This window comes from Hemiscyllium ocellatum, chromosome 33 (assembly GCF_020745735.1).
Source record: "Hemiscyllium ocellatum isolate sHemOce1 chromosome 33, sHemOce1.pat.X.cur, whole genome shotgun sequence".
Lineage (NCBI taxonomy): Eukaryota > Metazoa > Chordata > Chondrichthyes > Orectolobiformes > Hemiscylliidae > Hemiscyllium > Hemiscyllium ocellatum.
In genome coordinates this window covers 362,239-434,327 of record NC_083433.1, presented here as the reverse complement: position 1 = coordinate 434,327, position 72,089 = coordinate 362,239, and the positions used below count along the sequence as shown (strand labels likewise).

General features: G+C 42.6%; 1 protein-coding gene across 1 annotated transcript; it reads right to left on the bottom strand.

Moving 5' to 3' along the window:
* Positions 1-15,738: 15,738 nt before the first annotated feature.
* Positions 15,739-59,428, bottom strand: LOC132831454 (GTPase HRas-like). The gene is made up of 5 exons (XM_060849611.1): positions 59,248-59,428; positions 35,184-35,313; positions 32,942-33,120; positions 24,788-24,947; positions 15,739-20,140 (listed from the first exon to the last, which is right to left on the bottom strand). The coding sequence occupies exons 2-5, from the start codon at positions 35,292-35,294 to the stop codon at positions 20,024-20,026; spliced, it is 567 nt and encodes a 188-aa protein (XP_060705594.1). The 5' UTR covers positions 35,295-35,313; positions 59,248-59,428; the 3' UTR covers positions 15,739-20,023.
* Positions 59,429-72,089: the final 12,661 nt, after the last annotated feature.

Here is a 72,089-nt window from a genome sequence, read left to right as displayed (position 1 = left end):
GAAAGAACAAGAATTGAAATCACCATAGGAAATGATGTCACCATGGGAATGACATCACCAATCCTTGGAAACTCAAAAATATAAATAGAAAGCAGGCTACACCACCAGTGCTCCATTCGGAAGCTCACTGACAATGTTACCTGGTATGGTGACAAAACGTCTGAAAACGAACTTCCAGCTCAGCAAGCAAACCTACATCCATGTTGTTTATGTGTTTGTGGGTTTCTTCTAATTTGTTGCATTTTGTTATGACAAAGGTGTCATCTACATAGTGAACCCAAAGCATGGGCTGCATTGTGGGAAGTGCTGTTCATTCTAATGTCTGTATAACTATTTCTGCTCAGATTGCTGATATTGGTGATCCCATAGATGTCCCATTGATTTGTTTGTAGATCTTGTCATTGTAGGTGAAGTGGGTTGTGAAACACAAGTCTACCAGTTTGAGAATGCTGTCCTTGCTGATGGAGTTGGTGCTGTCAGGTGTTTGTGTCCTTGGTTCGTCTAGCAGTAAGGCCAGTGTTTCTTTTGATAGGGTGATGTTTATTGATGTGAATAGGGCCGTCATGTCAAAGGAAACCATGACCTTGTTGTCCACTACCTTGTTGTCTTTGATGATGTTAAGGAATTTCTGGGTGGAGCGGATGGAGTGGCTAGAGTCTTCTACTAGGTGTTTCAATTTGTGTTGCAGTTCCTTTGCTAGCCTGGATACTGGTGGACCATCAAGTGAGACTGTGGGTCTGAGGGGGGTGCCTTGTTTATGTACCTTTGGCAATCTGTAGAAATGGGTTGTATTGGATCCTTCTTTCTTTGGAGGTCTGTCTTGTTAAGTTCACATGTGTGTGAATTTTCCACAGGGATGCTGTAATACGTGTTTCTAACTGTAATACGATTTTCTAGCTGTGGATTTGGGTCTATTGCCACCTGTTATTAGGTGTCGGTATCTGCAAGTAGCGTGTTTGCTTTCTCAATGTACAGAGGAATCTCAATTATCTGAATTTCGAATTATCTGAAGGGGATCTCACGGTCCCGATAGAAACATTACGTCAAAGAGCTGTTTCAAACCCGATTGCATCTTTTGTTTACAGGCACAATGATTAAAAATGAACTCAGCTCACTGAAATGCTGCCGAGAACAATCCTGGACAGTGCAGGCACCATCTCCAAATGATTGACCTCCCGCCCTCTCTCTCTCTCACTCCCCCTACACTTTCCCTGGAGTTCTACACAGGGGTGAAACATAAACCCCCCTTCCCCTTCGCCAGATAATCTCTCCAACATTGTCCTGTACAGGGCAGAGGTGGAACCTGTCAAAAGGTTGCAGTAAAAAGTTGTGTGCGTGTGTGTGTGCGCGCACGTGCGTGCGTGCTTGTGCTATTTGGAGACTTACAGGGGTCTTACTGTTGGTGTCCAGTCCAACTGACCAGTGGTGGGGAGGGGTGGGGGGGGGGAAGAGTGGACAGGGTTGGGGGGGGGGGGGGGTGGGCAGGGTTGAGGGCACAGGATCCTGTACAGGGCGGGGGTAGGTTTTTGGGGTGGGAGCCGTGTTGGGGTGCAGGCGGGGTTGGGATAGGGGCAGGAGGGGTTGCGGATGGGCAGTGTGTTGAGACTGGGGGTAGGCAGAGGGTGGGGGGGGGGTGCGGGAGGTGTGTGGGGGTGGGTTTGAGGGCAGGCAGGGGTGGCAGCAAGGTTGGGGGTAGGCAGTGGGTGGGGGCAAGGGCTGCTGCCTGGTCACTTGAAAGGGAAGCAGACTTCACAGAAAACTCCGAGCCCCAGAGGAAATCAATTTAACCGAATAATCAATTATCTGAACAAAATAGTGCCCACCCGTCTCATTCGGAAAATCAAGGTTTCTCTGTATTGTATTCTGTTCAGGATGATGGTCTGGAGGCCTGGCATTCAAATCAGAACTCCATTAACAAACACATCAATTTGGACCCCATTTACTCACCTCTCAGAAAAAGAACCAGAAGTGGTATCACTCACCACAACAAACCAAGACACATAAATAGCAAGTGGGACAGAACACCAATGCTTCATCAGAGACTCACTAGGATCTAGAAACATCAGAGAACAAGTCTACAGCGCAGCGAGCAAACTTACAGCCTGATCGGCATGTTCAAAGCAGTGAAAATATTAGTTGCTGCAAGATTGTTTAGGATAATAAATTTGCTGTTTAGGAGAAAAGATCAGTAATGTAAATAGTGAAAGTTATAGTACTGTTAATGTCTAGTGTATATTTTATAATTGACAATGGATGTTATTCTCCCAGATTAATTTGATGATTCACTGACAGTTGCCTGGTAGTTTTATGCTGAAAATATCTGGCAGATCAGGCAGCATTCATACAGAGAGAACAAAGTTAACAGATGCTACTTGACCTGCTGAGCATTTCTATCATTTGCTGCTCTTATGCCTTTTGTTTTTATAAGGAATAGAAGTTAGTGTACTGAAGATTCTTCTTAATGAAACAAGAGACATATCTTGGTATATTCAACAACAATATTGCTTGTCTGACCACTGTTGCCATTTTAATATGCTGTGAGCAAGTGTCTAACAGGAACTTTAGTGTTAACAGTAATAACTTTCTCAGCATGTCCTACTGGATTATTACCAGTACTGAATATGTTGTTTAATTACGTTCAAACCATATAGTTGAATAAACCTCTTCAGCAATATGCAGTATAATCAATGAGAATCACATTACTAGGATTTTGTACTTACAAGCTTGTGGCCATGAACAGTTTCATTGCCCTGGATGTGTCAAGGAATTGACAATAAGATTATTGGCCTATGATATTTCGAATATTTATGACAAAGATTTGTGAAAATTGTTATCTGGTCAATTTGCAGTAAGTTTAAGAAAGTAGCATGTTGCATTTGCTTTGAAATTGTCCTGTATTGGAATTGGCAATTCTTTTTCTCTCTCTAGATATGAAGATCAATTGGATTTGTTCACACGGTTGTGTTCTCAGACTAAGAAAATAAGCCTCGTCTGCCTTCTGATGGTTTTTATTATGATGCTTGTGGCATTATTTAGCCTTTTCTCCTTAATACCCTGGTACTGTCAGAAGCACTCCTTTGCAGAATGCACTGACAGCAGTTTCTGGTCAGTACTGAAAGACTTACTTTGCCCTCAGATCAGGTTACAACATGGGGCTCCTCCACCTGTCTGAAGTAGAAATCATTGTACTCTTTCAAAATAAACAGTCACTTTAAACTTTAACATGATTTTAAATTACTGCCTTAAGTTACCATGTGATGGTTTCTTGCAACAACTTATTGATATTATTTTGCCAGATTAAATGTTCTGCTTTATCTGTATGCAAGTTGCAAAGTCATTACAGCACAGAAAAAGGCCTTTCAATCCATTGAGTCCATGCTGACTATCTAGAACAATGCAATCAGTGCCATTTTCAGATTCTATTCCCATAGCTATACAGGTTTATTTTTCCCAAGTGCCTTTCCAAATTCCTTTTGAAATCATTCAGCATATCTACTTCCATTATCACAATGCCCCTGTACATTCTATCTCTGCCTTTTAGTAACATGACAGTATAGGTTTAAAACCACAAGTTATTTCATTTATTTATGATTATCTTTTATGAACCCAGCCCACATATATTAATATATATTCTGATATGAGATCAGAAAGGCACGAAGGATGGAACCCATTTGACCCTCTTCATCATCTCTTCCATTTTCTGATTTGGACTAAATTATTTAAGCAGGACAATCTTACTATACACTTTTATGATCCTGTTTCAAAGGGAGAAAATCTTATTCAGCAGGCCATGAGCTTCTTGGGTAACAGCTTTAAATTCTAATGACAATATTTAATAAAATTAAAACATTTAAATGGACTTTTCCTTGATTGGACTCAGGTTGAACTCTTACATAGTCGAGAGATGTTTGGTAACATCTCTGAACAGGTTGATTAGACAATATCTACAAATGCAGGTAAATTATAAATTCTGTGTGAATAAAGCTAATTTCTATTTGCATGAGGTCTCAGTTGTGATAAGTAACATTGAACAAATGTGCAATTTAGCCTTCTGCCTGGAAAATGGCTTGTTCTTTGAGTGATCCAGGATAAAATTTTCCCATTCCTGGTGCATTGTGAGCAAATGGAGAAAGTGAGGGCTGCAAATGCTGGAGATCAGAGTCAAAAAAGTGTGGTGCTGAGAAAACACAACCAGTAAGACTGAGGAGCAGGAGAGTTGACATTGCTGGAATGATGAAGAGCTTATGCTTGAAACATCAACACTCCTGCTGGCTGTGCTTTTCCAGCACCACACCTCTTGGCATTGTGAGCAATGGTAAGAAAGTTGGAAAATGAAAAGAGGAAATGAAAAAAACAGAATCATGACATCAAGAAAATGTTTGGTTAGTTTCCTCTTAAGCCTAATTGCTGACTTCAGATTCTCACCTTTGAGCAATAACCATCTAATTTTCATTCATTAGTATTTCATTAATATTCCAACTCATCTCATCTATTTATTTACTTCCAATTCTCTTCTTTCCTGAAAAGCTAGACAGTGCAAATTCTCAAATTGTAAGTCAAAATGGGTATTGGTGGCTGCTGCTTGTCTAGGTTACCATCCAAAAGATGGGGAATTCTAGACTGGTTAGCTTCACTTCTGTCGTAGGGAAAATGTTTGAGTCTATTACTGAAGAAGAAATAGCAAGGCAATGTAATAGAAATAGTCCCATTGGGCAGACGCAGCGCAGGTTCATGAAGGGCAGGTCTTGCTTAACTAATCTACTGGAATTTTATGAAGACATTACAAGCACAATGGACAATGGGGACCCAGTAGATGTGGTGTATCTATATTTCCAAAAGGCACTCAACAAGGTGCCGCACAAAAGGCTGTTGCATAAGGTAAAGATGCAAGGTGTTAAGGGCAATATATTAGCATGGATCGAGGATTGGTTAACTAACTGGAAGCAAAGAGTAGGGATAAATGAATGCTTTTCTGGTTGGCAGTGACTAGTGGTGTGCCTCAGGAATCAGTTTTGGGACTGCAATTATGACTTAGTAGTCTGGGATTATATTCATTGGAATTTAGAAGAATGAGAGGGGATCTTTGGAAACATATAAAATTATGAAGGGACTAGATTAGATAGAAGTAGAGAGGATGTTTCCTCTGGTGGATGAAACTAGAAGGGAGGGCATAGCCTCAAAATTAGGGGGATCAGATTTAGGACTGAATTGAGAAGGAACTTCTTCACCCAGAAGGTTGTGAAACTATGGAATTCCCTACCCAGTGAAGTAATTGAGGCTTCCTCAGTAAATGTTTTTAAAGCTAAGATAAATATTAGTAAAGGTTATTGTGAGAGTGTGGGTAAGTGGAGCTGAGGCCACAAAAAGATCAGCCATGATCTTATTGAATGGCGGAGCTGGCTTGAGGGACCGGATGGCCTACTCCTGCTCCTTATTCTTATAACTCTTCCATCACGACAATCTCCCTGCATGTTCCATGGCTTCCATTCTCCCTGACATTTCATTTATGTAAGTTGGCAATTGGCAAAGCACCAGTTGCACCACACCATCATTGACTGCTCTTGGTCAAACTCCACACCACTTCAGCTCTTCAATAGTTTAGAGCTGATGGGTACCTGAGACTTCTGCCAGGTCATTTGTACACAGAGACATAAAGACAGCTGTGTAGGATGCATCCAATGGGTCTTAACTTTGTTTATTTCTTCCTGCACATATTACAGGAGTATTCAAGTGTGTGGGTGAACCTCAAACAATCTCAGCCTTGCACTGGCTGAATAGAATTCTGTATAATCCTCTGTCCCAGATTTGCCAGGGTCTGTTCTACCTCTGAGCAAACTCAAACCCATGTCAGTCTCATACATATGTCCAATCTTGGCCCCATGTCTGTCCAATATGTGCAGAAGACCATCAACTTTTATATAAATGAAAACAAACTGCCGATGCTGAAGATCTGAAATATAAACAGAAATTGCTGAATAAACTCAGCAGGTCTCGTAGCATCTCTAGAAAGTAAAGCAGTGTTCACCTTTTGAATCCAACAACAGTTCATGAACACATCAAGTTCTAATGAAAAGTCACCGGACTCAAATGAAAAGATGCTATCAGACCCGCTGAGTATCATCAACCTTTATATGCATATATTGTTTACATCTCATTCTTGTATAACAAACAGATATCTTCCATTCTAGGTCTTTCTCTTATCCTGTCTACAAGGATCTATTTATACCCTCTAGTCTGCTGTCAAGGTCAAAATTTATATGTTAAAGATTTCTCTCTTCATTTCTGCTGATGTGAACTCTCAGAGTAACCTCTTTTTATAAAATCTTATTTAATTCCCACTACAGCTTATGTTCTTAGTGCTTCTCACTTTGCCTTTACTGGAGGTTATCTACCTTTGTCTCCTTCGCATTGCTTTCTTAGGACATACTCGCTGACTTCAACATTGACTTACAGACTGCCAGCCTCTTTGGATAGCATGCTTTTTAGCACATAGGGAGAGGCAGACTGTTTGTGACTGCAGGATGCACTGAACAGTCAAGGGGATGGATATGTCACTGTGTAGCGCTATGCTATGTCAACATCTCTAGTATGTGCCTCAGTTTATACAGCAAACACATCAACTTAAAAAGTCAAAGGGAAACAGTCCTTGGTGAGATGAAGGGGCTTATGGTCAGGAAAGAATCTTGTCCACTTCCAGTAAAGGGGCTTGACCATTGTCAGTCAGGCACTTGGGTCTACAAAAGCCTGAGGACTGGGTCATGGTCAATTCCAGATGTAGTTTTGATCGCTGAGCTGGAAGATTTGTTTTCAGACGTTTCGTCATCACACTAGGTAACGTCATCAGTGATCCTCCAGATGAAACACTGGTGGTATGGCCTGTTTTTTATATTTGTGTTTATGTTTCTTTGGGTTTGGTGACATCATTTCCTGTGGTGATGTCATTTCCTGTTCTTTTTCTCAAGGGGTGCTAAATGGGATCCAAGTCAATGTGTTTATCGATAGAGTTCCCGATGGAATGCCATGCTTCTAGGAAATCTCGCGTGTGTCTCTGTTTGGCTTGTCTTAGGATGGATGTGTTGTCCCAGTCGAAGTGGTGTCCTTCCTCAGCTGTATGTAAAGATATTAGTGAGAGCAGGTTATGTCATTTTGTTGCTAGATGATGTTCATGTATCCTGGTGGCTAGTTTTTCTGCCTGTTTGTCCAATGTAGTATTTGTTACAGTTTTTGCAAGGTATTTTGTAAATGACATTAGTTTTCCTTTTGTCTGTCTTTCAAGTTCATTAGCTGCTGTATTAGTGTGTTGGTGCATTTGTGGGCTACCATGATGCCAAGGGGTCTGAGTAGTCTGGCAGTCATTTCTGAGATGTCTTTGATGTAGGGGAGAGTGGCTAGGATTTCTGGACATGTTTTGTCTGCTTGTTTGGGTTTGTTGTTGAGAAATCGGCGAACTATCTTCATTGGGTACCCCATTGTTTTTGAATACGTTGTATAGGTGATTTTCCTCTGCTCTTCATAGTTCCACTAATCTGTAATGTGTGGTGGCTTGTTGAAATAATGTCCTAATGCAGCTTCGTTTGTGGGTGTTGGGATGATTGCTTATGTAGTTCAGTATTTGATCCGTCTGTGTTGTTTTCCTGTAGACGCTGGTTTGAAGCTCTCCATTAGCTGTTTGCAACATGTAGGAATGGCAGTTTGTTGTTGTTTTTGTCATCTTTAGTGAATTTTATGCCAGTAAGGGTATATTGATAATTTAGAGGAAACCTTCAAGACCATTTCATTTAGTGATGACAAAGGTGTCATCCACGTAGCAGACCCAAAGTTCGGATGGGATGGTTGGCAGAGCTCTTTGTTCGAGTCTCTGCATTACTGCCTCTGCTAAGAACCCTGATATCGGAGATCCCCTGGGTGTTTCATTGGTTTGTCTGTAGGTTTTGTTGTTGAGGGTGAAGTGGGTGGTAAGACATAGATACACTAGCTTGACGATATTGTCCGTGCTGATGAAATTGGTGCTGTATGTGTCTTTGGTTCTTCTAATAGTGCAGTTTTTCCTTGGCCAGGTTGATGTTGATGGATGTAACCAGGGCTGTTACATTAAAGGAGACCATAATTTTGTCCTCTTCTATCTTGGTGTCTTTGATGGTCTTCAGGGATTCTTGGGTGGAGTGGATGGAGTGGCATGAGTCTTCTACTAAGTATTTTAGCCTTTGGTACAGCTCCTTGGCTAATCTGTAAGTTAACTCCAACACCGTGGTCAACTCCAACAACTACAACTAATCCAGGGATTTCAAGTAGTTTAGTGGGGTGCTGTTGAGCGTTCAGTCCAAGGCTAGACTGAGCTTTGTCAGGGCTGTCAAATCATTTTGGGCCGTGGTTACTGTTGGGATTTTAGTCAGTAATAGTCATAGGGCTTATCAGGTGGCAGTCCATGATGACCTGGAGAAAGCAGGTAACTAAATGATTGGCGTCATTGTACTGGGTTGTTGAGGGAATGGTCATTGTGTTAGGGGACAGTTCTGGATAATAGGGTGGGACATCACAGAGAATAGGAGAAGACTGAGAGCCCCAGGAAGTGAGGGTTCTCACAGGTCATTCTGGCCTATACATGGGAAAGGAGTAAGGCCATCCCGAGCATTATAGTTTTTAGTCATGGGCTTTGGAGATTAAGTCAATATATTAATTGTAATATAAAGGGGGTCCACAGAAACAAGATACCCCGAAAGGACATGGGAATGGCAACATAAATGGGAGCAAGAGGATTGGGAAAGTTCTTGTGCCACAACCAGAGCTTGGAACTCAAAATCATAGAGATGTACATCACGGAAACAGACCCTTCGGTCCAACTCGTCCATGCTGACCAGCTATCCCAACCTAATCTAGTCCCATTTGCCAGCGCTTGGCCCATATCCCTCTACACCCTTCCTATTCATATACCCATGCAGGTGCCTTTTGAATGTTGCAATTTTACCAGCATCCACCAATTCCTCTGGCGGCTCATTGCATACACGCACCACCCTCTGCGTGAAAATGTTCCCCCTTAGATCTCTTTTATATCTTTCTCCTCTCACCCTAAACCTATGCCCTCTAGTTCTAGACTTCAGGGAAAAGATTTTGTCTATTTATCTTATCCATGTCCCTCATGATTTTATAAACCTCTATGTGGTCAAGTCTCAGCCTTTGACGTTACAGGGAAAACAGCCCCAACCTATTCACTCTCCCCCTATAGCTCAAATCCTCCAACCCTGGCAACATCCTTGTAAATCTTTTCTGAACCCTTTCAAGTTTCACAACATAGGAAGAAGACCTGGACCCCACATACAAATCACTACAGCTGAAACTGACACCCGGAAGCGGCAAGAACAAACCACTATAAATACCGGAAGAAACATCAAAGCATCGCTTCACACGAGGCTCCAAGAGCACTGATGATGTTCCCTAGCCAGGGAACGAAACGTTTGCAGCAAAAACTTCCAGCTCGGCGAGCAGAACCACAACAAGACCAGAATTGCACGCAATATTCTAAAAGTGGCCTAACCAACTTCCTGTACAGCCGCAACTTCTATATTCAATGCTCTGACCAATAAAGGAAAGCATACCAAACACCTTCTTCACTATCCTATGTATCTGCGACTCTACTTTCAAGGAGTTTGAACCTGCACTCCAAGCTCTCTTCGTTCAGCAATACTCCCTAGCACCTTACCATTAAGTGTATAAGTCCTGCTAAGATTTGCTTTCCCAAAGTGCAGCACCTTACATTTAGACCCCATCTGCCATTCCTGAGCCCATTGACCTATCTCATCAAGATCCTATTGTAATCTGAACTAACCTTCTTTGCTGTCCACTACATCTCCAATTTTGGTGTCATCTGCAAACTTACTAACTATAGCTTCTATGTTTATATCCAAATCATTTTTATAAATGACAAAATAGTGGACCCAGCACTGATCCTTGTGGCAATCCACTGGTCACAGGCTTTCATTGGTAGATAAAACTCTTAAAGATAGTGGAATCAAGGGTTATGGGGATAAGGCAGGAAGAGGATACTGATTGTGGATGATCAGCCATGATCATAACGAATGGTGGTGCTGGCTCGAAGGGCCAAATGGCCTACTCCTGCACCTAATGTCTATTGTCATTCTGATAAACAACCCTCCACCACCACCTCTGTCTTCTACCTTTGAGCCAGTTATATATCCAAATAGCTAGATCTCTTGTAATCCACGAGTCTAAACTTGCTAATCAGTCTCTTATGGGAAACCTTGTCAAACGCCTTACTGAAATCCATATAGATCATGTCCACTGCTCTGCCCTCATCAATCCTCTTTGTTACTTTTTCATAAAACTCAATAAAGTTTGTGAGACATGATTTCCCACGCACAAAGCCATGTTAATGATCCTTAATTAGTCCTTGCCTTTCCAAATACGTGTAAATCCTGTCCCTTGGGATTCCCTTCAATAACTTGCCATCCCTGATGTCAGGCTCACCGGTCTTTAATTCCATGGCTTGTCCTTACTGCCTTTCTTAAATAATGGTACCATGTTAGCCAACCTCCGGTTTTCTGGCACCTCACCTGTGACTATCCATGATGCAAATATCTCAGCAAGGTGCCCAGCAATCACTTCCCTAGCTTCCCACTGAGTTCTAGGGTACACCTGATCAGGTCCTAGGGATTTATCCACTTTTATGCATTTCAAGATATCCAGAGCTTTCTTTTTTCTGACATGGACATTTTTCAAGATGTCATCATTTATTTCCCCAGATTCAATATCTTCCATGTCCTTTTTCACAGTAAATACTGATGCAAAATACCTGATTAGTACTTCCCCCATCTCATGCGGCTCCGCACAAAGGCCGCCTTGCTGATCTTTGAGGGGCCCTATTCACACCCGAGTTATCTTTTTGTCCTTAATGTATTTGTATTCTCCTTAACCTTATTTGCCAAAGCTATATCATGTCCCCTTTTTGTTATCTGGTTTCCCTCTTAAGTATATTCCTATTGCCTTTATACAGTAAGGATTCACTTGATCTCCTGTCTATACCTGATATGTGCTTCCTTTTTCGTAACCAAGTCATGCAGCATTCTCTACACCTATAAGCATTTCCTTTCACCCTAACAGAAAAATTCCGTCTCTGAACTCTCATTATCTCATTTCTGAAGACTTCCTATTTTCTAGCCATCCTTTTACCTACAAACATCTGCACCCAATCAGCTTTTGAAGGTTCTTGCCTAATACCATCAAAATTAGCCTTCTTCCAATTTAGAATTTCAACTGTTAGATGTGGTCTATCCTTTCTATCACTATAGAATAGAATTATGGTTGCTGGCCCTAAAGTGCTCCCCCACTGACACCTCAGTCACCTGTCCTGCTTTGTTTCCCAAGAGTAGGTCAAGTGTTGCGCCTTCTCTAGTAGGTACATCCACATACTGACTCAGAAAATTTTCATGTACACTCTTGACAAATTCCTCTCCACCTAAACCCTTAACACTATGACAGTCCCAGTGTATGTTTGGAAAGTTAAAATCCCTACCATAACCACCTTATTATTCTTACAGATAATTGAAATCCCCTTACAAATGTTTCTCAATTTCCTGCTGACGATTAGGGGTTCTATAATACAATCCTAATAAGGTGATCATCCCATTCTGATTTCTTAGTTCCACCCAAATAACATCCCTGGATGTATTTCCAGGAATATCCTCCCCAAATCTATTCCTTATCAAAAACACCACTTCCCCTCCTCTCTTACCTCCTTTTCTATCCTTCCTATAACATTTATATCCTGGAACATTAAGCTGCCAGTCCTGACCATCCTTGAGCCACATTTCTGTAATTACTATGATATCCCAATCCCATGTTCCTAATCATGCCCTGAGTTCATCTGCCTTCCCTGTTTGGCCTCTTGCATTGAAATAATTGTTGTTTATCAGTCCTACCTTCTGCTTTGTTCCTGCCTGCCCTGAATGTTTGACTCACTTCTTTTCTCAACTGTACCAGACTCAGATTGATCTCTTCCCTCACTATCACCCCCCCAACCGAGAATCTCTAGCAAATCTCCCTGGCAGTATATTAGTCCCCTTCCAATTCAGGTGCAATCCATCCTTCTACAGGCCACTTCTACCCCAGAAGAGATTCCAATGAACTAAAAATGTATGGGAGAAGGATTCACACCAGCTCTTCAGCCACGCATTCATCTGCTCTACCCTCCTATTCCTCCCCTCACTAGCCTGGAGCACCAGGAGTAATCCAGATATTACTACCCTCGAGGACCTCCTTTTTAAATTCCTAACTTTCTGTGTTCTGCCTTCAGAATCTCATCCTTTCCCTTCCTCTGTCATTGTTACCAATGTGTACAATGACCTCCTGCTGGTCCCTCTCCACTGTGAGAACATTCTGCACTCTCTCTGAGACATCCTTGATCTTGGCACCAGGGAGGCAACACACCATTCTGATTTTTTGCTGCTGTCTGTGCCTCTGACTAGAGAGTTCCCTAACACAATCAACCACTTGGAAGCCGACATATCCCTCATTACATTAGACTCTGTCCTGATACCAGAAACTTGGCTGTTCGTGCTACGTTCCCTTGAAAGTCCATCACCCCTCATTTTCCAAAACAATATACTTGTTTGAAATGGGGATAGTGACAAAAGACTCCTGTACTAATTTTCTTAGACTTAACCCAAGCAACTGACTGTATTTGTGGCTTTTCTCCCTTCCTGTAACTGCCATCCATCACACCCCCTTGGTCTTGTAAATTCCTCATTGTCATAACGATTGGACCAACATTTATTGCAAATATACTCCTCAGTAACCCATAAACTCTCTTGAAACTCACATATCTGACAAGAAGAGTATATCACTGTAGTAAAGGCCATTTTGCTCCTTCCAATCTACAGATCAAGAAAATAGCACCGTCTTATTACTCTATAAAACACTGCTAAAGTATTTATGGCTTATATTTTTTTAAAAAATCAAGAGACAGATCCCAATAAAACATATAATTAGCGAGTTTTGAGAAGATTTGTAGCTCAGGTTGAGGTTCTGGATCTAGGTTTGCTCACTGAGCTGGAAGGTTCATTTTCAAATATTTTGCCACCAGACTAGGTAACATCTTCAGTGAGCCTCCGGACGAAGCACTGCTGATGTTTCCTGTTTTCTATTTATATGTTTGGGTTTCTTTGGGTTAGTGATGTCATTTCCTGTGGTGATATCATTTCCTCTGGTGATGTCATTTCCTGCTCTTTTTCTCAGGGGCTGGTAAACGGGGTCCAAGTCAATGTGTTTGTTGATAGCGTTCCAAACGGAACTCTATGCTTCTAGGAATTCTAGAGACACACACACGAGAATTCCTAGAAGCATGGCATTCCAACCGGAACTTTATTAACAAACACATTGACTTGGACCCAATTTACCACCCCCTGAGAAAAAGAACAGGAAATGGCATCACCACAGGAAATAACATCATCAACCCAAAGAAACCCAAACATATAGAAAGCAGGAAACATCAGTAGTGCTTTGTCTAGAGGTTCACTGAAGATGTTACCTAGTAGGTGACAAAACGTCTGAAAACGAACCTTCCAACTCAGCTAGGAAACCTACATCCAAAAACATAATCAAGAAAGAACCTACTCTACTCACTACTGTAGATTTATAGCAAGGCTATACTTAAAAACTATTCACTTACCTGCTTCTGTGCTGTTACCTTTCCCAAAGAGGTTCCTCCAAGATCAGCTGTGAATTTCGCTGCTTGTTAACTCACCCACAAGAACACAAATTTAGTACCTTCCCATTGTAAAATTGAAAGTCAATTCAGTAATGACGCAAATGGCTGATACTGCATGCAAAGTAGGTGGAGGAGAATACTGTTTTTTTCAACATGGTGTCAGTATTTCAGATTGGAGACTTTGGGAGGGACACATGCAGTTACCATACTTTCACTGATTCAGTAATTCCACTATCTGGCTTCAACTTGCACATCAAACAGGAAGTTGTCAAGCGTGCACATTCCAAATCTTAGTCTCAAACAATCAGGAGCACCACATTCTGCATCCTAATTGTCTCCTTGTTATTGTCAGTAAAGCAACTGTCTTGTGAACATGATTTGGAGATGCCGGTGTTGTGAACAGGACACTTTAAAAAGTAGAACCTGATGTTCTCATTTCACAACTGTCAGATTTTAACACTGGCCTGTGATACACAAGGGATCATTTTCTTCTTGGGGCTGATTGGGTAATAATAGTGACTTGCTGGCAGAAAGCTACTCCAAATGTAGCATTAAATCTTTAGTTGTACAATATATAATTAGATAATTTCACATAGACCACACCTAGTACAACTGTGAACAATTTTCATCACCATTGAGTAAGGGATCACCCATTTAAGATAGAGATGAAAAGGAATTTGTTCTTTCAGAGCGTAGTCAATCTGTGAAACTCTTTACTGAATTTTACTGTGGAAGCTGGATCTTTAAGTATATACAAAGCTGAGATAGACTTTTAATAAGTAAGAGAATCAAGGGTTGTGGAGGAAAGTGGAGTTGAGGATAATCAGATCAACTATGATCTCATTGAATTGTAGAGAACTCAATGCTCTGAATGTCTGCTTATGCTCCTATGTCTTATGAGGTATGATAGGAGAATAGTTATTGGTGATGCATGAGCACAAGTGGTGAGCTGTCTCCTGTGAGGGCATAAGAAGCACTAAAAGCAAGACTGCTTAGTAGTTTGGGAAGATGGGGTGGGTGAGAATTGTTGAGTGGGCACAATACTTGATGATTTGTAGTCCATGACTTTTGTTGGGATGCACACATAGTGACAGAGTTACACTGAGTGATGGCCCCATGTGTGAGATAGCAGGGAGAGCAGAGCACATAAGATCATTAATCTTGTTCCAGAAATGCTAGGCTCCCTTCTGATTCTGGACACAGCACTGTCCCAGGTCGCTATCAGTGTCCAAGCTGTCTTGCAGAGGTGGCATGACCTCCCATTTTAATCTGTGAGAAGAGTACATCCCTCCTGCCTACCATAGCATCTCCAGGTGTCAGTCTGCAAAATCTAGTGCCATTATATTCAGGCACCAGAGTGTGAGGGCCAATTCCTGATTTGTTCCTGGTGAGTCTGAATGATGTGCATCTAGGCCTGGCTGTAGTGAGCACTTCTGATTATAGTGCCAAGGTGGTTGAAGGGAGGTTTGGTAGAAGTATATGAGATTATGAGCTGTTTATATAAATGTAAACAAAGAAATAACTTATCCCATTAGCTGGTGACGTAAGGACCAGGGTCACTTTTTGTAACAAGTGCAGCAGGGGGAAAATGTAAAAATTAACTTTTTTTTAATCCACAGATGATAATGACTTAAAATTTGCTGCCCACAAAAAGATAGTGAAAGTGTAAACAGTCAATGATTACAAAAGGAGATTGGATTGGATGGATGAACCAAGCAATGGAGTGTGGGGCAGACTGGATTGGTCTAGAGGGAGCTGACACTAACTCGATGGGCTGTCTGGCCTCCTTCTGCGAGATAGGTTAAAATCATTTACAACAATGTGATCAGTAAATTTAAAATCAGAGGAAAATAAAATGGCTTGAAAATGCATGTTTAATTTACACATGCTTGTACTAAGGGCTGCTAAATTATTGTGAAGATTGACTAAAAATGGAGTTAAATTTTAGCAAATCAGGCTAGAAGAAAACTTGAATTGAGTATTATTGAAGAAGATAAAGTAATGAAGTAAACACTGGATTCAACTTTAAAAAAAGTTTATTGTTGTATAACACTTGTTGTTTTTTGTCAGTTTCCCCAATGCACTTGTCTAAAAATTCATTCTTCTACATATTTTTAAAAGATACATTCTTTGCACATAAATGACATGGGACATTCCTCTAAATAACACATCTTTTCCAGAAGCATCACAGCAATAGCTGTATAAAATGAGGAGGAAGACATGTCTTAAACATGTCTTTGATCAAGTCACCTTGTTAGGGCTCTTAGGACTACAGCACCCAACCTACACTGCCGCCTGAGTGCTGAGTTTATAGGCATCAGCTTTTTGGGGAAAATGTTTAACATTGGCTCCAATTCAGCCATTCAGCTTGAAACGAAATATGCATGGTTTTATTCAAAGAGCAGGCAGACTTTTTTTCAGTGGCCTACTAACCTCATCTAAGATTTGTTAGGAATACAGCTGCCAAATCTTCCCATCTGTAACAACAGCACTTCAAAACTAATTCATTAGCTTTTAAGTGTTTGAGAATGTGATAAGACACTAAAAATCCAACTTCACAAAATGAGGAGATTTTTTAAATAGCTATTTCACCTCAATGTCATAATTCGTATAATCATGTGAATTGTCACTGAGGACCAAGAGTGAAACGTTTCCAGAACATACAAACCTACCAAACACATTTTTGTGAAGTTTATCATTCACAACAAAAAAAAACGTAAACATTACCTTTTTTAACCACATGTAGACAATAAAAGTATTATTTCATGTTACCTAGACTACTGTTATCACAGCACTGTCTTCATAAAGGGACAACTGCTTTCAGTGTGTCACCAGATATAACATTCTGTACAAAAGAGTGACTTTGCATTAGGGCATAAACTAAGGTGACTAAATTTAGACTGGGTTAAATATCAGATAGCTGGTTAAAAAAAATTAAACTGACTTAGCAGGTGGAAATTTCCCAACTTGGCACCTGCACAAATAGCAGGACCATTTTATGGAACCTGTTGATAGCTCGAGCAGCTTTGCCAAGTTTTAACTAGGCAACAAAATTAGCCTCTTGCTCCAGATGTCTTAGCCATCCTGGAAAACAGGCAAGATAATGCCTCCATTCTGTCAAAGGAAAGGTTTTTTTTAATTAAAAAGAACCACAGCATTGATTAATATTGTTTACTAGCACATGGATTTATGAGGTTGCAAGAATAGAGAAGACACCTGGAAAAAGTTGTTCAATGGGATCTCACTTAGCTGGAGAACCAGCTATGGGATTGAGGGGTTGTGGTGAGGTTAATGTTTCTAAAAATAGAAGGTTGGTCCCTCAAATCAAGGAGACATGATGGGAATGACTGAGGAAGTCAACAAATGTGATGTCTCCAACCCGAAGACAAAGCTTCGAAAAATAAATCCAGGCTCTCAGAAGAGCACGGTAAATGGGCATAACACTCCCGGTTGTCAAGCCCCATAATGTTCCCATCAATCTCCTGCTCAGCATTCTCAAGGCATACCTTGCAACATTACTCATTTTGTCTTTCTACAGACACATCACATGACCATGGAAGCAGCCAATTGTCACATCCACCTCATTGCCCTCCCACAACCACATCACACTCTCCACAAATGTTTCCCTCCCAGCCTCTCCATTCAAAACATTACACACTGATTGACTTTTGTTGTAGAGACAGAGAACCAGCAGATAGTTAGGAGGAATAGTTCTCTGATGACACACAGCTTATCACACACTGCCAACGTAGCATTGGGAAGGAATCTTGTTCCAGGAGACTGTAGATATCAGTATTGTCCTACCTCAAATGCCTGAAGGACTGGGAGGTACTGGAAACTGATCTACTTGTAGAATGTGTTGGATTGGGCAAAGGTCATCTCTAGGGTTCAGTAGCCATCCCCACTGCTCTGTGGATGACCATGTTGTTGAAGAGAAGGCAGCTGATGCTGCAGCTTCATGTTGTGCCCTCCTCTCCAATATCTCAGGTGCAACACAAAGCTACATAAACCTGTACCTGTGCCATTTCAAAGACTGGCAGCTGAAAATAAATGCAAAGCTAGTAAAGTGAAATGCCTTTCAGGAAGTTAGAAATCATTTGTCTGACAATGATAACACTTTTTCTCTCAGAGAGTATTATGTACAACTATCTCCCATTTTAAAATGCTCCAGTTTCACTTATCAAAGCCTTACCACCTTCAATGAAGAAGTTAATTCTGCTCAGCAGTCAGCTCATCGATCATGGCAGGTTTCTGACTGGTCAGATGTTCTGGCTGTTGAACTCAGAATTGAGGGTTAAAACAGCGTTTAATTGGCTTTTCAAGTATCTTTATTTTCCCAAAAAGAGCAAAAGAGTGTGCTCACTTGCCTTGGAAGCTTCCTCCAGTGATACCCAGGAAAAGGCAGGATTAGTTTTAGGGGTTTGAATCAACTCTCACATCTAAAACCAACCTTCCCCGCCTGAAACATTTCAATATCATTTGTTACTGGTGTCACCGAGACTCAATCTGTAGAATAAATGGTTATTGTCCATGCCCATTGGTAGATCAGATAAGGAGCAAATCAAATGGTTGACCTACCACATACACATTATAGACATTATACTGGGTATGGAGGAGATGACCAAAGTTGCACAGTGCTCATAAGCCAGTGCACCAAAAGGAGGAAACATGGTGGTTCTTCAAATATCACAACTTTTACAATTGGAGTTTTACAATGACACCTCATTGGATACAGCAGCTAACTTTTTGCTCAGATTGAAGAATATTTACAGGATCGTCTTGAATTACCAGCTATAAAAAGGGAATAATTTGGTAAAGAAATTTCAGTTGACCAGTTAAGTGATTTCCCCACCTTAACTAAGCACTAATTTGGAAAGAAAATTCCCATTTCTATGGCTCCCTGCACAGATACACAAAGAGATCAAAGACGTGCAGTAGTTTGGCATGAACAATTGGCATTCCTGGATATGCAGCATCACTTAATAAATCATTGATCGTTTTTGCATGAGAATGTTAGTATAATAAATTGGAACATTGTACAATATTCTTAAAGCAAGGATTTGTTCAGTTTGATTTTACATGGCTTTATTATATTTGGAGATTAGCAAGGTGTGTGTAACATGCAGTGACAGCTGTTCACCAATTACTTAATGTACTTATCTTCTTTGTTTAAGAAAATCTGCTTATTGCTGCCTTTCACTACAAACAAATGAGACAGTATTTTAAAAGAAGGAACAACTTAAGCCAGATTTTATAACCATGATTAACAGCATTCTGAACAGTTTCCAGAAATTATGTAGAATGGGATGTTATGCAATAGAACTGCATTTCCTGATATTTGAAGAGACTGTGCTCTGGCTGTACGTTCCATTGACTGATCCAAGTTGAGAACTGGCAATCAATGGACGATAGCAGAAGGCCCAAATCCAACCACTGCATCCATGAGCCAGCCATCTTCCAAAACAGTTACCATTTGAAACAGCTCACAAATTTGGCACAAACACATAAAAACAGCCACATTTACTTACCACGTCTACTACCTGTCTGAACTTAAGTCAGGTTTCGGTTTCTTGGATATCTAGATAACACCCACGAAAACTCATGTTTAAGATTTTTAGCTCCTTTGATACTTGCCTTAACACTCATAGCTATTTATTTCTTGACAGCACCAGCACAACTAACATTTAGGGTTTGTTTATGTGGAACCTATGCTTGGACAGGTATTGGGATGACACAGAAATAGATGTTTGGGTCAGCAAACTAAAGTGATGTAGCACATACTGCGTCTTACTGATTGTGTAAATTCTTCACTCAGCTGCTGTGGCAATGTACTGTGCAAAAAGTTGACTTGTATGTTTTCTTTATGTTAGTCATCAGACCAAATTTTTTAAAAAATCTGAGCACCTTTTAATCTGCATGGTGTTTGATTTAAAATTTGGAATTTGCCAAGCCACGCATGTTTTCTTTATAGACTAGAAAGATCAATGTTTTGTGTCAGCATTGGAATCCAGTGTTCTGATGATTTTCTCATTATTTAATATTTGATGTCCTAATTAAAAATGGCAGTGTTAAGATATATCTGGCATTGCAAAAGCTGAATAGTTTCCACACACTTTTTGCCTCACATTGTAAATAAACTGCAACATGAGAACCTGGATCTTTAAATGCAACATTTCTAGTTCTGTTTTTTTCTGCATTTGTTCCTTTTCATTGGGGAGGAGATGTTATACTCCAAATTGTTTTCTTCCTGTCTGATACAAAATCCTTGAAGTTTTGAATCACAAAGTCTTGCACATTTTACTTTTAAAGAATTATGCACTTCTTTTTGGATGGCTTTTTCTTCTTTTTACCATTTTTACTGATCTTCTCTTTGTATTTGCGAATTTCTCGCACCAATGTGTAGAATGCATCTTCCACGCCCTGGAATTATAAGGATATGAATTAGTGGTGAAAACAAGAAAGAAAATTAGGTTTACATTCATAGTTACAATGAGATTAAGTATACAAATCAGATAAAGGTTTGATTCACATTCTAATGCTTGATTAAAGGGACGATCAGAAATGGCAAGCTTTAAGTAGTTAGACCTGGATTTTTTTTTTACAGCAAATAAAGAGAAAGAAATTGATGATTTATACTGTGGAGGAGAATAAAGACATGGGATGTACGAGAGCACCTGCACCTACAGGGGACCTCTAAACTACATTCACTCAGTCACTGCATCAAAATTCTGGAACTTCCTGCCCAGGCAGCCTGGTTGGCTGTATATCTAAACTGCAATGGTCAAGAAGTTAGCTCACTGCCCATTTCACAGTTAAGGATGAGCACTAGCCAGCAGCATCCACATACTACAAACAACTGAAATGTTAAAATTATTTTTATCCTCAGGAATATATTTTCTTTCATGCCTCGTAGCATGAGACAATATAGAGGAGGCATTGACCCACTGATATTATTGCTGGATCATTACTCCAGAGATCTAGGCAATGTATGTACCCAGATTCAAATATGCCATGGCAGATGACGGAGTTTGAATTCAATACAAATTTGGAAAAAAAGAGTCTAATGAAGACAATGAAAGCGTAGCTGATTGTTGGAGAAACCCATCTAGTTCACGAATGCCCTTTAGGGAAAGAAACTGCCTTTCTTACTTGGTCTGGACTACATGTGATTCCAGACTCACCGCATTGTGATTAACTCTTAACGGTCCTCTAGGATGGGAAATAGATGGTGACTTAGCCAGCAACACCATTATAATGAATGATTTTTTTTATTCTTGCATTACTTTTACATTATACAAACAATATTTTTTCAATAATGAAGACCCATTTTGTTGTAGCCAGTTGGTAGCCTGAGCAGGGGTCTCTGGCTAAATGCATTAGGGCACGTAGTGATTAGTCAAGATTAGAGTGGTGCTGGAAAAGCACTACAGGTGCTTTTGATGAAGGGTGCCTTCCTGAAACATTGATTTTCCTGCTCCTCAGATGCTGCCTGATCTGCTGTGCTTTTCCAGCACCATTCTAGTCTTGCCTGATCTCCAGCATCTGTAGTCCTCACTTTCGGCTCGCACATAGTGATTAGTTGAGGGATAAAAATAAATTAAGTCGGCATGATCCCTGCTCAATTTGAACCCAACATTCAGAAGGTTGAAGAGCTATTTGGTCTTCCTTGTGTTGTCTGGAATTGGATTCAGGCCCATAGTAACACTGCTGCTGTCAGATGATTAAGAGACTTAGGGCTGGCTCACTCTGGAATTGGGTATAAAAATATAATATTTGCTGAGTCCAGAAGAATTAGGTTTGGCAATAAGGACAATCAGAATAAACAAGTTACACAGACAAGTTGGCATAATTGATGTATAGATGGATGAAGAAATCCAGAATCCTAAAGCATCTGGTGTCCCAGTAGCAGGACATTATCTGCAAGAAGCCTCTGCTCCTGAGCAGATCCGCTGGCCACATTCAATTACATCATGGCTAGCCAATTACCTATTTATGGACAAGATGCTTGGCTAATCATTGCAGGGAACATAAGCAGCAGGTTATCTCATGGGATAGCAAGTCCTGGCACCATATTTATTTGGCATCTACATCTGGCTCCATCTCTTTGGCTACGGGCTCTAAACAGCAGTTGATAGGCAAGAAAAAGATGAGACAGCCCAATCTTCCTGCAGGTGTCCTTTCTGTTGAAGATAGTGAGGTGTCACTATGGACTGAGCAGCTTTAGCAAACCACCCTGAGGTGTCACCTGACACAGTGCTCTCAGGATGTGTTGTCACTCCTCTCTGCCAGTGTCCCATTGCACCCTCCTTGAACTCATCTGCTGGAGGCAATCATACCGAGCAAGAAACCATCAGAGGTTTAAGCCTTCTTGGACTCTGACCATCATAGGACAGTAGCCAAACTTTTCTCAAGCAACAGGGTATAAGGTATACGAGCAGAATTAGGTCAATCATCCCATTGAGCCTGTTCCACATTTAATCATGGCTGATAAGTTTCTCAACTCCATTCTCTTGTCTTTTCATTGTAACCTTCGATCCCCTATATCTGTCTTAAATACACTCAGTGACTTGACCTCCACAACCTGCTGTGGCAATGAGTTCCACAGATTCACCACCCTCTGGCTGAAGAAATTCCTCTCATCTCAGTTCTAAAGGGTCCCCCCTTTCACACTGAGGCTGTGCCCTCTGGTCCTAGTCTTTCCTACAAGTGGAAACATCTTCACCACAGCCACTGTATCCAGGAATCTCGTGTTCTGTAGATTTCAATCAGATGCCCCCATATCCTTCTAAACTTCATCCAGTGCAGACGCAGAGTCCTCACCTGCTCTCATATGACAAGCCCATCATCCCTGAGATCATTCTTGTAAACCTCCTCTGAACCCCCTCTAACACCAGCTCATCCTTCCTTAGATACTGGGCCCAAAACTGCTCACAATATTCCACATGCAGTCTGACCAAAACCGTACACAGCCTCAGCATTTCTGCTCTTGTTTCAGCTCTCTTGAAATGAATGCTAACATTGCATTTGCCTTCCTTATTGCTAACTGAATCTGTATGTTAACTTTAAGAGAGTCCTGAACTTGGACTCCAAAGTCCCTTTGTGCTTCAGATTTCTAAAGTCTTGCCCCATTCAGAAAATAGTCTATGCCTCTGTTCTTCCTACCAAAGTGCCTAACCTCACACTTGCTCACATTGTATTAAAGGTGCCACTTCTTTGCCCATTTTCATATTCTGTTGAAGCTTTTCTGCAGCCTCCTTGCTTCCTCAACACTACCCGTCCCTCTGCTTATTTTTGTCACCTGAAAACTTGGCAACAATCCCCCCATTCCTTTATCCAGACCAGTAATGTATAATGTGAATAGTTTTGGTCCCAACACTGACCCATGTGGAACTCCATTAGTCACTGGCTACCATCCTGAAAAGATCCCCATTTTCTGCTACCAGCCAGCCAATCCTCTATCTCTGCCATACTTTGTCCCTAATACCACAGACCCTTGTCTTATTTAACAGTGTCCTGTGTATCACTTTGTCAAAACATAGTGCACACCACTTAGCAGACAGCCTTCACTTGGTTGTGGCTGTCAGGGTTGCACCAAGATGTAGTACTGAGAAACAGAATGTAAAAAATATTGCAATGACAAAGATGGCATGGGTGTCACCATTCTATGGATATGATCATTATTGTCTTATTTTATAGTTTCTATTCATATTTCAGAGGAAGCTTTTAGTTGGGAAAATTAATTTTAAAGCTAAAATGTCCTTAAGATCCTGGACTTGAGACTGTAGGCCACTTGCGGTGGTCTAGCAAAGAACAACTGTGTTTACTTTTTACCAAGGTCAAAAGTGCTATAAAATGGCAGATTGTCTTTATCAATTGGACCATTGGAAATACTGAGCCATATTGTCTCATCAATGTTAAAAACAAAAAAGGGGGATTTATTATGTAGACTTCAAGATTAGCTGGTTGGTTGTGAATCAGAAGTTAATTAATTTTAACTATCTAATTAGCTATCCCACTTTCTGATTGTCAGATCCTCTCCAATAGCCAGCCCAACTTAATGTAATCCACAACCAACACATGAAAAACAAAATGTTCAAATAAAGAAAGCTGGGACTTGGTTGTTGAGCCCACATTACTAGAGAAACTAAATACAATATATGAAGAAAAGCTGAGGAGAGAATGAGAGCAATTAAAGTCTTGGACTGCTGTAGCTTAGAGTGGACACATATGTTTCCACAGAATTAGCAAGGCAACTGGACCCATTACTGTATATGTCTCAACTTTGATAACTAAACAGAACATACAGTCTCAGAGAATTGAACTTGACATACAAGTATATATTTTCATTCCTATACTCCAGAGTACTTCATCCCCAAGTATCAGTTTTCTTAAAAGATTGCACCCAAGAGGTTTGTTTTGATTTCATGCTAATGCATACACTGTACAGTTTTTGAAACAAAAATTTGGCTTTGTAGTCTAAGGACCTACATAGTATGGCTTGTTACATACCAGCCACCCTCACAAGACTAAGCAACTGAACAAGTACAAATTGAGGAAGCCTGAAGCAGGAAACCTGCCTACCCCAGCAGGCAGGGAAACTTTGGTTATAAAAAGGCACCAACATTTATTTATTAAGTAGTGCTTGTATACTGCACTACTGTCACAGGGGCACTTGATTTATAGGGATTTTCTAGTTGATTACTAGTAAACACAGATTTTCTTAGCATCCAGTTTTTATCATTTTCATATTTATCTTGTAATCAACCGCACAAATCCTGTATATGCAAGTCAGGCATCATAGCAAGTCTCACAAGTACAATTTGGTGCAAGTAGAGTAAACTCCAATGAAAACTGAACCAGTCAATTTGAAGTACTATCAAACTTTAATGCAAGAACAGATAGAGGATACTCAATCAATGCACAGGAGCATCAGCAAAATACAAAATTATGCAATGGTTCTCAAGCACAGGAAGAGGGAATAAAGAGATTTATATTATTCATTGTAGACCATATAATTGATGTGGCTTTCCTGAAATCTTCCTTCCCACTGCTAAAAATTGGTTTTACCTGTCGAGTTTTGGCTGATGTTTCTATGAAGGGGATTCCATAACTTTTTGCTAGTTCCTGTGCTTGTTTAGTGTCCACAGTCCGTGCTGGAAGGTCACACTTATTTCCAACTAATACCATGGGAACATCATCTGAGTCTTTCACTCGATTAATTTGCTCTCTAGAGAAGATAAAAGATAATGGAAGTTTTGTTTGCATTTTATTAATGTGAACAGTTGCTAAAACAGCTTCTGGATTCTTCCTCAAAGTACATTTAGAGCAAATACACCAAATTATAGCTTTAGTTGTAACCATTGAAACGATTATAATTGCTTGTACAAGAACAGTTCATCATTCTTCTCTAATTAAAACTAGTTAGCTTCAGCGACAGCTCAGGTGACAACCTCAATGCAGTTCAGAGCAAGAGACCAGAGGTCCCAGAGTTTATCCCAAGTCTGTGATTTAGGGCAACTGGCTTTGGCACACATACTAGAAATAGTGGGGAAAATCATGTTTTCCTCTTGCTCATTTATTTGTGGATAAACATTAAGACTATGATTAGGGTTGTCTGTATATCTCTTTATAATTGGGTAGTCAAGGCAGAGTCACCTGTCTAGGTTCACACACAAGAATGTTCACCTGGATGAAGTCTGCAGGATACAGGCAATGGAATCATGCTCACTACAACAATCTATACCTCAATCTATACCTCACTACAACAATCTATACCTCACTACAACAATCTATACCTCATAACAAAGGCAGACAAGAGGGAGAAACATTTCTTGGTCAGAAAAAAAAAGGCTTTTGTATCTTCTCTATACATCAAATCCTAGTGGTGGATAAACAATAAGGTAATTTTGATTAGCAGCAGGAAGAGTGAGAGTGATGACCAGGGGGCTGCCGAGAAGGTAAATGACCATTTTAAAAGGTAACTTTGAGCATTGGGGCTCTCCATTTTTGCTTAGCAGCAGGAAGTGACTACTTTAAAAACTTACCTCATACAGAGGTGGAGCACAGGGTGAGCAGGAGTGGACACAGGACTGCTAAGTAAGTGAAGTCTATCTTCCTCCTCTAACCAACAGTTTTGTGCACCGAATTGGTAAGGTGACATTTTTTTCCTTTATTTTTCAATAGTCTCTTTGGGAATTTAGAATAGTGTGAATGTTCCTCCTGCAGAATGTGGGAGTTAAGGGTCACCATTAGTGTCCCTGATGACTTCATCTGCAGGAAGTGCACCCAACATCAGTTCCTTGAAAACTGCATTAGAGATTGGAGCTGGAGCTAGATGAACTTTGGGTCATATGGAAGGCAGAGGGGGTTATAGGGAGGAATTACTGGGAGGTAGTCACACCTCAGGTACAAGAAAAACACAGATGGGTTATGGTCAGGGGACGGAAAGGAAACTGGGATCCCCTGTGGCCAATCCCCTCAATAACAAGTATACCGTTTTGGATACTGTTGGGAGCTGGGTGAAAATGACTTACCAGGAGTAAGCCATGGCTCAGAGTCTGTTTCTGTTGCTCAGAAGGGAAGCAGGGAGAAGAGCAGAGCATTAGTCATTCGGGACTTCATAGTTAGAGGGACAGTTAGGAGGTTCTGTGGGAACGAGAGAGACTCATGGTTGGTCTGTTGCTTCCCAGGTGCCTAGGATTGTGTTTTTGGGATCCTTGGGAAGGGGGGGAGCAGCCCCAAGTCGTGGTCCAGATAGGCACTAACAACATAGGTAAAAACAATGACTGCAGATGCTGGAAACCAGATTCTGGATTAGTGGTGCTGGAAGAGCACAGCAGTTCAGGCAGCATCCGAGGAGCAGTAAAATCGACGTTTTGGGCAAAAGCTCTATTTCAGGAATAAAGGCAGAGAGCCTGAAGAGTGGAGAGATAAGCTAGAGGAGGGTGTTAGGGTTGGGGAAATTAAGGGAGCTAGGGTGGAAGCTTAGAGCTAGAGCAAACACGAATTTTATCTCTGGTTTGTTACTTGTGCTAGTGAGGCCAGGAATAGGGAGAGACAGGAGTTGAATACATGGCTACAGCGATGGTGCAGGACAGAGTGTTTTGGATACCTGGATAATTGTGGCTCATTCTGGGGTAGGTGGGACCTCTACAAACAGGATAACTACACCTGAATCAGAGGGGTACCAATATGCGGGGGGGTGGAATTTGCTAATGCTCTTCAGAAGAGTTTAAACTAATTCAGCAGGAATTCGAGATGCTGAGAGTAGTGAGGTCAGAAATAAGGTTTCAAGGTCGCAGGAGCATACCAGCAAGCAGGAAGCTGGTTTAAAGTGTGTCTACCTCAACACCAGGCACATCCGAATAAGGGTGGGTGAACTTGCAGCATGGGTTGGTACCCGGGGCTTCAATGTCGTGGCTATTTCGGAGACATGGATACAACAGGGACAGGAATATTTGTTGTAGGTTCCAGGATTTAGATGTTGCAGTAAGAACAGAGAAGGTGGTAAAAGAGGTGGAGATGTGGCATTGTTAGTCAAGGACAGTATTATGGTGGCAGAAAGGGATGTTTGAGGACTTGTCTACTGAGGTAGTATGGGCTGAGATTAGAAACAGGAAAGGAGGGAGTTTTGTATGGGTCTCCAAATAGTTCCAGAGATGTAGAGGAAAGGATAGCAAAGATGATTCTGGATAGAAGTGAGTGTAACAGAGTAGCTGTTATGGGGGACTTCAATTTTCCAAATATTGACTGGAAAAACAATTGTTCTAGGACTTTACACGGCTCAGTTTTAGTCCAATGTGTGCAGGAGTGTTTCCTGATACATTATGTAGACAGGCCAAGAAGGGTGAGGCTACACTGGATTTGGTACTGGGTAATGAACCCGGTCAGGTGTTAGATTTGGAGGTAAGTGAGCACTTTGGTAATAGTGACCACAACTCGGTTATGTTTACCACAGGGCAAGAACTATAAGCAATTATGATGCAATTAGGCAAGAATTAGGATGGGGAAGGAAACTGCAGAGGATGGGCACAATTGAAATGAGGAGCTTATTCAGGGAACAGCTATTGCGTGTCCTTGATAAGTATGAACCTGTCAGACAGGAAGGAAGTGATTGAGTGAGGGAGCCATGATCCACTAGAAAAGTTGAATCTCTTGTCAAGAGGAAGGCGGTGGCTTATTTAAGATGAGATGTGAAGGCTCAGTTAGGGCACTTGAGAGTTACAAATTAGCTCTCTCTTTATGTCTTTCCTGGCTAAGAAGAGCCAGGAGGGGACATGAGAAGTCATTGGCAGATAGGATCAGGGAAAACTCTAAATCTCTAAGCATCAGTAGTAAAAGAATCAAGGACAGTAGTGGAAAGTTGAACGTGGAGTCTGAGGAGATAGGAGAAGCGCTAAATGAATATTTTCGTAGGTGTTCACACCAAAAAAAGACAATGTTGTCAAGGAGAATACTGAGATGCAGGCTAGTAGACTAAATAGGATCGAGATTCACAAGGAGGAGGTGGTAGCAATTTGGAAAGTGTGAAAATAGATAAGTCCCCTGGGCCGGATTCTCTGGGAAGCCAGGGAAAACATTGCAAAGCCTTTGGCTTTGATCTTTATGTCGTCACTGTCTGTAGGAATAGTACCAGAAGACTGGAAGATAGAAAATGTTATCCCCTTGTTCACGAAGGGGAGTGGAAACAACCCTGTTTATTTTAGACCTGTGAGCCTTACTTCGGTTGTGGGTAAACTGTTGGAAATGATTTATAAGAGATAGGATTTATAATCATCTTGAAAGGAGTAAGTTGATTAGGGATAGTCAACACGGTTTTGTTAAGGGTAGGTCACACCTCACAAATCTTATGGAGTTCTTTGAGAAGGTGATCAACAGGTGGATGAGTGTAAAGTGGTTGATGTGGTGTATGGATTTCAGTAAGGTGTTTGACAAGTACCCCATGGTAGGGCTATTGTACAAAATACTGAGGCATGGGATCGAGTGCGTTTTAGCGGTTTGGATCAGAAATTGGCTAGTTAAAAGAAGCCAGAGGGTGGTGGTTGATGGGAAATGTTCATCCTGGAATTCAGTTACTAGTGGTGTACCACAAGGATCTGTTTTGGGGCCATTGCTGTTGGTCAGTTTTATAAATGACCTGGATAAGGATGTAGAAGGATGGGTTAGTAAATTTGTGGATGACACTGAAGTTGGTGGAGTTGTGGATAGTGCTGAAGGATGTTGTAGGTTACAGAGGGACATAGATAAGCTGCAGAGCTGGGCAAATAAAGTTTAATGTGAAAGTGTGAGTTTACTCACTTTGGAAGGAGCAACTGGAATGCAGAATACTGGGCTAATGGTAAGATTCTTGGTAGTGCAGATGTACAGAGATCCCTCTGAAAGTTGCCACCCAGGTTGACAGGGTTGTTTAGAAGCTGAAAATGTGTTGCTGGAAAAGCGCAGCAGGTCAGGTAGCATCCAAAGAGCAGGAGAATCGACGTTTCGGACATGAGCCGTTCTCCAGGACAGTAAGTACCAAAAACTTTCATGTACTTGTCCCGACACTCTGGGTTCCTCAACTGTTCCAGAATCTTCCATCAGCCTCCGAAATCACTCTAGCGCCATTAACCACGCGGCCGCTACAGCGCCCGCGGCAGCTACCACCGCAGCGAACCATGACGTCTGCTGCCTGACCTGCTGCGCTTTTCCAGCAACACATTTTCAGCTCTGATCTCGAGTCCTCACTTTCTCCTCGAGGGTTGTTAAGAAGGCATACAGTGTGTTAGCTTTTATTGGTAGAGGGATTGAGTTTTGGAACCACAAGGTCATGTTGCAGCTGTACAAAACTCTAATGCGGCCGCACTTGGAGTATTATGTACAATTCTGGTCACTGCATTATGGGAAGGATGTGGAAGCTTTGGAAAGGATGCAGAGGAGATTAACCAGGATGTTGCCTAATATGGAGGGAAGGTCTCATGAGGATAGGCTGAGGGACTAGAGGCTGTTTTCATTAGAAGGTTGAGAGATGACTTAATTGAGACATACAAGATAATCAGAGGGTTAGAAAGGGTGGACAGTGAGAGCTTTTTCCCTTAGATGGTAATGGCTATCGTGAAGGGACATAGCTTTAAATTGAGGGGTAATAGATCTAGGACAGATGTCAGAGGTAGAACATAGAACATAGAAGGATACAGCGCAGTACAGGCCCTTCGGCCCTCGATGTTGCGCCGACCGAATCCTACCTAACCTATACTAGCCCAATAACTTCCAAATGCCTATCCAATGCCCGCTTAAATGACCATAAAGAAGGAGAGTTCACCACTGATACGGGCAGGGCATTCCATGAACTCACAACCCGCTGTGTGAAGAATCTACCCCTAACATCTGTCCTATACCTACCACCCCTTAATTTAAAGCTATGTCCCCTAGTAACACCTGACTCCATTAGCGGTAAAAGGTTCTTAGTATCTACCCTATCTAAACCCCTAATCATCTTATACACTTCTATCAGATCTCCCCTAAACCTTCTCTTCTCCAATGAGAACAGCCCCAAGTGCCTCAGCCTTTCCTCATAAGATTTTCCTACCATTCCAGGCAACATCCTGGTAAACCTCCTCTGCACTCGTTCTAAAGCTTCCACATCCTTCCTATAGTATGGCGACCAAAACTGCACACAATACTCCAGATGAGGCCTCACCAGAGTCTTATACAACTGCAACATGACCTCAGGACTCCGGAACTCAATTCCTCTGCCAATAAAGCCCAGTACACCATATGCCTTCCTCACAGCACTATTTACCTGGGTGGCAACTTTCAGAGATCTGTGTACATGGACACCAAGATCCCTCTGCTCATCCACACTACCAAGTAGCCTACCATTAGCCCAGTAATCCATCATCTTGTTATTCCTACCAAAGTGAACGACTTCGCACTTAGCTACATTGAATTCCATTTGCCACATTTCCGCCCAGCTCTGCAACTTATCTATATTCCGCTGTAACCTACCACTTCCTTCCTCACTATCCACAACTCCACCGACTTTTGTGTCATCCGCAAACTTGCTTACCCAGCTTTCAAGTCCTTCCTCTAGATCATTTATAAAGATAACAAAAAGCAATGGTCCCAAAACAGATCCTTGTGGTACACCGCTAGTAACTGCGCTCCAAGATGAACATAATCCATCAACTACTACCCTCTGTCTCCTTCCAGCCAGCCAATTCCTAATCCAAACCTCTAATGTATCCTCAATGCCATACCTCCGTAGTTTTAGCATTAGCCTACCATGGGGAACCTTATCGAACGCCTTACTAAAATCCATATACACAACATCTACTGCTTTACCCTCGTCCACTTCCTTAGTCACCTTCTCAAAGAACTCAATAAGGTTTGTGAGGCACGACCTGCCCTTCACAAAACCATGCTGGCTATCCCTGATCACGTTATTCCTACCCAGATGTTCATAAATCTTATCCCTTACCATTCTCTCTAAGACTTTGCCCACCACTGAAGTCAGACTCACTGGCCTATAGTTACTAGGGCTATCCCTACTCCCTTTCTTGAACAATGCGACCACATTCGCTATCCTCCAGTCCTCTGGTACTATTCCCGTTGACAATGACGACATAAAAATCCAGGCCAATGGCTCTGCTATCTCCTCCCTAGCTTCCCATAGGATCCTGGGGTAAATGCCATCAGGCCCAGGAGACTTATCTATATTCATCCTTTCCAATATTCCCAAAACCTCTTCCCTGCATATTTCCAGGGCATCCATTCTAATTATTTGTTATTCCATATTCACATCAGCAACAGTGTCCTGTTCCTGAGTGAATACTGATGAAAAGTACTGATTTAATGTCTCTCCAATCTCCTCCGCCTCCACACACAACTTCCCACTACTATCCTTGACTGGACCGATACCTACCCTAGTCATCCTTTTATTCTTGAAGGTAGTTTCTTTATTGTGAGAGTAGTAGGGGAAAGGAACAGCAACAGTAGTAGATTTGCTAACTTTAAGGGCATTTAAATGGTCATTGGATAAAGATATGGATGAAAGTGGAATAGTGTAGATTTGAAGGGCTTCAGTTTGGTTCCACAGGTTGGCGCAACAGAGGGCCAATGGGCCTTTACTGCGCTATAATGTTCTATGCAATTTGAAAGGCACCTTTTACACACAACTTACTCCTGGGAAAAATGTTTGCTAAGATCTATAATATGTTTCCCATTCATGTTATAATGTTGCAATTATAATGTTATCTTAAAAGTTAATCAGGTTCCATTCCTATGCTCGGCAGCATTTTGATAATGAGGCCAAACAAAGTAACAGTAGTGAAGAAAATAACGGTAAAGAGTAACAAATACTGTATCAGGAATTGTAAAACAGCTATAATTTTACAAACAGTCAAAATAACAGACAGGTGTTTAAATTGGCAGGGTGTGTGTACTGATACCTCGCAAAGATCTGGGATAGGGTCTCACTTATTTTTGGTATTTATTAATGGAATAGATGACGAAATAGAAAACCACATCCAAATTTTACAACAAAAACAGTCACAATTAAGCAGCGCAGATTAGAGTGTTAAATTACACAGAGCTATCAATAAATTAAATGAAGACGTAAAACTGTGGCCAACATATTTCAGTGTCGAATACAATGGGGTACTTTCTCAATGACAAACAGTGAAAAACAAAAGAGGATCCAAAGGAGCTGAAGTTCAAGTCCAAAGATCATTCAACGTTATCAACATTGGTACATAAAAATCATCAGAAAGACTACTGGAATGCTGGCTTTATGTTCAGGACTACAGTAATATTTGGGTAAAAGCATATTTTTAAAAAATGTATCCATGAGACGTGGCACTGACTGAACAGCATTCAATGCCTGTTCCTAAATTGCTCTTCTTGAACCTTGGGCATAGAGAAACAGTACTATTAGGAAGAAATTTCCCCGATTTTGACCCAGTGACATTGAAGGAACAGTCATGTTTCCACATCAAGATGGTGTGCGACTTGGATGGGAACTTGCAAAGTGGTTGTGTTCCTACGTATCTAATCTTGACAAATCCCATTTGGTGTTCAAAGAATGGTCTTATCAAGAATCTTAAGTGGGAAATTTTAAAATTATGAAAATGTTCACAATTCCACTTACAAAAAAAATGAAATTGTATTCCTTTGTTGTTTTAAAATAGCTAATACAAATCTGGTTCCAGGTTTTTTTTTCAGTTCTGAACCTTACATAATACTAACCTATACAGATGGACATCTTCGAAGGATTTTATGTTATTGATAGCAAAGACGCAGAGGAAACCCTCGCCTGTTCGCATGTATTGATCTCTCATAGCACTGTATTCCTCTTGACCTGCTGTGTCCAGAATATCTAATAAACAGGTTTCTCCATCAATAACCACCTGTTTCCTGTAGGAATCCTACACAGTGGAAAAGTGAAAGTAGAGTTGGTAATCAAGTCGGTTGTACTTTGCATCAATTTAATTCTCTTCACCTTGTGGAAGGAGTTAAATCAAACGGAGAAGAATTATTGAGAAAAGTTAAACAAGTCCACAGTTCTAATCGCAACTCAAGTCTGTTTTGTATTGGAAATTTCAAATATTTTCCGGGTTTCGTTCCATGTAATTGCCTAAAAAAGGTACTGTAGGTAAAAGATTAAAGAAGCAAATTAGAACATTTAGAAAGATAAGATATCCTTATACTTCATAATCTTAAAGTTAAAATTTCCAGCCTTTTTGGTTTAAGAAATTGTTAGCATTCAAGAATAGATTGTATAAGGAAAATTGCATTTGTGATTTGATTTGCAATTATTTCTTTTAACCCAACTCACTTATTTCACCACAACACTGACAGCTACCATATCTTGAACTTAGTTCCTCAAAGGAAAATATCTGGACCAGTCTCTACCTTGAGCTCCCTTTTTGACTTTCAAGAGTCTCCTTAAAGTTTATCTCTGACTAAGATTTTGGTCATCCTTCTAACCTACCTTCTCTTTGCCTGAAATCCATTTTCCCCACAAGTCTGAGAATCTCAGAATTGTTATGGTGCAGAAGTAGGCTGTTCAGCCTGAAGAAGGGCTATGCCCAAAACATCAATTCTCCTGCTCCTCGGATGCTGCCTGGCCTGCTGTGTTTTTCCAGCACCACATTTTTCAACTCTATTCAGCCCATAGTTCTATACTAGCTCTCTAACTGAACATCATGACTTAATGTCATTCCACTGTCTTTTCACCATACCCTTGCACATTGGATGATCGTTTAAATAGAAACAATATCCTCTTGATTTGATTTTCATTTCTCTAGCTGTCTACTCACTCCCTAACCTGTAGGGTACTACCAGCGCCACTGTCTCAACATCTGCTCTCCATAAATTCAGATGACTCGGCAGAAAACACAAGACTTTTATGGTCTGGTTGGATTAACTAATTAGCAGAGCAAGATCAATCACTGGAGTGCACTTTCCCAAACAATGCCGTAAGCAGAGGATATTTCCTGTAATTTGGACGATGGCTCCATTGACTGGAAACAGATTCTGGCATCAGCAGATCTCAGAGGCTGTACCTTTTCTTCGTTTTCCCAATTTTACTCACTTGTCAAACAAATTAGAGTGGTTTCCATCATGGAATCAGATATAATTTTCACAAGTTTCACTTATTAATCTTTATAGGGTTGTAGATTGCAGATTATGGTGGGGGTGTTTTTGCCATTAAGAGCTACCAGGAAAGAAACTAAAATGAGTACAGCCTATATTTGAGCCAGGAGGTACACGTTTGAATCCTGCCTGATCCAGAGTTCAGTAATAACATCTGAGCAGATTGATTAAAAACATTTTAACCTGGGCCCACCAGCAGTCAAAGGCTGGATTTTAAATGTAATCTCCATTTCATGCAAAAGCATTCTTCTGACACAATAAATTCTACTTAAATTACTTCCATTCAGTACAAATGCAAGACTATAAAGAAAACTTTAAACCATTACCTATACTTGACACATCTTTTCTTACCCATTAAACATTATAACTTCCGCACCTATTATTTATAACTGTGGCATCTTATCTACTTCATACTTTCCAGTTAAAGATCAAGCTCCAAATCAAGTCTTAAGCTACAAGCCATGAACCACTCCATTGCTTTTGTTTTCAAAAAGGGAAAGGTCCAGCTCATTCTCTGAACCATTGTTTATCCTGACAGATCAATTGGAGTAATTAAATTAAAGTAAAACAATCCCATTAATAGCGGTCATTAGCAGGGAGTTTAATGACATAACTATATAGATTAAAGTCAACTTTTGCTGTTTAGGGACTTGAGTTTTGTAAAATGTAAAAAAGATTAAAGTAAACATGAGAGTCTAAATGTATGATTCATTTCCTTATATTTAACTCTCCACAGACACAGTTAGTATGGTAGCTCCACAATTATTTCTTGTCTAGATTCCATTTGCCACTCTGGTCTCCAGGGAGCATTTTACATATTTTTTTGCCTTACCTCTATAGTTGGATCATATTCATCCACAAAGTGGTTTTGTATCAGCTGAATAGTTAGAGCACTCTTCCCAACACCACCAGCTCCTACGACCACCAATTTGTATTCTGTCATTGTCCTGTTAATATAGCACCTGGAAATAAATAGCATATAATACGATTATTAAAACAGCATTGTCCTCCTCCCAAAATGTTAATCTCATTACTCAAACTGGCTAGTACAAATTTAGAAATTTCTTTCATTCTTCTAAACCAGTTCACAAGGCGGCCAGGTCTGTCAATCAAAAGTTGGCGCAGAGGCAGAGCGGAAGAGTCGGACATCGCACAGAGCCGTGGTGATAGGGGACTCCATAGGGAGAGGAACTGACCAGGGTTTTTGTGGCAGCAGACGGGACTTAAGGATGGTGTGTTGCCTTCCTGGTGCCAGGGTGAAAGACATCGCGGACAGAGTGCGGGAAATCCTCAAGGACGAAGGTGAAGAGCCAGAGGTGGTGGTACATGTCGGCACAAATGATGTCGGGAAGAAGAGGAGGAACATACTACAGCGGGACTTCGGAGAACTAGGAAGAAAGCTGAAAAGCAGGACATCCAAGGTGGTTATCTCCGGTTTGCTTCCACTTCCTCAGGCTGGTGTGGCCAGAAACAGGGAGATAATGGACTTGAACGTGTGGTTGGGGAACTGGTGCAGGAAGCAAGGATTTGAGTTCTTGGATCACTGGGGTATGTTTTGTGGTAAGCATAAATTCTACAAGAGAGATGATTTGCACCTTAATAGGTTAGGGACCAGCATTCTGGCACGCAGGTTTGCTACTGCAACACAGCTACGTTTAAACTAAATAGCGGGAGGGGGAGGGGACAAACTGGAGGTTTAAAAAAGAAATTGAAGGGAAAGTTAGAACAAGAGAAGTCAAGAAAGACAATTGTATCAATGAGGCAGAAAACTCGGAAAGGGATCATGCTGTAAGGTTGAGTGAAATAGGGGTTGATGGGAAGGGTGAGAGCAGTAACAAATTAAAAATACTATATATGAATGCACGAAGCATTAGACATAAGATGAGCTTGAGGCTCTTTTGGAAATTAGCAGATACGATATTGTGGGGATAACTGAGACATGGCTTCAAGTGGACAGGGCCTGGGAAATGAATATTCAAGGCTACACGTGCTATCGTAAGGACAGACTGACGGGCAGAGGGGGTGGGGTAGCCATGTTGGTAAGGGAGGATATTCAGTCCTTTGCGTGGGGGGACCTAGAGTCAGGGGATGTAGAGTCAGTATGGATAGAGCTGTGAAATACTAAGGGTAAAAAGACCCTCTTGGGAGTCATCTACAGGCCCCAAAACAGTCGTCTGGATGTCGGATGCAAGATGAATCAGGAGCTGAAATTGGCTTGTCGCAAAGATGTTACTACAGTTGTTATGCAGGTAGACCGGGAGAATCAGGATGGTATTGGACCTCAAGAAAGAGACTTTGTGGAGTGCATCAGAGATGGATTCTTAGAGCAGCTGGTGCTGGAGTCGACCAGGGAGAAGGCAATTCTGGATCTGGTATTGTGTAACGAACCAGAATTGGTGAGAGACCTCGAAGTGAAGGAGCCATTGGGAAGTAGTGACCATAATACATTAAGCTTCAATCTGCAATTTGAGAGGGCGAGGGTACAGTCAGAAGTGACAGTACTTCTGTTGAATAAAGGGAACTATGGAGCTTGGAGGGAGGAGCTGGCCAAAGTTCAATGGTGCAATACCTTAGCAGGGATGAGGAACAATGGCAGATATTTCTGTGTATAATGCAGAAGTCCTAAAAGGAAGAAAGATCCCAGGAGGAGGCATGGGCAGCCGTGGCTGACGAGGGAAGTTAAGAAACATATAAAGTTAAAAGAGAAAAAGTATAACATAGCAAAGATAAGTGGGAAAACTGAGGACTGGGAAGCCTTTAAAGAGCAACAGAGGATTACTAAGAAGGAAATACGCAGAGGAAAAATGAGGTACAAAGGTAAACAGGCCAATAATATAAAAGGAGGATAGTAAAAGCTTTTTTAAGTATGTGCAAGGCAAAAAAATGGTTAGTAGAAAATGAGGTCTGTAGATGCTGGAGATCAGAGCTGAAAATATTTTGCTGGAAAAGCGCAGCAGGTCAGGCAGCATCCAAGGAACAGGAGAATCAACGTTTCGGGTGTAAGTGCTTCTTCAGGAGAAGAAGGGCTTATGCCTGAAACGTCGAATTTCCTGTTCCTTGGATGCTGCCTGACCTGCTGCGCTTTTCCAGCAACACATTTTCAGCAAAAAAAAATTGGTTAGGACTAAAACTGGGCCCTTGAAGACAGAAACAGGGGAATATAGCATTCCTGATGAAGGGCTTATGCTCGAAACGTCGAATTCTCTATTCCTGAGATGCTGCCTAACCTGCTGTGCTTTGACCAGCAACACATTTGCAGAATATATTACGGGAAACAAAGAAATGGCAGAAGAATTAAATGGGTACTTCAGATCTGTGTTCACTGGGGTAGACACAAGCAATCTCCCTGAGGTAACAGTGGCTGAAGGACTTGAACTCAAGGGAATCTATATTTGCCACGATTTGGTGTTGAAGAGACTGTTAGGTCTGAAGATTGATAAGTCTCCAGGGCCTGATGGTCTACATCCCAGGGTACTGAAGGAGGTAGCTCGAGAAATCATGGATGCGTTGGTGATTATTTTCCAGAGTTCAATAGATTCAGGGTCGGTTCCTGAGGATTGGAGGGTGGCTAATACCACTTTTTAAGAAAGGTGGGAGAGAGAAAGCTGGAAATTATAGACCAGTTAGTCTGACCTCAGTGGTGGGAAAGATGCTGGAGTCTATTATAAAGGATGAAATTACGGCACATCTGGATAGTAGTAACAGGATAGGTCAGAGTCAGCGTGGATTTATGAAGGGGAAATCGTGCTTGACTATTCTTCTGGAATTTTTTGAGGATGTAACTCTGAAGATCGATGAGGGAGATCCAGTAGGTGTAATGTACCTGGACTTTCAGAAAGCTTTTGATAAAGTCCCACATAGGAGGTTAGTGAGTGAACTTAGGGCGCATGGTATTGGGGGCAAAGTACTAGATTGGATTGAAAATTGGTTGGCTGATAGGAAACAAAGGGTAGTGATAAACGGCTCAATTTCGGAATGGCAGGCAGTGACCAGTGGGGTACCGCAGGGATCCGGGCTGGGACCGCAGCTTTTTACAATGTAAGTTAATGATATAGAAGATGGTATCAGCAATAACCATCTTTTTGCCTTGCACATACTTAAAAAAGCTTTTACTATCCTCCTTTATATTTGCTGATGATACTAAGCTGGGTGGCAGGGTGAAATGTGATGAGGATGTTAGGACATTACAGGGTGACCTGGATAGGTTAGGTGAGTGGGCGGATGCATGGCAGATGCAGTTTAATGTGGATAAATATATGGTTATCCACTTTGGTGGCAAGAACAGGAAGGCAGATTACTGCCTAAATGGAATCAATTTAGATAAAGGGGCAGTACAAAGAGATATGGGTGTTCTTGTACACCAGTCAATGAAGGCAAGCATGCAGGTACAGCAGGTAGTGAAGAAGGCTAATAGCATGCTGGCCTTCAAAAGATGAGGAATTGAATACAGAAGCAAAGAGGTGCTTCTGCAGCTGTACAGGGCCCTGGTGAGACCACACCTGGAGTACTGTGTGCAGTTCTGGTCTCCAAATTTGAGGAAAGACATTCTGGCTATTGAGGGAGTGCAGCGTAGGTTCACGAGGTCAATTCCTGGAATGGCGGGATTACCTTACACCGAAAGATTGAAGCGACTGGGCTTGTATACCCTTGAGTTAAGAAGACTGAGAGGGGATCTGATTGAGACATATAAGATTATGAAAGGATTGGACACTCTGGAAGCAGGAAACATGTTTCCGCTGATGGGTGAGTGCCAAACCAGAGGACACAGCTTAAAAATACGGGGTAGACCATTTAGGACAGAGATGAGGAGAAACTTCTTCACCCAGAGAGTGGTGGCTGTGTGGAATGCTCTGCCCCAGAGGGCAGTGGAGGCCCAGTCTCTGGATTCATTTAAGAAAGAGTTGGATAGAGCTCTCAAAGTTAGTGGAATCAAGGGTTACGGAGATAAGGCAGGAAGTGGATACTGATTAGGAATGATCAGCCATGATCATATTGAATGGCGGTGCAGGCTCGAAGGGCTGAATGGCAGCTATTGTCTATTGTAATTACTTGCTTGAGACTTTTAAACTATTCTAAAAATATTCTCCAATAGCTAATTAGATACTAACTTCTAACCATTCAAATTTAAATTGAAATAGAAAATTCTAGAAATACTTGGCCTAGCATTTTTGGAGGGACAAAAAGTTGATGTTTATCAGAATTCTGTTAGACACACTGAGTATTTCCAGCTGTTTCTATTTTTACGTCATATTTTCAGCATCCACAGTATCCTGCTTTTGTGTCAAGTTCAAATTCATTTACATTACCTGGCCCTCCCTGTATTCAGGGGCAATTGGGAATAGGCAACAAATGCTGGTCTTGTCAGCGATTCCCGCAACCAACGAAAGAACAAAATCCCTTAACCCTATCGTTACCAAAACATTGTCGAACTCAACATTTAATCTATGCAATGAATTAACCACGAGTGTGGTGCTGGCAAAACACAGTAGGTGAGGCAGCATCTGAGGAGCAGCAGAATCATTGTTTCAGCCATAAGCTCCTTATCAGGAAAGGCCCGAAACATCGATCCTCCTGCTCCTCGGATGCTGCCTCACCTGCTGTGCTTTGCCAGCACCAACTCGACCCTCACCTCCAGCATCTGCAGGACCCATTCTGCCGAATGAATTCACCACCACCACTAGGGGAAAGAATTCCAAACACTAATAACCGATTAATTTTTTCTCATCTTGGTTGGAAAATTCCTTATTTTGAAATTATGCCTCCCTTCAAGAGCATCCTACTCTGAAAGCCCCTCAAAACTAAATATATTTCAATCAAATTACCTCTCATTCTGTTAAACTTCGGTTATGATAAATCCAACCTCCTCAAACCCATAAAAATCAGACAAGTGAATGTTTTCTAAACTGCTTCCAATGCAAGTATATTCCTCGAGAAGACAAAACCTGCACACAATAATCTAGGTGCGGTCTCATCAATAGTCTGTACAGTTGCAATAAGTCTACTTTTAGAGTCCAGCCCTTGCAATAAAGGTCAAAGATTCCATTTGCCTTCCAGATCAATTTACTACACCCTCAAGCTTGTTTTATAATTCATGCACGATGACACACAGATTCTTTTAATATTACATGCTGCTTTTTGGTTTGTCTACGGTAATCCAAGGTAACGGCGGAGTAGGTTGCTTTAGCCAGAGCTCCACCTGTTCTTTTTCTTTTTTCTCCTCTTCTTTGAGTTGTTTTTCTTCTCTCCTGGCTTCAGTGCAGACATGACAAGGGGCCCTCTTGGCATGGCGTGGTATTCTCAATTTGCTTTCATGTCCATCTTTCCATCATCGGCAAAATTTGCTACAAATTTACAGCAGTACCTAGGGTTGTCAGTGGATTTCATTTTGAAGTCTATTTGCAAGATGATTTGTAAACTAGTTGGAATACAAATGTGGCACAATATAAGGCTGCTGGTCATTAAGAAATATTCTACATCTTTATGTTTACATCCCTGTATAGGTTCAAAGGAAGGAACATTAATTAGTACTAACATTCATAAGTTTGATGTTCATAAAATTGGGGACCACCCCTGTACACAGTCAGTCCCATCGTCCAAGTGCTATGAAGTTGAAGGTGTGGACTGTACCTTTGAGAGAGAGTGAATGCTGATGAATTTATTGGTTTTTCAGCTTGGAACCAATGAGATGATCTGATGTTTGGGATATAAAGAAGCAGGTGTTTTGAAAGATAGACAGAGAGTAAACTGCCATTGAGAGAGAGAGAGACAGAGTGAGAGAGAGAGAGAGAGTGTGAGAGTGAGAGAGAGTGAGTGAGTGAGTGAGAGTGAGTGAGAGAGAGTGAGTGAGAGAGAGTGAGTGTGAGAGAGTGAGTGTGAGAGAGTGAGTGTGAGAGAGTGAGTGTGAGAGAGTGAGTGTGAGAGAGTAAGAGAGAATGAGTGAGAGTGAGTGAAAGAGAGAGCGCGCGTGAGAGAGAGAGTGAGTGAGAGTGAGAGTGAGTGAGTGAGTGATCCTGATTTTCCCATCTCTTCTACTTGGAAGGCTGATGTAAAATATTTGTTCAAAGTCTCTATCATTTCTCAGCTTCCCATTCCTAACTCCCCAGTTTCAACTTTTAAGGGAACAATGTTCACTTTAACCTAGCTTTATATTTGAAAGTTTTCTAAATTTTTCCCCAAGCTAGCTTTTATCTCTTTACTGTTAGCAGGATCTTACCATCTGCAAATTGCTGCCAAGTTTCCTTAAATTGGCATAATCACTAATATAAAATTCATTTGCTGCAAATCACTTTGAAGGTATGTATTTGTTTTTAATCAGGGCAACCATTACAACTAACTTTTCAATATTCCACTCTTCACAGCAAACAGCAATTTGAATTCATAACCAAAACAATTTTACTGCAACTATATTGGCTGGATTATCTTATGGAGAAGGGACTGAGGAACACGGTCTATGTTCTCTACAGTTTTGATGAATGAGAGAAGATTTCATTGAAACTTATAAAATTCTTATAGGGTGAATGTGGATAAGATGATTCCCATCATTGGTGACTCTAGAAGCAGGAGCATAGTCTTAAATGCCCTGCCCTCATGTGATATTGAGTTGAGGAATGTCTGCACTCAGATGAAGAACCTTTGGAATTCTTTACTCCAGAGGGTTATGGAAACTCAATTTATTCAGCTTATAAACTGATTCAAGACAGAAATCATTACGTTTCTGGAGACTAATGACATCAAGGGGTATGGAGGTTTGCAGGGAGGGTTACATTGAGGAGATGATCAGACATAATTTAGAATGACAGACTATTCTTGATGGGCTGAATGGCCTGTTACTGCTGTCCCTATTAATATTCTTGGCCAAAGTTTTAAAAACCAGGCAGTTGGACTTGGTAGCAGTTTAAAGTAAAGCTACAAAGTTAAGCCTCGCACTGAATAAAATGCTCCTGCAGTAGGGAAAACAGGGTTTCTCAACATTGAACAGAGGCACAATCCAGGTCAGGTCTGAGGATTCTGGGTAATCCAAGATGGAGGACGGGAAAAAATTTCTGGCTGTAACAGCTGCTCCTTTATTGAGGTATTTTAGGTGTTGGAGACGATTTCCTTGAATTCCAGGAGCAGCAATTACTGTTTTATTTGCTGTTGCATTGTTTTGGAACGTTGGGGGAAAAAAAAGTCAAAACAACAGCAGATTTAAAAGGGAGAAGAACAAACAAAGGAAGCACATGGTGAGGTAAGTGCAGGAGAAAGAGAGAGAGAGAGAGAGAGAGCGAAAGAAACTGACACAGCAGTGAACCTGCACAGTTACTGCCTTTGCTGTTTGAATTCATGTTTCGCTGGACATTGTTAATTTTCCCAGACGCACTCCAAACAGTGAAATTCACAACTGATCTTGGAGGAACTGTTTGGGTGAGGTTCACATCACAGAAGCAAATAAGTGTATTGTTTTTAATTGTGACCTACAGAAAGTCTGCAGTAGTGAGTAGAGTGGATTCTTTCTTGATTATATGTTTTTTGAGATATGCCTCTTGATTAAACTTAAAATATAAGCCATAGCTATTAATTTAACCTGGGACAGTGTTTTGTAGAGGAATAAGACGGTGTTATTTTCTGGGTCTGTAGATTGTGAAGAGCAAAAATGGCCTTTAGTAGAGTGATATGCGCTTCTTGTCAGATGTGGGAGTTTAAAAAAAGAGTTTAAAGGTTACTGCGGATTATATCCGCAATAAATGCTGTTGGTTGCGAATCTTATCAGATCGAATGGATCAGTTGGAGAGACAGATAGAAGCAATGAGGAATTTGCAACAATAACAGTATGTGATAGATGGCAGTTATAGGAAGGGGGTGGGGAGAAGTCTCAGATGCAGTCACATAGATGGGTTTACTCCAGGAAGGGTAAGAGAGGTAGGCAGCTAGTGCAGGAGTCTTTTGTGGATATACCCATTTCAAACAGGTATGCTGTTTTGGAAAATGTAGGGGATGATAGATTCTCAGGGGAACGTAGCACGAACAGCCAAGTTTCTGGTATTGAGACTGGCTCTAATGCAACGAGGGGTACGTCGGGTTCCAAGAGATAAATTGTGTTAGGGGATTTTGTAGTCAGAGATACAGACAGATGTTTCTTTGGCCAGCAGAGAAAAAGCAGAATGGTGTGTTGCTTCCCTGGTGCCAGGATCAAGGATGTCTCAGAGACGGTGCAGAATGTTCTCACAGGGGAGAGGGGCCAGCAAGAGGTCATTGTCCACATTGGAACCAATGACATGGGAAGGGAAAAGGTTGAGATTCTGAAGGGAGATTACAGCGAGTTAGGCAGAAATTTCAAAAGGAGGTCCTCAAGGGTGGTAATATCTGGATTATTCCCGGTGCTACGAGCTAGTGAGGGCTGGAATAGGAGGATAGAGCAGATGAATGCATGGCTGAGGAGCTGGTGCATGGGAGAAGGATTCACATTTTTGGATCATTGGAATCTCTTTTGGGATAGAAGTGACCTGTACAAGAAGGACCTAAATTGGAAGGGGACTAATATACTGGCAGGGAAATTTGCTAAAACTGCTTGGGTGGATTTAAACCAGTAAGGTTTGGGGGGGGGGGGGGGGAAAGGGAACCCAGGGAGATAGTGAGGAAAGAGATCAATCTGAGACCAGTACAGTTGGGAACAGAAGCGAGTCAAACAAACAGTCAGGGTAGGCAGGGACAAGGTAGGACTAATAAATTAAACTGCATTTATTTCAATGCAAGGGGCCTAACAGGGAAGGCAGATGAACTCAGGGCATGGTTAGGAACATGGGACTGGGATATCATAGCAATTACAGAAACATGGCACAGGGATGGGCAGGACTGGCAGGTTAATGTTCCAGGATACAAATGCTACAGGAAGGATTGAAAAGGAGACAGGTGGGGGGTGGCATTTTTGATAGGGGATAGCATTACAGCTGTGCTGAGGGAGGATATTCCTGGAAATACATCCAGGGAAGTTATTTGGGTAGAACTGAGAAATGAGAACGGGATGATCCCCTTATTGGGATTGTATTATAGACCCCCGAATAATCAGAGGGAGATTGAGAAACAAACTTGTAAGGAGATGTCAGCTATCTGTAAGAATAATAGGATGGTTATGGTCGGGGATTTTAACACTATATGGCAAGTTAAGAGTTAACACTATATGAAAGTTAAGAGTTTAGATGGAGAGGAATTTGTTCAGTGTGTACAAGACAATTTTCTGATTCAGTATGTGGATGTACCTACTAGAGAATGTGCAAAACGTGACCTACTCTTGGGAAATAAGGCAAGGAACGTGATTGAGGTGTCAGTGGGGGAACACTTTGGGGCCAGCGACCATAATTCCAGTAGGTTTAAAATAGTTATGGAAAAGGATAGACCAAATCTAAAAGCTGAAGTTCTAACTTGGAGGAAGGCCAATTTTGACGGTATTAGACAGGAACTTTCAAAAGCTGATTGGGGGCAGATATTCGCAGGTAAAGGGACGGCTAAAAAAAGGGAAGAAGTGAGGTAATGAGAATCCAGAGAAAGTATATTCCTGTCAGGGTGAAAGGAAAGGCTGGTAGGTATAGGGAATGCTTGACGACTAAAGAAATTGAGGGTTTGGTTAAGAAAAAGAAGGAAGCATATGTCAGGTACAGACAAGATAGATCAAGTGAATCCTTAGAGTATAAAGGAAGTAGGAGTATACTTATGAGGGAAATCAGGAGGGCAAAAAGGGGGTATGGGATAGCTTTTGCAAATAGAGTTAAGAAGAATCCAAAGGGTTTTTACAAATACATTCAGGACAACAGGGTAACTAGAAAGAGAGAGAATAGGCTCTCTCAAAGATCAGCAAGGCGGCCTTTGTGTGGAGCCACAGAAAATGGGGGAAGATACTAAACGAGTATTTTGCATCAGTATTTACTGAGGAAAAGGATATGGAAGATAGAGAAAGTAGCAAAATAGATGGTGACACCTTGCAAAATGTCCATATTACACAGAGGAGAAAGTGCTGGATGTTTTGAAATGTATAAAGGTGGATAAATCCCCAGGATCTGATCAGGTGTACCCAAAAACTCTGGGAAGCTAAGGAAGTGATTGCTGAGCCTCTTACTGAGATATTTGTATCATCGATAGTCACAGGTAAGGTGCTGGAAGACTGGAGGTTGGCTAACATGGTGCCACTGTTTAAGAAGGGTGGTAAGGACAAGCCAGGGAACTATAGACCGGTGAGCCTGATGTCGGTGGTGGACAAGTTGTTGGAGGGAATCCTGAGGGACAGGATGTACATGTATTTGGAAAGGCAAGGACTGATTAGGGATAGTCAACATGGCTTTGTGCAGGGGAAATCATGTCTCACAAACTTGATTGAGTTTTTTGAAGAAGTAACAAAGTAGATTGATGAGGGTAGAGCAGTAGATGTGATCTATGTGGACTTCAGTAAGGCGTTCAACAAGGTTCCCCATGGGAGACTGATTAGCAAAGTTAGATCTCATGGAATACAGGGAGAACTAGCCATTTGGATACAGGACTGTCTGAAAGGTAAAAGACAGAGGGTGGTGTTGGAGGAGGGTTGTTTTTCAGACTGGAGGCCTGTGACCAGTGGAGTGCCACAAGGATTGATGCTGGACCCTCTACTTTTTATCATTTTATATAAATGAGCATAAGAGGTATAGTTAGTAAGTTTGCAGATGACACCAAAATTGGAGGTGTAGTGGACAGCAAAGAAGATTACCTTAGATTACAACAGGATCTGGACCAGATGGGCCAATGGGCTGAGAAGTGGCAGATGGAGTTTAATTCAGATAAATGCGAGGTGCTGCATTTTGGGAAAGCAAATCTTAGCAGGACTTATACACCTAATGGTAAGGTCCTAGGGAGTGTTGCTGAACAAAGAGATCTAGGAGTGCAAGTTCATAGCTCCTTGAAAGTGGAGTTGCAGATAGATAGGATAGTGAAGAAGGCATTTGGTATGCTTTCCTTTATTGGTCAGAGTATTGAGTATAGGAGTTTGGAGGTCATGTTGTGGCTGTACAGGACATTGGTTAGGCCACTGTTGGAATATTGCATGCAATTCTGGTCTCCTTCCTATCAGAAAGATGTTGCCAGGGTTGGAGGATCTGAGCTATAGGGAGAAGCTGAACAGGCTGGGGCTGTTTTCGCTGGAGCATCAGAGGCTGAGGGGTGACCTTATGGAGGTTTACAAAATTATGAGGGGGATGGATAGGACAAATAGGCAAAGTCTTTTCCCTGGGATTGGGGAGTCCAGAACTAGAGGGCATAGGTTTAGGGTGAGAGGGGAAAGATATAAAAGGGACCTAAGGGGCAACTTTTTCACACAGAGTGTGGTACGTGTATGGAATGAGCTGCCAGAGGAAGTGGTAGAGGCTGGTACTATTGCAACATTTAAAAGGCATCTGGATGGGTATATGAATAAGAAGGGTTTGGAGGGATATGGGCCGGGTGCTGGCAGGTGGGGCTAGATTGGATTGGGATATCTGGTCAGCATGGATGGGTTGGACTGAAGGGTGCGTTTCCGTGCTGCAAACCTCTATGACTATCAATTCATTACCAATCTGCAAAAGATACAAACTCAACAATTAATTATGTATAAATGCCAAAAGATCATAAGTGTACAGAGGTTCAAATTTTAGGATAAGCTAGAATTTCCAAGACAAAAATACACAGATGAAATGTAGGAGAGGAACTAATTTGCAGAACTACAGACCTAAATTGAACAGTTGTTTGCAAAAGAGTTCACATGCAAGACAGGATGAATGGCCTCTTGCATCATCAGTTTCTGACTTTAATTTAATAGAGAGAATCAGTGTCTGGGATGTTGAATAAATAGTTAGATGCCCCTGTTGGGTAACTTTTTAAAAAAAATTCACTCATGGGATGTGGGTGTCACAGGCCGGGCTGACTTTGTTTTGCACATCCCTAGTTACCCTTGAGATAATGGTGAGCTGCCTATTTGAACTGCTGAATATGCAATGGTTCAAGAATGCAGCTCACCATCACCTTCTCAAGGGCACGACGGTTGGTCATAAAATGCTGTAGTCAAATTGTGTGTTGCTGGAAAAGCACAGCAGGTCAGGCAGCATCTAGGCAGCAGAAGAATCAGTGTTTTGGGCATAAGCACTTCATTGGGAATGTTGGGAGGTGGAGCTGAGACATAAATAGAAGGATGGGGATGGGGCTGCAGGGGGAGAAGGTAGCTTGGAAGGCGATAAGTAGATACAGAGAAGGGGGAGATGGTAATAGATTAGATTACTTACAGTGTGGAAACAGGCCCTTCGGCCCAACAAGTCCACACCAACCTGCTGAAGCGCAACCCACCCATACCCCTACATTTACCCCTTACCTAACACTACGGGCAATTTAGCTTGGCCAATTCACCTGACCCGCACATCTTTGTGACTGTGGGAGGAAACCGGAGCACCCGGAGGAAACCCACGCAGACACGGGGAGAATGTGCAAACTCCACACAGTCAGTCACCTGAGGCGGGAATTGAACCCGGGTCTCTGGCGCTGTGAGGCAGCAGTGCTAACCACTGTGCCACCGTGCCACCCACCAATAGGTCGGAGAGGAAGGTGGAGTGGATAGGTGGGAAGGAAGATGGGCAGGTAGGTGAGTTCAAGAGGGGGGTGCTGAGTTGGATCTGGGACGAGGTCGGTGGTGGGTGGGAGAGTTGAGGTGGAGGGAGAGGAGATGAGGAAACTGGTGAAGTTGATGTTGATGTCATGTGGCTGGAGGGTCCCGGGTGGAAGATGAGGTGTTCTTCATCCAGGCGTCTGGTAGCTTGGATTTGGGGGTGGAGGTAGCCCAGGACTTGCATATCCTTGGTGGAATGGGATGGGGAGTTGATGTAGTCAGCCATAGGGTAGCGGGGTTGTTGAACTGTCCTACCTGTCCATTTTCCTTCCCACTCATCTGCTGCACTGTCCACTCTGACCTATCACCATTCCCCCCCACTTGCATCTACCGATCGCTTTCCCAGCTACCTCACCCCCAATTCTCTTATTTATCTCTCAGCCCCTCCCCCTACATTCCTGACAAAGGTCTTGTGCCCAAATTATCAACTCTCTCGCTCCTCAGATGTTGCCTGACCTGCTGTGCTTTTCGAGTGCGACATTTTTCAACTCTGATCTCCAGCATTTGCAGTCCCCACTTTCTCCCAGTTGCCATAAAATGTATTTCTCAAAAAGGGATTAAGGCCCTTACAACAAAATGGTTGAATTTCTTAACTAGTTTCTCTGTTCTCTGTCACCATGCAAAAAAACTTTTGACCATTATGGCAGTCTCATGTCATTTTTAACTGGTGACTAAAAAGCAGCCAAAGTGAAACACTTGCTGAAATCTCCCTTCCTGGGTCAGTTAGGTACTTGGGATAGAAACCCAACTCTGGAATCTTCTCTATCCCAAGGCAAAAGCTGTTTTGAAAAGAAAACAAATATGTGACAAGTTAGGCTTCACATAGCCAATCTGTTGTACAAATGAAAGCCTGTTCCCTGTCCACCTGAACCAATGTTGGCCAACATACAAATTCGGAGAAGGATCATGCTGTTGTACCCTTGAATTCTACTCTGCTATTTGATAGATCAGCCATGATCCTGATTGTGGTCTCAATTCTACATTTCTATCTATCCCAGATAACCATTACCAAGGGACTCAATCATTAATCGAGCCAACTTGCCTTAAAAATATTCAATGACCCAGCCTTCACTGCTCTCTGGAGAAGAGATTCCCAAGATTAGTGATCCTGGGGGAAACATTTCTCATTACCATTTTAAAATCAAGACCTCTTTATTTTAAACTATGTTGCCTGGTTCTAGTCTCAGAAGAAGAAACATTCCCCACCCCCTCTCCACCACAGTATCTACCCTATCAAGCCTCCTCAGGATCATGACTCAATGAGATCACTTCTCATTCTTCTCAGGCCCAACTTAACCCTCAGACACCACCCCCATCACATCCCACAACCCCCCCCATCACACCCCACACCCCACCCCCCCATCACACCCCACACCCCACACCCCCATCACACCCCACACCCCCATCACACCCCACACCCCACCCCCCATCACACGCAACTCCCACACACCACCCGCACCCCCCACGCATCACACGCTCCCCCCACGCATCAGCCACGCATAACACGCACCAGCCACGCACCCATTACACGCCCCACCCACCCATCACACACACCACCCACGCCCCACCCACCCACCCATCACACACCCCACCCTTTACATCACACGCACCACCCACCCACACATCACACGGACCCCCCACACGCACCATTCACATCACACGCACCACCCACACATCACACGCCCCACCCACACCTCACACGCCCCACCCACACCTCACCCGCACATCACACGCCCCACCCACACCTCACCCGCACATCACACGCCCCACCCACACCTCACCCGCACATCACACGCCCCACCCACACCTCACCCGCACATCACACGCACCACCCACACATCACACGCCCCACCCACACATCACACGCCCCACCCACGCACCACCCGCACCTCACACGCACCACCCGCACCTCACACGCACCACCCGCACCTCACACGCACCACCCGCACCCACACCCCACCCACACATCACACGCACCACCCACACATCACACGCACCCACACCCCACCCACACATCACACGCCCCACCCACACATCACACGCTCCACCCACGCCCCACCCACACGCTCCACCCACACATCACACGCTCCACCCACGCCCCACCCACACATCACACGCCCCACCCACACATCACACGCCCCACCCACACATCACACGCCCCACCCACGCCCCACCCACACGCTCCACCCACGCCCCACCCACACGCTCCACCCACGCCCCACCCACACGCTCCACCCACGCCCCACCCACACATCACACGCCCCACCCACGCCCCACCCACACATCACACGCACCACCCACACATCACACGCACCACCCACACATCACACGCACCACCCACACATCACACGCACCCATCACACCCACACATCACACGCACCACCCACACCCCACCCACACATCACACGCATCACCCGCACCTCACCCACACATCACACGCACCACCCACACCCCACCCACACATCACACGCACCTCACACGCACCACCCACGCGCACCACCCGCACTACCCACACATCATACGCACCACCCAAACATCACACGCACATCACACATCCCACCCGCACCTCACCCGCACCACCCAAACATCTCACACGCACCACCCACACATCACACGCACCACCCACACATCACACGCACATCACACGCACCTCACACGCACCACCCGCACCCCACCCACACACCACCTACCCACCACACACACACCACCAACACATCCCACGCAACACCCACCCCCCACCCACGCATCACAAGCACCACCTACCCACCCATCACACGCACCACCCACCCCCCACCCACCCATCACACGCACCACCCACCCATCACACGCACCACCCACCCATCACACACACATCACACGCACCACCCACACATCACACGCACCACCCACACATCACACGCACCACCCACACATCACACGCACCATCCACGCACCACCCACGCATCCCACGCACCACCCACGCAGCACCCACACACCACACGCACCACCCTCACATCACACGCACCACCCACGTACCACCCACACATCACACGCAGCACCCACACCCCACCCACACATCACACGCACCACCCACACCTCACACGCACCACCTACCCACCCATCACACGCACCACCCACACACCACCAACACATCCCACGCACCACCCACCCATCACACGCACCACCCACACCCCACCCACCCATCACACGCACCACCCACCCATCACACGCACCACCCACCCATCACACGCACCACCCACACGCACCACCCACACCCCCCACCCACACCCCACCCACGCACAACCCACCCATCACACGCACCACCCACACGCACCACCCACACCCCCCACCCACACCCAACCCACCCAAATCACACGCAGCACCCCCACACACCCTTCACACGCACCTCCCACCCTTCACACGCCCCACCCATCCCACCAACCCACCCACGCATCACACGCACCACCCACCCACATCACACACACCAGCCATGCCCCACCCACACCACTCACGCACCACCCACCCATCCCACCGACCCACCCACATCACACCGACCCACCCACATCACACCACCACCCACCCACCACACGCTCCATCCATGCACACACGTGCACCACCCACCCATCCCACACACCACCCACCCACACGCACCACCTCCACCCACGCACCACCTCCACCCACGCACCACACGCACCAAACATATTTCTCACACACATCACATGCACCACCCACGCATCACACGCACACCAACCACCCACACAGCACACACACCACCCACATCACAAACACACCAAACATACATCACACCTACCACCCACGCATCACACACACACCCCACCTACACATCACCCACACAGCACACACCACCCACGCATCACCAAAAAACCACCCACACACCAAAAAACACCACCCACACATCACACGCACCACACACACACACTACACAGCGCACACCACCCACACATCACACACCCCACCCACACCTCCCACGCACCACCCACACACTACACCACCCACCACACCCCCCACACACACACCACCTGCATCACACACAGGAATTAGTCAAATTAACTTTCTCAGAATTGCTTTTGAACTAATGATATTTTTTAAAGAAAGTAAGGAGACCAAACTGTACAGGTGTGAGCTCATCAACACTCTTACACCTGCAGAAAACCACTCCTAACGTTATATTCCATTTCTCTTTCAAATGAAAGACATCATTCCAATCACCATACAGTAGTGACATATTAACTTTGGTGATTCGTGTAACAGGACACCGAGAGCCATCCGTATGACAGTGCTCTGCAACCTTTCCATTTAAATAATACAACATTTTTTATCCTACCTGCCAAAGGTCATATTTTCCTGCTGCGTCTAACCTTTAGTCTCCCTCTTAACATATTCATATTTCTTTACAGTGTCCTTACATCCTCTTCATAAATTTACTTTCCTATATTTTTCTTATCAGCAAATTTACCTACAATACCTTCAGTTCCCATATCCAAGTCACTCATAAAAGTAGTGGGACCCCTGTCCCAAAACCATCCATTGATACCACTGTCTGCTGCCTGTTAACTAACCAATCCCCTACCCATTCTGATTACTCCCAACAACATCTGATTTTCTATAACTTTTTATATGGCACCTTATTTCACTTTTCCTCAAAGCAAAGCCCAACAAATTAGTTTAATAGGATTTCCCCTTCACTAAAACAGATCGATTCTGAAAATCTTAATGCAGAATGAAAAAGCAGTCTGGCGTAATCCCTTAATAAATTGATTCCAGCATTTTTCCTGGGACACATGCTTGGCTCACTGGTCGGTAGTCTCCCAGTTTTCTTGTCTACAGGAGTCACAGTCAATATTTTCCAATCTGACAGGACTTTTTAGAATCTAGAATTAATAACTTATGATGAGTCTTCATCAGCATAGAATCAGAGCTTTTTCATTCAGTCTCATTGTGCCATCTCCAAACCCAAGACTCTTTATTTCATGGTACTGAAATACATTCTCTATGGATGAGGACTAAACATGCACAATGCAAATCCCCAAGATAAGTTACCAGGAATAAAAAAATTCAAGCATAACAAAAAGTTGGAAGTGTGCAGAAGCTTGTAACTCAATCTTAAAATTTATAAAGAATGCAAACTGTTCAAATTTCACTTTCACAGTCTATAATGAGATGCTCATTGTGAATTAGACCTTTGTAGCATCTCATGTGCATTTTATATTCTAAACAAAAATTAGTGCCCAGGTTGGACTGTGCAACTTGAAATGAGCTCCATCAGGAATTACTGTCTATTTCTCAAGCAACATCCAACTTACTGCAAACATGAAATGGGAGTGTTTTCCTCCATTCACATGCATTGGGGAATCAAAGAGCAGATTCTAAATTAATTAAGATGGTTCCAGAGACACCTGCTTGATAACTGAGAAATCCCAGCAGGAACAGCTTTCATTGTCATTCCTCAAAAAAAAGAAATTCTTTGCAACTGTTCTTGTATCTAACCACATAATTTCAGGCTATAACCTCAGGTGTCTGCTAATTATATTGTCCTAATACACTGGCCAGCAGCAATTAATCAATCCTTCACTTCCCAGATTTTCTTTCCACTGTTCTCCAGCCAGTTTCTTTTGTTAGTACAAACCCTCATGAGGTATCTCAAGTGTCTCTTCTCCAGATGCTGAAGCTTATATGTTCTGATGAGTCCCAACGGGACACAGTTAAGTTTGATGGTATCTTCATTTAGCAGGAATAAAGAATTTACAAATTTGGCAAGGAGTGAAATCTTATCTGATTCTTTCCTCCTCCTCCTCCTCTTCCCCCTTCAATCTGAAACCAAGATCCCCACATTTCTCATTTTAAATAATACTTCTTCTTCATGTTAAAGACAGCACTTGATAAAAGAAAATGGCTTATTGATTTAAATGAGTTAAAGTCAGAGATTTTAGTTCAGTAGATTTTTCATACATCATGCCACCTTGGGCCAGGAGGCCTGGGTTCAAGTTCCACTTGTTCCAGAGAGGTGTCCTAACACATCTAAACAATTAATAAAAGCTAATTATTTTTACATGATACCGTCTCCCGTGACCCAAGGAGAACCATCATGATTCTGTTGCTAAAACAGCTTCTAAGAAACTTGGTTCCTCTTTCATGTGAATTACATTTCTTCCACAACAACTCAATCTTTAAGAGATTAAATCCACCGAATCTGCTTCCATGGTGGGAGTACTGCTCACATACTCTCAGACAGTGTCTCAGATCAGAGAAATGCTCACATCTACTCTCTCAATACTTCCTGCTAGTCCTTCATTCTGTCAATATTACCTCTGCTATTAACCCAAAATGCAGTAGCGTTGAAGAGATGATGATTATATCCACATTTTTATTGAGCTTGAAGCTCTTGCCGCTGTTTCCTAACCTGCCTCCCTGTATTGAAATAAAATTTCATTGTTCTCCCTCCTACTTTTATCCACTCTCCCAGCATTGCAGCACTCATTTCCTGGTCTTACCCTCCAGTTACTGAGCTTTGAACACCTTACGTGACTTTATGATTTAAAATCAGTTTCTTCTTTTACTCTTGTTTTGCATAAAGGGCCCTAAGTCAACAGCAAGTTTTTCAAATATTTCACAAAGCATTGCAGTACTCCAGACAATCCAAGATATAGCAGAAAGCAATCCTGCAGCAGCCACATTCTGTGCTGCTACTACTGTTAATACTCAGTGTTGACAAGAATGGCAAAACAAAAAACTTTTCATAAACCATATTTTACCCAAATGCAAACTTGACCATTCTATCTGGTAAATCATTTTAAAATGCAGTCTTAATCTTATTAAAAAGAGCTTAAATTAGAAGTATTACCAGGAGTGCCAGATGGCCCCAGCAGAATTGGTACTGTGCAGTAGAGATTCCGATCTGGCTGCCTAATACTCATTCATTTGTGTATGAGCTGAAGAGAAGTAGCCTGCACAAGAAGCCAGAGATACTAACAAAAGAGACACTGGGAGAAGTCAACCTGAAACGTTTATTCTGTTTGTTGTCGTTTCACAGATAACATCCAATTTGCTGATTATTTCAGATGGCCACCATCTGCAATACTGACTTGTGTAACAGTTAACAATCAAGCAGCACATTTCACATAAATCAAATGGAAATCTCAAACTAGTGTCCCCTGTGAGGTGCTGTTCAGGCAAGAGTGACTCTTCTTGATACGAAGGCTGCACTTGACTACGTATGGCATTAAGGAACCCAAAAGAAACTGGGTTCAATGGGAATCAGAGAGAAACCTCTCCAATGGTTGGAATCATACCTGGCACATACAGAAAGATGGTTGTGGTTGTTGAAGGTCAGTCATCTCAGCTCCAGGGTGTCTCTACAGGAGTTTCTAAGGGTAGTGTCCTTAGCCCAACCATCTTCAGTTGCTTCAGTGACCTTTCCTCCATTATAAGGGCTGAGGTCGGGATGTTCAACCATGACTACACAACGTTCAGCACCATTTGCAAATCCTCAGATACTGAAGTAGCACATGACCAAATGCAGCGAGACTTGGACAATATTGAGGCTTGGGCTAACAAATGATTAGTTAAATTCAGGCCACACAATTGCAAAGCTATTTCCAACAAGTCAGAATCTAACCGTTGCCTTTCAAGTTTAAAGGTATTACCATTTCTAAATGTATCAATTATGTTGATAATGAGGCATGGGTTATCAATGACCAAAGATTAAACCAGACTAACCATATAAATACAGTAGCAACAATAGCAGTTGCTTCAATAACACACAAGAAGCTTGACAGCATCCAGGACAAAGCAGCCCACTTGATTGGCACCACATCCACAAACATTCACTCCCTCCACCACTGATACTCAGCAGCTGCAGTTTATAACATTAACAAGATGCACTGGAGGAATTGACCAAGGCTTCTTAAACAGTATGCTCCAAACCACAACCACCATCACCTAGAAGGACAAGAGCAGCAGACAAATGAGAACACCATCACCTGCAAGCTTCCTCCCAAGCTGTTCACTATCTCAATTTTAAAATATATTGCCGTTCCTTCAATGTCACTGGGTCAAAAACCTTGAACTCCCTCCTTAACCGTATCTACAGGACATGGACTGAAGCAGTTAGAGACTCAGAGTCAATTGGCGTGAAAACAGACCCGTTAGTCCATGCTGACCTTAATCCCAAACTTAATGAATCCCACTTACCTGTGCTTGGCCCATATCCCTCCAAACATTTCCCATTCATGTACTTATCTAAATGTCATTTAAAAGTTGTAACTGTATTCACACTCACCACTTCTTCTGGAATTTCGTTCCACACACACACACACACACACACACACACACACACACAAACCATCCAGTGAAAGTATTGCCCCTCGTGTCTTTTATTAAAAATTTCTCTCCTTTCACTATAAAAATATGCCGAGGTCTTTAAGTCCCCCAGCCTAGGGAAAAAAAACACCTATAATTCATCTTAACAATACCCCCTCATGATTTTATAAACCTCTATAAAGGTCACCTCTCAATCTGCTATGTTCCAGTGAAAACAGTCCCACCCTATCCAGCCTCTCCTTATAACTCAAACCCTCCATGTCCAGCAACATCCTGGTAAATCTTTTCTGAACTCTATCCATCTCAATAATATCATTCCTATAACAGGGAGACCAGAACTAGACACAGTTTTGTAGAAGAGGCCTCACTAATGTCCTGTACAACCCAACTTCTAACTTCTATACTCAAAGATCTCAGCAATGAAGGCAAATGTGCTAAACACCTTCCTAACCACAATATAAACTTCAAAAGAATTATGTATTTGAACTCTTCACGAAGGAGATTACCACCACATTCTCAAGGAGCAGCTAGGGATAGGCCCAGCCAACAATGCTAATAGGCCACACAAAATGAATAAGATTAAATATAAACAAAAATTGCAGAGCTTTGAGATTCAGAGGGACCTGGGGTGTCCACATCTATGAATTGTAAAAGGTTAGAATACAGGTACAGCAAGTATTTGGGAAAGCTATAAGAAAGGTATCATTTGTCATTAATGGTATCATTTTGCCTGCAAAAAAGACCCTAAACTTCCAGCTGCCTGCCACTTCAACACCCCACCCTGTTCCCTGGCCAACCTCACTGTCTCAGACTTGCTGTAGTGCTCCAGAGAAGCTCAGTACACACTGGAAGAACAGCACCTCACCATCCACTTGGGGACCCTGCAGCCTTCAGGACTCAATGTCAAATTCAATAACTTGAGGAGTTGAGCTCTCCCATGTCCCTACTGCAACACATCAGGCCTTGTTATCACTTAGTTTGCTATTACACGCAACCCATTGCTAGCCATTAACAGTCCGCAGTGACAGCTATTCATCCACTCCTTTGTTTGTCTCGCTGTTCTTGGTCTTTGGGCTCCATCTTCACCTATCGTTTACTTCGTAACTCCACCCTATCTTCTGCATATAAACCAACAATTTTCCTAGCCACCATCAATTATGAGGAAGGGTCACTTGACCTGAAACATTAACTCCGATTTCTCTCCACAGATGATGCCAGACCTGCTGAGCTTTTCCAGCAATTTTGGTTTTTATTTTTAAACTAGAGGTCACTATTAAAACAAATTTATTTCCCCCCGACAGGTTCATTCACATGAATGTTTGTAATTCTCTTCCTGAAAAAAAATGGTGTAAACAGAGTCCTTGAATATGCTTAAACCCAGAGGTAGATATGTTCTTAAGTGAAGGGGTGAATGGTTACCAGGGTAAGCAGAAATGTGAGGATTTAAGGTTTCAATCAGATCAGCCATGATCTTGTTAAATGCTGAAGTAGGCTCGAGGGGCTGAATGGCCTGCTTTTAATTTCTGTTTGAATAATTAGCTGAGTACAAGACAGTTGTAAGCTTGTATCACTAAATCTACATATTTCACAACCAGCAAACCACAAAATAAATTACAAAATCTTTCCAGTCATTCTGGGTTCTGAATACAACAAACTTTAGAAATTCTGACATCTCACCTCTAAGTGCATTACTTAGGTGTCAGGGTATCAGCCAGTGTACTGTAAATTTAATAAATTATTCAGATCAAGTTAATATTTCCAGTCAATGTACCCATTGTGTAAGTTCACAGCCAAGCCTTACTGTGATAAACGTCATGCAGCGAAGACTGCACACAACAAATAATGCATCTTTGTCAATGACCTTTCATTAGAACTGGGAGCTGAATTCAGTGTCTTTAGCCAGTACACAGAGGAGGTTAACGCAGAGAACTAAAAGGATAAGGGCAGTGATGGGGTGAAAGGCCAGGCTTATGAAATGATGAAAGGAATAATGTCTGGAAGGTAACAGGTTCTCATGAGGGTCATCACTGATTTAAACTTCAGTAACGTTGCCTGACTCTCCCCAAGAGGTTCTCAGGCAGGCTTCTACACTCTGCCACAACACTCTGTGGTGAGTCTCACTAACTCTGAACCAGGAGGTTCACGTTGAAATTCCACTGTTCCAGAGATGCACAGTAACATCTCTGAACAGGTTGATTAGAAAATATCTGGACTAATCCCCAGCAATTTTCCACCATCCATAAACCAGAAATTACCCAAAATGCTCCCACATCCTTTTATCAAATTCCATCTGCTTCTATCATTCGCCCATTATCCCTGTCTTCACTATTAATTTAAAAATTCAGATTTGGAACTATCGTTTCTGTTTTCAAATTGTCTTTATCCCAGCAGTATCCTCCAGTCCTATGCCAACTCCTCTATATCTTGCCACTAATAAACCCAGCTTTTAATGGTTCCCTAGCCTTCAACTGTTTAGGTTCAATCAGTACGTCCACACCTCTACACTCCTTTAAAGAGCTCTCTTACATGAAGATGTAAATTATCAGTCTCATTTTATGCTTCAGTATCAAATTCCTTGTTCACCTGAAGCACATTGGTACATTTCATAACATTTTTTTCAGCAATCACACAATCTCCCAGTGTAGAAGCTACACCCTGAACAGCAAATGCAGCATGTTACTTATAAATAAGTCACTACAAACTGAAAAAGTTATTTGAATTTACAATCCTTGGAGGCTGGTTAAACTGAGACAAAGGTACAACAAAGTGGTTCTCTTTCCCTTGCTGTAAATGACAGACAATAACACACCTCCACTTACTGGATCCTCCCAATTGAAGATACTTAACGGAGACAAACGGACGATAAAGACAAACCGAAAACCTGAAATAGAGAAATTGTAGCAAGAACTTAAATGGTCCCCGGGGTCAGGGTGTATGGAACACTCACCATAGAAATAGCAGGAGGAAAAAGTCCTCGTCCCTTTTCCTACTTCTCAATCGCAAAGAGTTTTTTTTAAATTTAAGAAACTTTAAGGAACTGGATTATTTTGGGAGCAGACTGATCCAGGTTTGTCTGGAAGCGGAAGGGCCCAAGTTACTTTGTTGTCAATGTCAGCCCCAGCCACAATGTAACAATTTCCAGCGGAAATCCCGGCCGAATATTGATAGACACTTCAACAGATCAATAGAGACACAAAGGTCTACAATATGGACCAATCATTTTACACAGGGGGTGGGCCCTGGCAGGGACCGACTCAAAGATCGTCTTCAGGAAATGCCTGAGAATATTCCACAAAGATGGGTGTGCGGACATACCTCATGGACCTCTCCTTGATTCACTTAATTTAACTGTAACCAAATACAATCATGGTGCTACTTGACAAGATAACCAGAAGCTCAGGCAGATCCACACGAAAAAGCTGACAAGATATCCCAATTTCTCTGTTTGAGTTTAAATCCAACAATATGGAAATTAAAATAACGAAAGAATTGGAAAAACGAGCATTTTTTTTGTAAAATTCCACTGAGTTTGCTGATCTTGAAGTGGGAAATTTGGCCAACTTGGGTTAAATGTGACTTCAGATCCACACCAATACGGCTCCCCTCCAAGCTGCAACAGAGATGAAAAGGAACCGGCTGTATCTTCTCAGTGCAACTGGATACAGGTCATCGGCCTCAAATAACAACTTCAACAACAAACCCATTTTTCTGCAGTCAAAAATGATGAATGCGCAAATGAAATCCATGGTCCTTGGGAAGTAGGTACCACTCTCAAAGTGTGGTGGCTGTGGCGAGGCAGCGATGATTGATGTGGTTTTATTATTTTGAATGTTCCTTTCAGAGATCAACATGCAAATAAGATTCTGTCAGTCATCATTTTATCTGTTTACTTTATGTTAGTCACCAATTGTCTTTCCAAATTTCTGATTATCAGACAGATAATATTGAAGGCCATATTCAGTCAGTATGACCATAAGACATAGGAGTGGAAGTAAGGCCATTTGGCCCATCGAGTCCACTCCGCCATTCAATCATGGCTGATGGGGATTTCAACGCCACTTACCCACATTCTCCCCGTAGCCCTTAATTCCTCGTGACAACAAGAATCTATCAATCTCGGCCTTGAAGACATTCTGCGTCCCGGCCTCCACTGCACTCCACGGCAATGAATTCCACAGGCCCACTACTCTCTGGTTGAAGAAATGTCTCTCCATTTCTGTTCTGAATTTACCCCTTTTAATTTTAAGGCTGTGTCCACGGGTCCTAGTCTCCTCGCCTAATGGAAACAATTTCCTAGCGTCCACCCTTTCCAAGCCACGTATTATCTTGTACGTCTCTATTAAGTCTCCCCTTAATCTTCTAAACTCCAATGAATATAATCCCAGGATCCTCAGCCATTCCTCATATGTTAGACCTGCCATTCCAGGGATCATCCGTGTGAATCTCCGCTGGACACGCTCCAGTGCCAGTATGTCCTTCCTGAGGTGTGGGGACCAAAACTGGACACAGTACTCCAAATGGGGCCTAACCAGAGCTTTATAAAGTCTCAGTAGCATCTCTGCTTTTATATTCCAACCCTCTTGAGATAAGTGACAACATTGCATTTGCTTTCTTAATCACGGACTCAACCTGCATGTTTTTTTTAATAGATATTTTTATTGGGAATTTAACATTTTGACAAATTTACAAAAATAAGCAGAATTTTCAAGCACAAACATTAATATAAAAATAGATCTTAAATATATAATCATCAAAATTCAACTAATCCACAATCATCCAGAGTGTATAGTTGAGTCGCTTACATCCTTCAAATAAGAGAAAATGTTCTCTAATACACTCATAACAGTATGATAAAAAGGAAGTTATTTCCAAACAATAAGAACAAAAAAAAATTAAACATGTTTGAATGGAGATCTTCCCCCTTGTTCTCAGGGGGCCTTACTACCTTTCCAACGTTCCACCATATCCTCTCCCAAACAGTGTCCCACCCTCAACCCGGGCGCTCCTTAATAGGATTTAGATATAATACCGAGCTAGAGTTAACAGTGAGCGCCGCACCCCCACCCCTCCCCACCCATACCTGAGTATATCTGCTAGCATCAATGCCACGTACAAACACACATAACTATAAAATTACAACTCCAACAGATTACAGTTAAGTATAATAACATAGCAAGGAAGACAACCCTGCTCCCAGAGGCAAAAGTAAAGTAGAATAAAGTATCCATTTCTCCCCACGGAGTGTGGGAGAGGCAAGCCAGCATAAATTGTCTCTTACGATTTATTTAACCGAGTCTTGGCCTCTTCCGATGATCTAAAATTATACTCGGATCCTTCGTGGGTAAAGCATAATGTCGCTGGGTAGCGTAAGGTGTATTGAATATCTAAGCCCCTTAAACATTTCTTCACCTCATCAAACGCCTTCCTCCTTCGTGCCAAAGCCGGGGAGAAGTCCTGAAATAACATAATCTTGGATCCTTCATGAATCATAGCTTTAGGATCCTTTCCAAGCTTTCTGGAGGCATCCAGGAGTATCTGCCTCTCCCTATAACTCTGCAGCCGGAACAGGACCGGGCGTGGGCACTGTTTTGGGCCAGATCCGCGTACTGCGACCCGGTAGGCCCACTCCACCCTTACCCGGTCAGTTTCAGCCCCCAGGTTTAAAAGCTGGGGCAGCCATCGCTCCAGAAATGCTACTAACTGTCCTTTCCCTTCTTGTTCTTGAAGGCCCAGCAACCGAATATTCTTTCTCCGATTTCTATTATCCAGGTCATCCATGTAAATTTCAAAGGCCCGGACTCTCTGCTCCAGAGCTCGCACCTGTTCTGCAGCTGTTTGAGCTGCAGCCTCGGAGGTCGTGGCCTTTAGTTCCGCCCCCTCCACTCGGCCCTGTAGTTCTCCGATAGTTTGATTCTGTTTCTGCAGCTTTTCTTCGAATGCATTCCATCGCTGTCGGGATTCTGCGATGAAATTGACGAGTGTCGTTTCCAGCCTGGCAATCATCTCTTCAAGGCCTGTTTTTACATCAGCCGGAGGAGGAGAGGAGGGTGGGGGAGGGGTCTTTGTTTTCTGAGAGCTGCGGGGTCCCTTTAATTTACTCATTATCCACTCAGTATTAGACTGTTTAAATATAATATTCAGCAGCTAATTAAGATTAAAGAAATTTTTTGGGTGGTTTGGCAAGTGTGGTGGGGACAGGAAACCCACTTTTCCCAGGTTTTGGGAAGGGCTCTGTAGACTCAGACTTGCTGAGTCGCCGCTATCTTGGATCCCCTCCAACCTGCATGTTTACCTTTAGAAAATCCTCGACTAGCGCTCCCAGATCCCTTTGTACTTTGGCTTTACTAATTTTCTCACCATTTAGAAAGTAGTCTATGCTTTTATTCTTTTTGCCAAAGTGCGAGACCTCGCACTTGCTCACGTTAAATTCCATCAGCCATTTCCTAGACCACTCTCCCAAACTGTCTAGATCCTTCTGTAGCCTCCCCATTTCCTCAGTACTACCTGCCTGTCCACCTAACTTCGTATCATCGGCAAACTTCGCTAGAATGCCCCCAGTCCCCTCATCCAAATCATTAATATATAATGCGAATAGCTGTGGCCCCAACACTGAACCCTGTGGGACACCGCTCATCACTGGCTGCCATTCTGAAAAAGAACCTTTTATCCCAACTCTCTGCCTTCTGTTAGACAGCCAATCCTCAATTGGTCCTGAAGAAACCATTTCCGACAGTTACAACTCACAGTGCAGTAAATGTTAATTTAGCTATAAATAAGCCCACCAGAGATCTTCAAGCAAACAGAACCCAAGTACCTCATTCATATGACATGTAGATAGCATACAAATTTACAGGGGTACCTGACAAATTTGCCTGCAAAATTTCCAAAACACCCAAGAAATTTTAATCACTGGGGTAACAATCAGAAAAAGTAGGTAGAATGGACTGAATTAGTGATGAACTGTCCCTGAATCTCACAGGACAAAAGGAAATCAGAGTCTACTAGAGTGGTGCTGGAAAAGTATAGCATGTCAGGCCCTCCATCTCAGACTGGATCTCTCGCATTTACTGCTCAGCCTATCAGAAATAAAGGTGAAAGAGAAACAGCTTGTGATGACTAAGCTGCATGCAGGGCATCTCAAAAAGTCAAGTCTGCAAATCACTGAAAAACAACAGGATAGAGTCCAAGGTGTGTCATATGGGAGTGGGAAATACTGAGATTGGGGAACCAATACTGGGGTTTAGATTGGAGAGACCTAGGAGTTGTCTGTTAGGAGTTGCGGTTACTCGGGGATGGACATGCTGTTGTGAAGGGGAACAAGGCAACAAGAGTAATGTGGGGCAGAAATATCCCGGAAGAGGGCTAGAGGGGAAGCTCTAAAGATGAAGTGCAAGAGATGGGGGAGAAGGCTTTAGGGGAAAAAAGTTGAGAGGTAAATAGCAAATGGGGTGGGGTACAGGGAGAATGCCATGGAGTGAACAGCTTTAAACCTACCAATAAGGAATACTTAGCCAATTGGAAAACAGGAAAACCTGAAGTCATTGAGGTAGTAAATTCCTTGGAAATGTATGTGCAATTTCTAGCTTCAGGTTGCATATGTTCAGGAACTATTATTGTGAGAAAAAAGTATAGTGGATGGTATTAATGAACACAGTCAGTCATAAAATATAAATCTGATTTACCAGGATGTTGCCTGGTATGGAGGGAAGGTCTTACGAGGAAAGGCTGAGGGACTCGAGGCTGTTTTTGTTGGAGAGAAGAAGGTTGAGAAGTGACTTAATAGAGACATATAAGATAGTCAGAGGGTTAGATAGGGCGGACAGGGAGAGCCTTTTTCCAAGAATGGTGACAGCGAGCACGAGAGGGCATAGCTTTAAATTGAGGGGTGATAGATATAGGACAGGTGTCAGAGGTAGTTTCTTTACTCAGAGAATAATAAGGGTATGGAATACTTTGCCTGCAATGGGAGTAGATTCGCCAACTTTAAGTACATTTAAGTCGTCATTGGACAGGCATATGGACGTACATGGAATAGTGTAGGTTAGATAGGCTTCAGATTGGTATGACAGGTCAGCGCAACATCGAGGGCCGAAGGGCCTGTACTGTGCTGTAATGTTCTATTTTCTATGAAATGCGAGGTGCAGTAAAAAGGTTAGTAACTTCCTGGTTAAAATGCCCCAGCTTTGGGGACGTGCATTACCTGTGATCTCACCAGTTTGTAGAAGGTTTGTTTAGAATGATGGCTTTTCCCATGAAAACATGTGCGTCAGTTAATTTAATAAAAAGGGTTTTGTGGCTACCTTGTGACTATTTTGTGTCAATTTAAGTAGTGATGTGCACAAAATTTGTACTTTTGGGTTGAATTTGCAGTACCTTTGTAATCATTAAAAACAGAGAAATAGAGAACACACACCGGACCATCAACGCCACACTCACAGGAATCTGATTCACGAGGGAGGAAGAAAAGGACAACCAACTCCCATTCCTAGACGTGATGGTACAGAGAACACCGAACGGAGAATTCAGCACAAAGGTATACAGGAAAGCCACACACACAGACCAAGTCCTAAACTACGAAAGCAACCACCCAACACACACAAATGAAATTGCATCAGGACACTATTCAAAAGGGCCACAACACACTGCAGCACACCAGAACTGCAAAAAGAGGAAGAAGAACATCTCTGCAATGTATTCGCCAAAAACGGATACCTGCGCAATTTCATCTACAGATGCCTAAGGGAAAGACAACGGAACGAGGACATGCCACAACCCAAAGGACTAGCCACACTACCATATATCAGGAGCATTTCTGAACTGACAGCCAGACTGCTGCGACCACTAGGACTCACAACAGCACACAAACTCTCAGACAACAACTCACCAGGACGAAGGACCCGATACCCAGCATGAGCAAAACCAAAGTAGTGTACAAAATCCCATGCAAGGACTGCACAAAATGCTACATAGGACAAACAGGAAGTCAGCTAACGATCCGCATCAATGAACACCAACTAGCCACGAAACGACACGACCAGCTATCCTTAGTAGCCACACACTCAGATGATAAGCAACATGAGTTCGACTGGGACAACACCACTATTATAGGACAAGCCAAACAGAGAACAGCCAGGGAATTCCTAGAGGCGAGGCACTCATCCATAAATTCAATCAATAAACACATTGACCTGGACCCAATATACCGACCACTGCAGCGGACAGCTGGAACTGACAACCGGAAGCAGCAGATTCAAACCACTATAAATGGCGGAGGAAAGATCACAGAAGCGCTTCACAGGAGGTTCCCAAGCACTGAGGATGTCACCTAGACAGGGGACGAAACGTCTGCAACACAAATTCCCAGCTCAGTGAACAGAACTACAACAACGGCCTGGCATTCAAACCGGAACTCCATTAACAAACACATCAATTTGGACTCCATCGACCAATCTCCCAGAAAAAGAACTGGAAGTGATATCACCAACATAACATATCAAGACACATAAATAGCAAGCGGGACAGAATATCAGCGCTTCATTGGAGACTCACTGATGATGTTACCCAGCATGGTGAGGAAATTTCTGAGAACAAATCTAGCAGCTCAGTGAGCAAACTTACAACCTGATACTCCATACAAATTCCACCACACTTGATTAGCTAACAGTTTTATACAAGATACGCACCAAGACTAGCAGAAAAACTATTGGAGAAAAATCTGAAGAAGAGAATTAATCTCCTTTTGGTGAGGCTGGTTTGATCAGGGACATACAACATAGCTTTATCAGAGGTGCATCATACCCAACCTGGTGTGTAGATAACAGTAGTACAGTTAATGTAGTTTCTGTGTGTTTCAGAAAAGCCTTTGACAAAGTCCCACATGGGAGACTGATAAAGAAGGTAAAAGCACATGGGATCAAAATTGGCTTTGTGACTTCATTCTTAAAAAAAAGGTTAGGGGAGACTTGATTGAGGTGTATAAAAACCATGACAGGCATGGACAAAGTGATTATAAACCAGCTGTTCCCCTTTGTAGAAGGGTCAATAACAAGTGTGCATAACCATAAAGTGAAGGGCAGGAAATTTAGGGGATTTGAGGAGATCTTTCACCCACAACATGGTGGGATTGTGGAATCCACTGTGTGGGATGTCAGTAGAGGCAGGAAACGTCACAACCTTTAAAAATTAAGTCATCATGTTGGTGAGCACTTGAAAAGTCATAACGTTCAAGGCTCTAGGTAAAGTGCAAGGAAGTGGGATTAGTGTAGATAGATCAATGAAACCTTGATGGGCCAAAGGGCCTTCTCAGTGCTATATAACTCTAATTCCAAGTTAGGATGATGAGTGGCTTGCAGGGGAAGTTGACAGTTCTTATATTCCGGTGTAACTGCTGCCTTAGTCTTTCCATATGGTGGATGTTTCAGGTTTGGAAGTTGCTATCTAAGGAATCTTGGTGAGTTTTTGCTGTACGTCCTGTAGATGGTACATACTGCAGCCACTGAGCTTTGGTGATGGAGGGAGTGGATGTTTGTGCTCTGACTCTGAGCTGAAACTCTAAGCTGAGAACTCCTGTCATAACTGTGTTTAGATCGCACTGATGTTCATGAATTCTCACATACTGCAGCAGCAATGTTTAACCCACCATCTTTATTGTGTTTTTATCGAGGAATTAATTATTTGGAATTGCCCAGTTAAATAACTTTAATCCGAAATACACACTAACCATTTACTACACTTCCCTCTAACGTGACACGCCAGTTTTCTTCGGACAGAGACAGATGGATACATGGGGAGAGAGACCTATATAAAGGGAGTCAGGGAAGGAGAGATGGAGACTCACAGCAAAAGAGACAGAGTAAGAGAGAGGCAGAGAGTGAAAGAGTGAGAGACAATGACAAAGAAAGTGAGAGACAGAGAGAGAGGAGGTGACAGAGATCCAGAAAGTGAGAGAAATTGACAGAGAGAGACAGAGTGAGGGACAGAGAGAGAGTGAGTGAGATAGAGAAAGACAAACACACACAGGGAGAGGGACACCTAGATACAGGTAGAAATAGAGAAACAGAGAGAGACAAAGAAAAAGACAGCGAGTCAGACAAATATATAGAGAGAAATGAAAAAACCCAAAGAAAGATAGAGAAAGGTTTATAGAGTCAGAGGAAGAGAAGGAAAGTGAAAGTGACAGAGAGAGAGATAGGGATAGGTGGAGAGAGGAATAGACAGAGGCGTCTAGTCCCTCTGCTGGCCAAACCATTACTTTTATGACCCTTCTGCTCTCCACCTGTGGGGGTCATTTAGACTATGAGGGTTACTTAAACCATGAGGGCTAGTTAGCCTGTCAGGATCATTTAGACTGTGGGAGTCATTTTCATGTGGGGACAGCTCCTGCAATTTTAGCACAAGCCCAGCAGGCAGGTAACTGCCAATTGGACTGAGTTTGCTGTTGTCATTTCTGATCCCTCGGTCAATTGAGCATCTTGCTCAGTCATTTCAAAACACAATTAAGAATTCATGCCAAATATTATGAACATTTTACTAATTATAAAAACACACAGTGTGTTGTCAGGTAGTACTTTGGTTGGAATTGTAAATGTGAACAAGCTGCAAATGTGTTGCTGGTCAAAGCACAGCAGGTTAGGCAGCATCTCAGGAATAGAGAATTCGACGTTTCGAGCATAAGCCCTTCATCAGGAATGGAATAGAGAATTCGACGTTTCGAGCATAAGCCCTTCATCAGTAAATGTGAACAAGGTCAAATTGTATAATGCAAGATAACCCACCAGAGGGCAGTGGTGTTCCACATATTGTCCACAGTCCCTGTTTGTGACCAGATGGAGCAGCTAAAGCAGTTCAGAGTTCTAACAGTGAATTACTCTGACATATCTTCTCAGTCTTTTCACATTTCCTCACGGATTTCAACCAGATAGACTGTGACCATCAGGCCACACCCTTTAGCTTCTTCCCATCAAATGAATACATGGAGAAATCTTTTAAAATATACTTTTATTTTACAAAGTAGGGTTTTTAATATTACAGCATCCAAGGAACAGGAGATTCGACGTTTCGGGCATAAGCCCTTCATCAGGAATGAGAATGAAGGGCTTATGCCCGAAACGTCGAATCTCCTGTTCCTTGGATGCTGCCTGACCTGCTATGCTTTAACCAGAAACACATTTTCAGCTCTGATCTCCAGCATCTGCAGACCTCATTTTTTACCCTTTTTAATATTACAACAAATACAAAACAATACAGAAAAAAACACAAGGAAAAAGTTTTAAAAAGTAAAAAAAAAATAAACGCTCATATACAAATGTATAAATATAGATAGAAAAATACAGAATTTAAAAAACCCAAGTAACTAGATTAGATTAGATTACTTACAGTGTGGAAACAGGCCCTTTGGCCCAACAAGTCCACACCGACCCACCGAAGCGCAACCCACCCAGACCTATTCCCCTACATTTACCCCTTTACCTAACACTACAGACAATTTAGCATGGCCAATTCACCTGATCTGCACATCTTTGGACTGTGGGAGGAAACTGGAGCACCTGGAGGAAACCCACGCAGACACGGGGAGAACGTGCAAACTCCACACAGTCAGTCGCCTGAGGCGGGAATTGAACCCGGGTCTCAGGCGCTGTGAGGTAGCAGTGCTAACCACTGTGCCACCGTGCCGCCCACTAACTATTAAACTAAATAAATAACAACCAACAATAAACAACAACTCATCCAAACAAGACACTCATACGTTCACAATTCCTCCTTCTTGGATACTAGAATCGTAAAATACAATTGTTACAGCTACATAAAAGCCCTTGTTAGTGTGGCAGATAAATTTGTGTCCAGATATTCCAAAGAGGGCTGCGATGTCTTATAAAAATTCTCAGTTTTGTGGTGTACTATATTTGTGAGAAAATCCAGGAGAATATGCTCCATAACAATCTTCCGCCAACCCGACAGGCCCAGGGGGTTTCGGATTCCCAAACTAGCAAAATATTCTTTCTTGTGCAAAAAGTGAAGATATTGACATGTTTATTTCTAATGCGCATCTGCAGGAAACAGACTGGGCAGGCCCAGAAGAAACGAAATCAGGTCCTTCTCCACCCTTACACCCAAAATCCCCTCCATTGCACCTGCCACAGTGCTCCAGTATGTTGAAGCCAATCACAAGACCAGAGACAATGGGTAAGAGTGCCCGTACAAACCTTGCACTTGGGACATGTTGAAGATGCCCCTGATTTAAATTTTGACAAATGGCCCAGAGCCAGGTGGACCCTGTGGAGAATCTTTAATTGTAAAGCATGGGTCCTATTGCAAGTTGATATCTTTCTTGTGTTTTCCCAAATATCTTCCCATGCCTCTGAGGAGATTTCAACACCTAGCTCTCTCTCCCACACCCTGCAGAGTCAATCGAACTCATCTGAGGGGGCAGTCCCAATTGATGATATAAAGATGGACTTCACCAAGGTATTTGATAGGGTTCCCCATGGTCGGCTCATTCATAAAGTCAGGAAGTATGGGATACAGGGAGATTTGGCTATCTGGATTCAGAATTGGCTGGCTGACAGAAGGCAGAGAGTGGTTGTAGATGGAAAGTATTCTGCCTGGAGTTCAGTGGTGAGTGGGATCCCACAGGGCTCTGTTCTTGGGGCTCTGCTCTTTGTAGTTTTTATAAAGACTTGGATGAAGAGGTTGAGGGGTGGGTTAGTAAATTTTCAGATGACACAAAGGTTGGAGGTGTTGTCGATAGTATAGAGGGCTACTGCAGGCTGCAGCGTGATAGAGACAGGATGCAGAGCTGGGCTGAGAAATGGTAGATGGAGTTCACCTGGATAAATGCGAAGTGATGCATTTTGGGAAGGTCGAACTCGAATGCTGAATATAGGATTAAAGACAGGATACTTGGCAGTGTGGAGGAACAGAGGGATCTGGGTGTGCAAACTTGCCACCCAAGTGGATAGGGTTGTTAAGAAAGCATATGGTGTTTTGGCTTTCATTAACAGGGGATCAAGTTTAAGAGACTCGAGGTTTTGCTGCAGCTCTACAAGTCCCTGGTGAGATCACACTTGGAATATTGTGTCCAGTTCTGGTTGTCCTACTGTAGGAAAGATACAGAGGCTTTGGAGAGGGTGCAAAGAAAGTTTACCAGGATGCTGCCTGGACTGGAGGGCTTGCCTTATGAAGAAAGGTTGAATAAGCTCAGACTTTTCTCTCTGGAGAGAAGGAGGAAGAGAGGAGACCTGATCGAGATGTACAAGGTAATGAGAGGAATAGATGGAGTCAATAGCCAGAGACTTTTCCCCAGGGCAGGATTGACGGGTACGAGGGGTCATAGTTTTAAGATATTAGGATGAAGGTATAAAGGAGACGTCAGAGGTAGGTTCTTTACACAGAGAGTTGTGAATGCATGGAATGTGTTGCCAGCGGTGGTGGTGGAAGCAGAGTCATTGGGGAAATTTAAGCGACTGCTGGACAGGCACATGGATAGCAATGAGTTAAGGGGTGCGTAGGTTAAGTTACTATATTTTACATTAGGGTTAAACCTTGGCACAACATCGTGGGCCAAAGTGCCTGTTCTGTGCTGTACTTTTCTATGGTCTATGTTCTAAACTGCTGACAGAAAGAGCACTCTCCTCTCTATGTCAGATTTATAGGGATCAGTCTTTAAAATAAAATTCCTAACTTGAAAATAACGAAAGAGGTCCCTGGTAGATAACTTGTATTTCTATGCTAACTGATTGAAGGGCATCATTGTGTCTCCCTCAAATAAATCCCCATGCAAGACACACCCATAGCTGCCCAATGTTTGAATCTTTGTTTAAGGATCTGGAACTCCCATCGTGACCCCCGAACAACAGTCCTTTCTCAATGCCCCCCTATCATCCCTGGTTGAAATCCCGGCATACCCACAAAAGGTGTAAAAGAGGATGTTTTGCCAAAATTGCCTTCCCACTGCCGAATTGCCCTCCATGCTTTAATGGTATTTATAACTTTACCAAATAAAGGAGCTATTCAGTCTCCTGAATGTTTGCTAATTGAAAATCAGGGGGTGCATCCATATAGGGTACAGCAAACTGGGGGGAATATTCATCTTAATAAGCGCAATCCGACCCAACCATGAGACCGGAAGCGCCTCCCATCTTTGAAGGTCTTGTTTAATTTTGTCAAATAATTGAACAAAATTGGCTTTGAACAGCTGATTCAGAACTGGAGTAATGAATATGCCCAAATACACAAAGCCCCCCTGTGAGCACCCAAATGGGAATCTATAGTCACTCTCAAGACCTTTCATAAGATCACCCTTAGGCACAGCATCTGATTTAGCAAAATTAATCTTGGACCGCGAAAAGGTGCCAAACGAGTTGATGCATTGTATCAGGCAAGGCACTGAAACCGTTGGGTTTGACAAAAAAATTAGGACATTGTCTGCATTCAATGAAATCTTATATAATTTTGACCCCACTTCTGGAGCTGATATATTGGGATCCCTACAAATGGCAACTGCCAATGTTCAATCACCCAATGGTAAAAGGCAATGGTGAGAGGGGACAGCCCTCCCTGCCAGCTGCCCCGAGAAATGTTAAAATTACTTGATCGTGCACCATTGGCGATCACTGCAGCAAGAGGGCCACTCTAGAGAACCTTTACCCATCTTATAAAGATTTCACCCAAACCAAACTGCTCCAGAGTATTGAGAAGGTTCGGCCACTTAACTCGGTCAAATGCCCTCTCTGCATCGAGGCGAATCACCAGTCCTGGATTGACTGTTGTTGACACATTTGAATTACATTA

What these genes read in the sequence shown, in the direction of transcription:
- LOC132831454 (XM_060849611.1), bottom strand. Translation starts at nt 35,294, where the DNA reads ATGACAGAATACAAATTGGTGGTCGTAGGAGCTGGTGGTGTTGGGAAG. An exon ending in AATATGATCCAACTATAGAG is followed by an intron (nt 33,121 to 35,183) that starts GTAAGGCAAAAA and finishes TCCACTGTGTAG; the next exon opens with GATTCCTACAGGAAACAGGT. An exon ending in GAAGATGTCCATCTGTATAG is followed by an intron (nt 24,948 to 32,941) that starts GTTAGTATTATG and finishes TATCTTCTCTAG; the next exon opens with AGAGCAAATTAATCGAGTGA.